Source organism: Poecilia reticulata, chromosome 14, assembly GCF_904066995.2.
Source record: "Poecilia reticulata chromosome 14, P_reticulata-male-v2, whole genome shotgun sequence".
In the NCBI taxonomy this organism is placed as follows: Eukaryota; Metazoa; Chordata; class Actinopteri; order Cyprinodontiformes; family Poeciliidae; genus Poecilia; species Poecilia reticulata.
The window spans coordinates 19,010,067-19,082,155 of NC_088843.1; the positions used below are offsets into that span (position 1 = coordinate 19,010,067).

The 72,089-nt window shown below is 42.3% G+C and overlaps 2 protein-coding genes and 1 long non-coding RNA gene across 6 annotated transcripts; 1 reads left to right on the top strand and 2 right to left on the bottom strand.

The window, feature by feature from the left end:
• Window positions 1-3,907: 3,907 nt before the first annotated feature.
• Window positions 3,908-15,444, top strand: LOC145554857 (myopalladin-like). Of its 3 annotated transcripts, XM_081615642.1 has the most exons (5): window positions 3,908-4,248; window positions 5,494-6,068; window positions 7,566-7,680; window positions 13,649-13,782; window positions 15,354-15,444. In XM_081615642.1, the coding sequence occupies exon 2, from the start codon at window positions 5,504-5,506 to the stop codon at window positions 5,813-5,815; it is 312 nt and encodes a 103-aa protein (XP_081471768.1). In that variant the 5' UTR covers window positions 3,908-4,248; window positions 5,494-5,503; the 3' UTR covers window positions 5,816-6,068; window positions 7,566-7,680; window positions 13,649-13,782; window positions 15,354-15,444. The 3 variants fall into 3 exon arrangements, with proteins under 3 accessions (XP_081471768.1, XP_081471769.1, XP_081471766.1); XM_081615643.1 differs by lacking the exon at window positions 13,649-13,782 and having other exon boundaries at window positions 15,354-15,435; XM_081615640.1 differs by lacking the exon at window positions 15,354-15,444 and having other exon boundaries at window positions 13,649-14,445.
• On the bottom strand, window positions 12,236-35,972 carry wscd1b (WSC domain containing 1b). Of its 2 annotated transcripts, none has more exons than XM_081615639.1 (9): window positions 35,688-35,972; window positions 33,257-33,755; window positions 22,869-22,983; window positions 21,464-21,648; window positions 17,063-17,184; window positions 15,380-15,569; window positions 14,744-14,908; window positions 14,452-14,652; window positions 12,236-13,110 (listed from the first exon to the last, which is right to left on the bottom strand). In XM_081615639.1, the coding sequence occupies exons 2-9, from the start codon at window positions 33,645-33,647 to the stop codon at window positions 12,758-12,760; spliced, it is 1,722 nt and encodes a 573-aa protein (XP_081471765.1). In that variant the 5' UTR covers window positions 33,648-33,755; window positions 35,688-35,972; the 3' UTR covers window positions 12,236-12,757. The 2 variants fall into 2 exon arrangements, with proteins under 2 accessions (XP_081471765.1, XP_017164170.1); XM_017308681.2 differs by having other exon boundaries at window positions 33,257-33,847.
• Window positions 35,973-38,090: 2,118 nt separating this feature from the next.
• On the bottom strand, window positions 38,091-42,751 carry LOC145554954 (uncharacterized). Its single transcript, XR_014091012.1, has 3 exons — window positions 40,637-42,751; window positions 39,216-39,360; window positions 38,091-38,573 (listed from the first exon to the last, which is right to left on the bottom strand). It is a non-coding gene; the product is annotated as an uncharacterized LOC145554954 (long non-coding RNA).
• Between the last annotated feature and the right edge of the window lie 29,338 nt (window positions 42,752-72,089).

Below are 72,089 nucleotides of genomic sequence, written 5' to 3' on the forward strand. Positions count from 1 at the left end.
CCAACTGTCACTTACAAAGAAGGAAGAAGCTAAAAAACGGGCTTTTATGGAGGATAAGTTACTGGAAGAAAGGAAAGAGCGGGAATCTGCAGAGCAAAAGCGTGAAAAACTGGAGAAAGAGAAAAAAGCTGCAGCTATAAAAGGTCTGACAAATTCTTGGGATTCCCAGATTCAGCTCAAACGGCAGGAGAAAAAGGAACTGTGTGAGATTGAAAGGAAAAACATGCAGACCTTGATGGAATTAGACAGAGTGTGTGGAGCTGAAATCAGTAAGCCAAGCCACCAGACTCTGCCAGGGAGAAGTACCTCCCTGGCAGAGTCTGCAAGAAGATCTGCAAGAAGATCGGTGGGTACTGCTGACCAACATGACGACACAAGAAACAGACCTATACAGAGTAGTCAGAAAGTTAGGAAGCCTGTCACATTACCTTTACTCAAATCCACCTCTGTGCACTTTGCTGAGGATCACCAACAGCAAAATAAAAGAGTAAAATTCCCGTCCATTTCCAGTCCCAGATAAAATGTCTGTTTCTCAGCTGGCCAAGGAATGTGATGGGAATCCCCCGGAGGAGCTGACCCAAGTGGCTTAGGAGAGGGAAGTTTGTGCCTCCCTACTTAGGCTGCTGCCCCCATGACGTGAAGAAAATGGATGGACGGATAGATGGATAGATAGATAGGTTTTCTCTGGGTGCTCCAGTTTCCCTTCAAAAACGATCGATTGGTCGATAGATGGATAGATGTATAGATAGATGGATAGGTTTTCTCTGGGTGCTCCAGTTTCCCTTCAAAAACGATCGATTGGTCGATGGATAGATGTATAGATAGATGGATAGGTTTTCTCTGGGTGCTCCAGTTTCCCTTCAAAAACGATCGATTGATCGATAGATAGATGGATAGATGGATAGGTTTTCTCTGGGTGCTCCAGTTTCCCTTCAAAAACGATCGATTGGTCGATAGATAGATGGATAGATAGATAGATAGATAGATAGATAGATAGATAGATAGATAGATAGATAGATAGATAGATAGATAGATAGATAGATAGATAGATAGATAGATAGATAGATAGATAGATAGATAGATAGATAGATAGATAGATAGATAGATAGATAGATAGATAGATAGATAGATAGATAGATAGATAGATGGATAGGTTTTCTCTGGGTGCTCCAGTTTCCCTTCAAAAACGATCGATTGGTTTTCAGCTTCAGAAGGGAGGCCCAGACTTCCGTCTCCTCAGCCACTTCTTCCAGCTCCTCCGGGGGAATCCCAAGGCGTTCCCATGCCAGCCAAGAGACATAGTCCCTCCAGCGTGTCCATGTCTTTCTGATTAGCTTCCCTGTGTATTTAACCCCACCTGTTGTCTCTGTCCTTCGTCGGGTCCTCGTCATTAGTTCATCGTTCGTCTGTCCGTTTCCAGTGCCGCATGTCTTTCTGAGTTTGTTCCTGATTCTTTATTAAATACATTATTTCCTCATTACTACCTGGGTTTACCGGCGTCTTCCTCACCTACAACCATGCACATATGACAGAATGTCCCTAGTATTAGCTACGGCAGATATATGGCCAGGGCCGTACAGAGACCACTACAGGGGCAGGTGCTCAACAACAAAAAAGGGCCCATCTAACCGCCTTCTAGGACAGAATATTAACAGCCTCTCAGCTTTCAGAGTTTAATAAACAATGATAAATTACAAAATTGTGAGACATACAATCAGAGCTAAAGGAAATCTCTACATAGAGCATAACACTATGCATATGTAAGATATTTTATTAGTAATTTCTTTCTGCAGGTCTATTTTGTAAATCAGAGCTGGTGGTCTAGCTCTGGTTTACATATTTTGTCTTTACAGAATTACACTATTAAAAATATAAACAAGGGCACAAAGCAACCTTTGTGCCCTTGTAATCTTTTTATAGATTACAGATTAGTGGACTGTAATCTATAAAAAGAGCTTCCTGTTTGCTGCAGTGGAGATGAAGACGGTCCAATCAGGAAAGCAGAGCTGCATCAAACTTTAAGGTGGAACTGCAGAAAAAAGAAAAAAACAAAAGCAAAAATTGAATTGTTAATGTATGTCACCATGAGAAAAGCCTACTGAGTTTTGCTTTAAAAACCTTTTTAAACATTTAAATCACACATTTGTCTCATGAACAGCAGTCTCATGTCTCATGTCTCAGTGATTGTTTTTGTTAAACTTATTTGTGCATGTCATAAATCTTTTCTTGATATTCTAAGTTTTTGCTTGACTCAAAGTTTTGCTTGTGATTCTCACATGACGTTGTGAGCAGTGGCGTAGCCAGAGGGGGGTGCCAGGGGGGCCATTGCTCCCCCTGTCATCTGATTGGCCCCCCCAGTGGGCCCCCCTGATGATTGACATATAACAGCACCAGGTTATTCCTGTACATTATTTGGAATCATTCTAAGTCAATCTATCTAAAGAAGAAAAACAATAGTAAATATATGAAAAGAAAATGTATAAAACTTTATATAAGTCCATGTGATGACATAAATAAATAGATTTTTATCAGGCGAGATACCAGCCTCCTTTATACTCATAACAACAAGCTGATATTCTTCTCCTGGATGTTTCAGTTGTGCTGCGCTGTGGTGCAACTCAAAGGCTAAAGCACTTCATACCTGGTGGTTGTAAAACACCAATAAGTTATTTATTGATCCTCCGCAAAATAGAGAAAAAAACGAAGAGGGGCCGACAATGTTCGTAGTTTGGAGCAGAGGTGGCGCTGGAGGTTTTTTGTTGTCCGTCAAAGAAAAAAATCGCAACATTTATTATTTCTCTGCGAGAACGTTTTTAAAATCAGGTAACATTTCACGAAATGTCACTCTGATCGGTTCCTCATCCCGTCATCACTTCCCTCTGCGGGAGAAAAACCAGCAGAAGCGGATCAGCTGAGCTAGGAGCTCCAAAGCCTCTGGTCCGTTAAAGCGTCCAGATCAGAGGTGATTCTCTGACAGATATTGTTCTTAGTCTGATTAATAATGAGCTCCACGATGTTCTCTGTGCGTAAAATTGAAACTGTCTGCGCACCAAGTGGTCAGCTGATCACAGTCTGGACAGAAACAAGCGAACTGCTCTCTGTTCTTATCAAAATGAGGCTGAGGAGGTAATCTGACATATTAACTAGGTTAAGTTTTTACTGGTTTTGTTTTTAAAACATCATTAACGTAAGCAGTGTAACTATATATTGTATATTTGGCGTTTGTCATCTCATGTGTGATTAATTGGAGCATTTAAGCGCATTTATTGCCCAGCGCTCTGCGCTTGTTTCTGTTTAATGGATCTGCACTTTAATTTCTTTCCTCTCTCAACAGTCAGCTGTTATTCCTCTACTTAAACTAAGTAGATCCTAACATTCTATTTAGTTTTTCTCTGTGTGCTGCAAACTCATTAATGTAAACTCATCAGAAGCCCGAACCACCATCAGGCAAATAATTCTGGTCCGACCCGAAATATTGTTACCTGTCAAATTACCTGTCCAAACAGAGTTTCCTAACCAAGGTGTCCATAACTCTTCAACACGCTGTCAGCTCTCGGTCAGAAAGACGCATTTAGTTCAGTGTCCATGAGATGATATTCAGAAAGGATCTTTTATTTGATTGATTTTAGTTTCCTCTGCGATGAACTCTTTGCATAAAGTCTATCATGTCTCCATGTGCGCCAGTCAAAGGTGTTAATTATAAGATGTCAAATGACAGAGGGGCTTAAAAAAATAACCAAATATTCAGTTTGGTTATTTTTTTAAATTATATATATATATATATATATATATATATATATATATATATATATATATATATATATATATATATATATATATATATGTGCACACACACATTCTACTTCTAAGTCATATTTCCATATCCAGCACCGCCACGGCGAGACGAGCCGCTCCGACGCTCCTTCCTCCCGTCTCCAGATCTACGGCTCTCTGAAAGCAAAAGGCGACGAAACCGTGGGCCACAACGACGCCCAGTTCCCAGACCTGTCAGCCTTCCTCAGCCAGGAGGAGCTGGATAAGAGTGTGAACTTGGCCTGCCAGGCCATCGGACACGAGACCCGCGAGGAGAGAGGCGACTAAAGGCCGCTGTGACGTCAGGAACCGCCGCCAACAGTGACGCCACCAAACCACAGTTTCTTTATCCACCGTTGCTCCGGTCTCAAACCACTTACCTGCGTCTTCATCCGCCAGGTTCACACCTGACAGGAAGACGCACAACAGGCAGAGGTGGGTAGAGTAGCCCAGTTAGAGTAGCATATTTTTACTCAAGTAAAAGTAAACAGTTGCACCGGTACACTGCAAAAACAATATTATCGAGTACTTTTCTGTAGTTTCTAGTACAACAATCTTATCACATTTGAAATAAGACAAAACTAACTTTTAAGTATCTTTCTACCAAGATGTGGGAGTTTGTTTTAAGTCAATAATTTCTTAATATTGGTGAAAAAGTTCTAGTTCCACAAGCAAATTGACGATCAACTTGCCCTGCGCCGTTACCTAGCAACGCTGGCCAAGGCCAGCCCGTTACCTAGCAACCCAGTTCTAGTTCCACTGGAAGATTATTTCACGTGGTAAAAATGTTATAAATTAAATAATCTGCCAATAGTTACCTAGCAACGCTGGCCAAGGCCAGCCCGTTACCTAGCAACCCAGTTCTAGTTCCACTGGAAGATTATTTCACGTGGTAAAAATGTTATAAATTAAATAATCTGCCAATAGAGGTAGCACTTTTCATCAACATCAGGGATTATTTAAAACAAGCTCCTATGCCTTGCTCATAAATTACTTTAAAGTTAGTACACTTGAATTATTACAAAACTAAGATATTTGCACTAGAAACTAGACCAACAATAGTTCGTAAGATTAGGTGGATTTGCATTGTGGTAAAAAGTCTACTCAAGTACTGAGTAATTGATCAATTATCAGTTATTTAAAATTTAAAAATAACATAATCAGACAGAACAAAATAACTGGAAATCTTTGTATTTTAAGAACCAAAATGACTAATTTGTATAACAAAAAATAACAAATCAGGCCAATAAATGTTTTTTCAAATCAGTTTCTTTCAATAAAAAACTTATGAGACTTTAACAAAAACTGCAGATGTGTCTGGTGAACTTTTGGTTAAAACATATAGTTTTACTTTTAGTGGGTAGAAAATCCAGAAATTTTACTAAAGTAAGAGTAGAAATACTTAATAATAAAATTATTAAGTTACTCCAACAGTATTTTACTGTTGGAGTAAAATACTCCAACAGTACATTTTTTTCAAAAAAGTTAGTACAGAAAACATAACTGAGTAAATTACCCTAGAAACTACCCAACTCTGCTCTCTGGTTACCTAGCAACAACTTGCTTGGTCTTAAGCAGTTTCAAGTTCCCCCAACTTCAGTTACCCAGCCAAAATAGTAAAAATACTCTGAAAAATTGATGAAGTAAATGTAACTAGTTGCTGCATAATTCTGACAACAGGCAAGACAACATGACGAGGAACAATCTGGACGCCAACGAAGGATTTGACGACACCAACAGTCCGGCGAAAAGCTCCCCGTACGGTCCGGAGACCCAGTCCAAGAAAGAGTTCCTCAACAAGGCGGCGGACTTCATTGAGGAACTCTCTTCCCTCTTCAAGGCCAACAGCTCCAAGCGGGTCCGACCGAGAGCTTGCAAGGCCCACCGGACCAGGATCCAGAGCAAAACCCAAACGGACGATGCGGTTTATCCCATCAGCCCTGACAACAGGGAGCGCACCGCCATGCCGTGGAGGCGGAGCAGGAGACACCCGGCCCGGTGACGGCCCGGCAGGACCCAGGGAGCGGGCGATTGGAGTTTCAGGACTGCACGGTTCCTAAAGAGGAGCAGTTTGACTGCGTCGTTTCTCAGGAAAAGGAGGATCTTAATGAAAGCCTGGCGCAGAGTCCGAATCACACGGAGCCGGCGACTGAACCTCCACATTTCATCCTGAAGTTGAAGAGCAGGGAGGTTCCTGAAGGCACCAAGGTCCAGCTGGACTGCATCGTGAGGGGACATCCTGTCCCTGAAGTCCGGTAAGAAAAAATAATCGGCTTAAAGGGGCAGCATTAAGTGTTTCCAGGTGCATAGTGCCATATTATAGCATAATTAACTGTTATCTTCAATTGTTATATATCAAATATGACATAAAAGAAATTTGACATTATAATTTAACCCCTTATTTGCTGCTGGCTAGTCTGATGGAGCCCCGTGGGGGAGGAGCTGCGCCTCGAAGGCGGGGCTAGGTCCTTCCAGGCCTTTTGCTCAGCTGAATGGTTGCCATAAAGGATTTCTCAAACATGCATGAAAGAATCACAGCAACAGTCCAGCAACACAAAGGACCCAGAAAGTATTCAGTTGGTTCTAGAGGGTAACTTTTAGGTTCCAGAAACATAAATTCTAAGTTCTGGAAAGGTCCTAACAGGTCCAGAAGTTGGAAACTGAAACAAATCTTGAATCAGTTTTAATTATTTTTTCCGTATCAAATCTTTTTTTTTTTTTTTTTCAGTTTTAAAAAAATACATATTTTCAAGAAACTATGGCCCTGATGTAGCTCCTTATTATTCGGCTTTGTGCAACTTGTCAAATCTCCCATCAAAGAGAGAAACTGAGAATGTTTTACTGAAACTTTCAGAACCGTGTGAAGAACTGACACACATATCTTCCTCTGCCAGCTATCAAATAATCACTGAACGGATTTGGAGTTAGGAAGGAGGATGCTGTTTGTTCCTGGGCCATCCTGATGATGGCCAGCAGCTGGTCCTGGTTCTGAATGGTGTGTGTGTGTGTGTGTGTGTGTGTGTGTGTGTGTGTGTGTGTGTGTGTGTGTGTGTGTGTGTGTGTGCGTGCGTGCGTGCGTGTGTGTGTGTGTGTGTGTGTGTGTGTGTGTGTGTGTGTGTGTGTGTGTGTGTGTGTGTGCGTGTGTGTGTGGGTGTGTGCGCACAGGGATTTACTCCATTAACTCTGGGGTTCAGCACCAAGAAACAATCAGGAAGTGACGGGGATTCGGCTCACGGCGGGCCTTCGACCACTGGAGAAAAAATGAGGCTGTGATGTGAACAGCTGCATGACTGAACACTCAGTTTACCAGAGGAAGTACTGGAAGACAGTACTTAAAGAGACAGTAATCATTCTCTAGCTAAACTTATGATATTGAGGACATTATTAATTAAATATATTATATATCAATTCTCATTATTGTGACATTTAGCAAATGGAAATAATTTTGGTAATTCAAACTGACCTAAAACAAGAAAAGTCTGGTCTAATTTAACTCTAGGCAAAGAGAGAAAAAAAAGGTACATGAGTTTTTTTTTAATTTGGTGTAAGTAAACTTCTGGTCCCAGAAATTGATCAGTAATCATCTCTGATCCACCCTGGGAGGTATTCACATGCCCATAACGACACTACATAGTGACAGTTTTAATAAATATGGAAGAAAAACGGTAATGCTTAGTTTGGATGTTTAGCAGTGATGTGTGTTTTTTTTTTCCTTTAACGGTTTCATTTGAAATTCTAATACAACCATGAAGAGACTCCGGCGTGAACAGTCTACAACCCCGAAGTCATCCAAGTTCACAGACGACATGCAAGACGCCGTGTGTACCGAAGTAAATATGGAGTCCTAAAGCCGTCATCCAATCAGAGGTGATAAATTCTGAACATTTTTACCGTTCTCAATTTTTCTAGTGTTCACATTTCTTCTATCTGCTTCCTGCTTCATCTGTTGCAACATTTCAGTGATGCAAATTTGGGATGACATGAGTCATAACCATTCAGAGCAAGGACTACATTTTCCATTCATAGAGCACACAATCCCTGAACTTTTATTTTATGAACTTTTATTCTTCTGCTCGTGTTCCTGAGGTGCTACAGAAGCTAGAGAACGAAAGACTAGAGGATATCCTTTATCCAGGAGGGCTTAGGTCTTCGTAAATCTTACTTTGTTTAATTTTATAAGAAAATGTGATGTCAATGTGGCCAACTGAGTGCTAATACTGAGTAACCTGCGACATGAAGAGAATATGTGTGTGTGTTAAAAAAAACAAACAAATGGAAAAACATGTCATTATCTACATGAACTGAAAGAAAAACATGTCATACATTGGATTTTCATGCAAAATACCTTTGCGATCCCAAAACATCAGTTCTTGACTTTTTCTTCATTATTTTTAAACAAAAAGTACTTGCCACATCTAGGCCAACATACTATGTATCGAAACAAGTTATAGTTGGGTAAAGACATCAAGAATTCAAGTCAAAAAAGTTTGTAGTGAGATCCTCAAGTCAAATCTAAAGTCATTAAATTTGTGACTGGAGTCTGACTCGATTCAAGTCTCGGTGGTTTGAGTTCACACCTCTGTGAAGCACACAAGAGAAAATATTCCGTGTGAAAAACAATGAGCCCAAACTTATTGTGGAAAAACTTTATTAGACAGAGAGCTGGTAGATGAGTCTTTAAGGTCAGAGCTGTACATTTAATACCAAGACCCGTATTAAAACACTGCAATATTATGACCCAAATGCTTCAGACTAATCTGCATGATCTAAAACAGCAGAGTTCCCTCAGCCAGGAGCTGCAACAAGGTAAGATCAAGGTCAAAGGATTCATCTGATAGCATCAAGGTAAGATCAAGGTCAAAGGATTCATCTTTACAGCCAGCAGAGAACCAGTATATGAAGAAAGGCCAAGGTGACATAACAAATAACTCACCGGATGCTCAGTATACAGATACAGGCAGTTTTAAACCCTTTCTATTGAGGAAACCAGGTCAAATTGCCGAGGTTGATGCTAATGTTTTTTGTTTTGTGCGTCAGTGCCACAAGCCTGCCACTAGATGGCACCAACGTGCAGTTTTGATAAAGAGAATAAGCTCTACTGCAAGAGTCTGTCAATATTTAAACTTCCTATGTTCCCATGGAAATACAGTCACTGGCACATCCATTATCTATCTATCTATAATGCTGTTCCCCTTAACAACCTGACCATTGACAAAAACTGGAGGTGGCCGGCGGGAGCCTGGTGGCGACTCCTGTCTGTAATAAGATTTGAACTTCTGAAATTAATAACACAAAATAACTCTCTTGACAGATTAGTTTATATAACTCACCATTGCCCTATCCACTTGAAACTTGCGTCCTCTACCAGAGGACAGAAAACATTAAGGTTCTGCGCAGTATTTAATCACTCAATCAAATTTATTTGTATACCACATGTCAGCAGCAAGGCGGTTCAGGGTGCCGTTTCTAGGACTGCACTCTTGCAGCTGGATATCTGGAGATCTGAGGTTGTGACCCCAGACTAAGGGTTACAGCTCTCAGTGCACACATGACTACTGAAGCCTTGACTCTACACAACTTTTTGGTTTCCTTTTTGATCTCTTGGTATTAAATTGACTTTCTTGTGTTCCTTTTTCTTGAGGGTCGTCTATAACTAATGCTCTACTTTCTGCTTTGTCTACCACCACAATATCTGACTGGTTCTCCAACACCTGTTTATTGGTTTGGATCTGGAAATCGGCTTAGGCTTATATTTTTCCACCTCTCTCACTGGTGCTGCCCTTAATCCGAACTTGCAAAAGAGTTTCCTGTGAAACCAGGTTAAGGTCCAACACACTGGAACCAAATGTCTGAATTATCTTCTCAGCGTCCAAAGAAGTTCTACAGAGTCCTGCCAATGATCTGCCAATGAACCTCTAGGAGTTGGCGTCAGACGTGGGAACTATCCGTCCCATATCATTACACCACCACCACGAAGCATGAACCAGTAATACAAAGCAGAATGGATCCATCCAGTATACAGCTCACCTTAAATTCTGCTTCAAAGTTTGACGTGTTGTGCATTTAGAGATGATAACTTGATTGTAGCACATGGTGGTTTGAGATACTGCTGTCTTTCATTTCTCTGTCCAGCCTCCTCTGACCTCTGACCTGACAACGGCCACTCACTGGACATTTTTTCCTCTTTTTTTGGACTGTTTTCTGTAAACCTGATACAGATCAGCACTTCCTGAAACATATTGCATAACACTCCCACTATGTTTGCGTTCACAACTGTACAGTGGAAAAATAACCCCATCCCCCGACTCTGCATGCTGTCGCAGCAGATGGAGCTGCGTGTCTTTATTTGCTGTAAATCTGACAGACAGCTGACTGTGAAGCCTTCTGGCACTGCTTCACTAATTAAGTTTACTTTCAAACCTACTGGGTCTTCTGGGAATAACCGACCTGTTCAAGACAGTCAGCACAATGAGCCTTGTCAGTCAGCCTTCATACAAGCAACAACTCATCAAACGTTTGGCGTCAGACTGTGTGAAGCACAGCAGCCTTGGTTTGAATGATTAAATACGACTTCTACTTCTAAGTCATATTTCCATATCCATATTTGACTGTGTTGAACTACCAGTTCTCTGATCAGGCAGAGCAAAATCCGGAGATGTGAAATAGATGAAATGAGTCCGAACAGATCCGTTGTTGGAGCTCAGAGGAAATGCAGTCAGCTTTCAGATAATGAAGTTCTCATCAGAGGGATCTGTGGTCTCATTTACAGTCCAGTCACGGTAAAAAGTAAATAAGCCCCTAAAAGCTAAAAGGGTTTTACATTAATAGCCCCACATGAAGAGCAACGCGTGGTGTAAACACTGAGGATATTTACTTACCACAATGCAGAAGCTTTGTTTGACATACGACATCCACCTTTACAGCTGGCAGAGCAAATGATGGAGGAAGTTGAAATCAGGCTCTGTGGATCTGGTTCTCTTGGAACTGATAATCAGCAGCAGATTTAGCATTTTTCAGACAGGAGGTCAGAATGCAAAATTAGAAGTATCCTGTCCGTGAGAGGAGCTGAAATACGACTTCTACATTTGTTACCTCAAGGCTGGACTACCATAATTCTTTTCTACCAGGAAGTCTGTACACTGTAGCATGCAGCTTAAAACCTTCAGCTGATCCAAAATAATGAAACAAATGTCATAAGGAAAAAGAGAGATCATACTTCTCACATTTTAACTCCCAGTTTTCATCTATAAAGCAGACTTAGGTTTAAAACTTTCCTTTTTGATCAAGCTGGCTTAGCTTATCCTGAACTATTTCTGTAGTCATGCTGCTATGGACTTATGCTTCTGGAGGACAAATTGACAACTTCTTCTACTGCTCTACATTTCTGCAGTTTGCTGTTATTCCACCTTTATGCTCTCTGACGGTATGTTTAAGGTGGCTGTCCTCGTTGTCCTGCTGCAAGGTGAAGCTCCATTCTAGTCTCAAGCAGGTCTCCTTCCAGGACTGTCGGACATTTAGCTTCATCCATCTTAAGGACCAGGTTCGGTGAGCCTCGGCTAACAGATTGGGAGACTACAGCTCGGTCTGAAGAGCCTCAATTTCAGATTTATCTTCAGTTCCAGCTGCCCACTACTTCTTATGCCAACTTTCAGCAGGATAATGGACCGTGTCACGCAGGATAAATCTTCTCCATCTGCTTTCAATGAGTTCAAGGGACTCCAACGGCCTCAACCAATCAGATCTCATCCAAAAGAACACCTTCAGGATGTGGTGGAACATTGTGGATGCGTGTGGCCCACAGACGTTCTTTATATTCACTCAAACATTGTAGGTTTCCATTCTGAACAATGGAGGATTTTTAATCTCCTAGTGGTGCTTTTGGCTCTGCTCTGTGGGAGTTGGTGAGTGGTTGTATTCATGATGTAGCGAGTAAATACAACTACAGCCAGAAATGCAACATGTCATCCCTGAGCAACCTTTCAAATGTTTTAGCTCGTTTTAATAATTCATTTTTCTGACAGTGCACAGTTTGCAGACTGAATGGAGTTAGTTTGTAACTGTTAAGCTCTATAGTTGTTGGCTCCCTAATCAGCCCAAATATGCCAAAAGCATTATGCAGAAATATGGATTTGCTTAGTCCCTTTATGCCTTTAATTTTACTACCATATATTTTATTTTTTGGAAGCGTACCTCTACCACTGCAGTACCTCACACAGAAAGCAGGTGGCACTGTCATCCCATGCTATATCCCTCAGTAGTCTACAGTGAACACTACAGTTTTCTTTCTTTGTGGTTAGATTTTGTGTTGTATGGACAAAACCTTCCTACCATCACTCTCAACATTAGAGGCGGCAACTGCAAAGAAAGCGCCAACTTGCCTCGTCGCATCGTTAGATTAAAACACGCCAGCGTACACAGTCGCTCTCGCTTCAAATCTTTAATGACATCAAATCTTCATAGAAATTCAAACAGTTTTGTGATCAGCCGATCTCGTCTCCCACAGAGAGTCCGTACGATCACACGTGACACTTCTGAGGTCTTTTCCTCTGTCAGGAAATTCAGTCTCTCTCCTCTGTGTATTAGTACATCTGGCTATGCTGGCGAACGCGAGGATGTGGGCTGAACCTGCATGAGCACATCCATAGTCTGGCAGTGGGAAACCCGGCTTACCCTGACCCTTCTTCAGGTCAACAGTTGATGTCGAATCTTCTCTTGAGTGAAAAGGTCAAGGCCTTGCACTTTTCAACAACTACTCTCTGTTGGATTTCTCAGTGAGCTGTCATGCTTTTTTTTGTTTGTTTTGTTTTGTGACCCGGCTTGTCAAAGAGTCACTTGGTCCACTATCTTCAGCCGATCCGTTCCTGCTTCCTCCTGAGAATGAGCTGCAAACCTTCGTCCCCCTCAAACCCAAGGGAGACGCAGTCATTCAAGAGTCTACCCACCATCATCTGGGGAGGTACTCCTGTGGAAGACCACTAAAGTTCCTGCTCTGAAGCGCCTGGTCAACCGTGAGAATGAAGGAGTCGATCATGCGCCTCATGTCAGGAGTGAACGGGTCAAAGGCGGGCCTCTGGGCCCCGGGACGCTTGAAGTGGCCGTCCTGGTTGCTCTGCGCGCACAGCAGCCTCTCCTCGGTGATGGAGACGTTTAGGAAAGCGGCGACCAGTCGCAGCTGGGGTAGCAGGGCTCTCTGCAGCTCCTCGTAGTGCACCACCAGGAGGCGCTGTCCAAACTTCAGCCAGCTGAGAGCGTGGGAGGCCCACCAGGGGGCGTAGCTGGAGACAAACTCTGGCCACTCTGCAGATAGAAGCAGGGAGGATAGATGGTTATTTCCTGGTAATTACTAGGTTATATTTTAATGTGCCCTCATCAGAAGGATCTTCTTACATTAATGTTTAAAAACAAAGAGCTCAAAGTCTGGTGATTAGCAGAGAAGGAATTATCCTGGAGAGTGGGCAGAACTGAGTGGGTGGGTGTTTGAGTTTCAGTTTGTTTGAAGAGGCAGAAAGGAAGCAGAACACAAGCTGGCTAATGCACAAAAACACTTTAATCAATAGCAATCGTGTTATTAAATCATCACTCCTCCTAATATCAATTTCAACTCTTTTTTTAGGGACTAAATGGTCTATAAAGATAAAAATTATTCAGTCTAGCAGATGGAGAATAATATGAATGTCAACCATGCACGCACGCACACACACACACACACACACACACACACACACACACACACACACACACACACACACACACACACACACACACACACACTCATGGCTCAGGTCATTTTGGAGGGACCAGTAAACCTAACAGTCATGTTTTTGGTCTGTGGGAGGAACCTGGAAAACACGCAGACACAGAACCTTCTTTCTCCAAGCCGGCCCCCACCTCTTCAGGACGTACCCCGCCTCAAACGCAACGACTGCTGGAGATGAGCACCAGACGGATGAATGGATGAGGTGGATACCGGTGAGTCCTGTGTCATTCTAACTGTTAGGCATCCTGATGCGATCAGCTTGTGGAACTGCTATCGCAAAGGAATGACTCTACGGGCAACTCTGGTCAAGAGATCTACCATTAAAAAATATTAAGATCAAAACATCCTCTAACAGCAGAGGACTGTTGTGAGATTTCAAAGCGTAAACTCCAAGCACTGAGCAAACTAGAATGAGTCAACATCATTCAGGACTTGATTCAGAAGTTCATATCACGACCATCAAGACCTTAAAATATATGTTGTTTATTGGTCTATGGTTTAAGACGGACATCAGTTTAGTTTAAGACAGCTAATCCCAAACACATCAGTTTGGCTTTAGCTGTTTTATCTGACAAACTTTGACCCAACCAGCCCGCTCCTGCACACCGGTTGTATAGTTGATCCGTGTTCAGTGGTTCTGAATGTTGGTGCATTTCTGAAATATTGCTGAGGAGGACTTTTATTTCACAAACGTCCTGTTTGAACTCTTTGAGAAGGAAAACTCCTTGACCTGTTGAGCAAAGAACCCTTAAGAAGGTAACAAGATTGTGTGAATGTGTGAGTGACCGTGAAGGTTTGCCTCACTGTAAATAAAGGGAATGCGTGACAATAGAATCCTTCAGCAGAGCCGTAAAGCACTCGACCTTGAGGCGCATCGTTACCTTTGCTGTCCCACTGCGCCTCGGTGGCGTGGCCCAGATGTCCGGCACACTTGCGATTGAATTCAGCTATCAGAGAGCGGTAAGGGTTTCGAATCAGCAAGATGGCCGAATCGAACATCTCGATTTCTTTCTGGCCACTTTCGTGCGTCTTCACACAGACGCTGCGGCCGCTCTTCCAGTAATCCTTCTCCCCTTTGAAGCCTGGGACGGGAGAAGAAAATCGATCAGACAATAACGCGACTCAGAGAAACATTGCAGCTGCTCCGTTCCCCTCGGCCGCGCTCTTTCCTACCTCTGTTGTAGAGACTGCCGTCGAAGTAGAAGCTGCCGGTGTAGTATCCAGTCACGAGCTCAATCAGGTGTCGGACCCAGGTGTTGCCCGCGCCCGGAAAACTGGAGAGCGCCACCAGGGAGGAGGATCTCTGAGGCAGAAACATTCTCTCTTTGCACCTGGAGTCTGCAAGAAAACGTTATTTTCTTTTATTCGGCGAACTGTCAGCCGTGTTCCCGGCAGATGAGCGTCATTGAGGAAGCTGAGAGACCAAAATGGAGTCATTTCAAGGACAACTTAGACACAAAAGCTGGTGCGACACCAACTGCAGCGCGACTGTGAGAACTCTGAAATGGTTCTGAGTCGAGATTTCAGGAAATATGGAGAGGGAAAAGGGGCTTTCAAGTGTAATTTCCTACTCTGTCATTCACCAATTGGCGTTCCCCAGAGAAACCAACGCAGGGTTCAGACACAGTGTCACGGTATGCACTGCTTTTATCACAGGCTACTCTCCTCAGATAAAACAGAGGGTTGAGCTTTCGCTGAGCGGCGTGATTATCAAAAAAGAAAACATTCAGCTAATTATTACGCTGCATGAACGTTTCAGCTCCTTTCTCTGCTCACCCCACAGCCGCCCAACATGCGTGAGACTCTCACCGAGGACGGGGGTGTGATACACCTGGTAGTGGCCGCTCTCCGGCGGGGCCGTGGACGCGGATGTTGCCGTGCGGTTCGGGGCGCCGCTGTCTGCGCACCGCTGCTCGTCCGACTGCTGGTTGATGTCGAAGAGAGACGACGTCCAGGTGCAGAAACAGTGGGGTCTCTTCAACACAGCCAGGGGGAGCTCCTGAAACATCCACAATTACAAATGAATCGTCAAATTTTTAAACATTGATGTTTATTTTTTCTGTTTTTTTTTGCATTCTCTCGTGTTACAGGCTTTTCTTTGAATTTTATGAGAGTGGACGACAAATAAACAGACATACATTTCAACATTTTTACAGATGAAAATCTGAAAAGTACGGCTTGGATTTTAACTCAACCTGCCTGGAGGCCCAGAGAAGTGAGTCATTTTAATTAAATAAATAAATAAAATACACACATTATATATATATATATTAATAGATGTAGATGTGTAATTTATTGTCCCCAAGGGAAACTTTGTCTTAAACATTGTACGCTAAGCAAAGCTGCATTTATAATTTAATACACTACAAGCAATAAAAGTCATGTAAACACCACAGTAAAATCATAAACACATATTGCACAATAGGCAAAAAAACACGAACTGCAAATTCTCTACATGTCTCTGTCTAGTAGTAGGGAGCAGTGGAGAAATGATAAGCAGAGTTGGGTTTGAAAATAATATCTAAGCCTACCAAAGTGCAGCCGCCTGAACCGTCAGGTCGGTCAAAGAGAGCAATAATGTGGGAAGCGGCTAAAAGGTCCGTGGTCACTCTGGAGGAGCAGCAGAGATCCACAGCGGAGGTCAAAATGTATTCGTCAAAAAACAGGTAGTTGGGGGCACATCTCTCCCAATTACTCCATCATCACAATGAAACATGATGGCAGAATGAAGCTGCTGTTCAGCAGGGATGCTGGCAGCTGATTGGAGGATGGAGAGAGCTCAATATAGAATAGGAGGCTTAGTTAGCAGCAGGGTCAGTCAAAGTCTACAGCTAAATCCAAAAGGACATCTTTGGCAACATTTGGACGCTGATATTCTCCATCTTACTCAGAGCTTGAGCGACACTGCGTAGAATAATCTTTACAGCTGGTTGAGACCCAAACAGATTTTTGATCTGCAGGTTAAAAAAGTGAGAAACTACTTATATGAGACACTGACTCCTCTGACTCTTTATGTTCCAGTCGGTCTCATCGCATCTCCAATCAAACCCTTCATTTTTCCTCGTGACGTGTTTTCTCACTCTTCCAGCTCCAGAAGGTGAGAACTTCCAGTGCCGAGGCTCGGAGATGCTGCGGGGATCTTCTTCTCACTCCGGTTATGCATGCCTGCACTCACACTACGCGGCGAGAATTAATCACGCTGCTGTCAACAGCATGCTGCTTTCCTGTTTCTCCCCCACCCCCCACCTCCCCTTTTCTTTTTTTTCTTTTTTTTCAGTTTTTCAGCAGAGCTGAAGCCGCTAAGCCTTTGGAGCAGAACTCAGAGAATTCTCATTAAAAGCACATTAAAGCTTTAATATTCAGCAGAATTCAAAGAGCCGTGTTCTCCCACATGTGATCCGGCAGCCCTCTGAGCTGGCCTCCTCTGTTCCACTGCTGGGTGCGCTAAATTAATCATCAAGCCTATCCCTTTTCCCGAGCCGGGAAGCCAACCTTATCGGTGCACGTCTCGATGCAGGACTGAGCGGTGAGGTTGGGCTGAACGGAGTGGATGGGGAAGGCGCCGACGGTGCCGTTCGTCAGCTTGAAGCAGCCGCGGTGGTGAACGTTTCTGACTGGAGGGGAAGCAGAAACACACGACAAGAGAAGGGGGAGGGGAGGGAGTAAATAGCTGTGTGTACGAGTTGCTGAACAACAACAAGCTGAAATAGAAATTTCTCTTCACAGGGCAATTTATTTATTTATTTTTTTCTCGCTGTGACAAGATTCCATGAGCAGACTTTCAGAAACAGGAAGGGGAGACTCTGATCTGTCTGCTGAATCTCTGCAGACTGAGTAACACATTCACAGCTCGGCTGCTGATCTCCGGAGAGATTGATGCTTCCAATCGGGAATGCTAACGCCGTTTATGATTATGATTATTTACAGCAGTTGCCCTTGCCCGGGTCAGGAAGGAAGTGCACGTCTTTATGGAACTAATATTGCAAGATTAAATCATGGGGCATGAAGTAGCACACACACCTCAAAAACTCTTCGCCGTTTTCACACAATAAACCCCCCACAGACCTTCATGTTTTTATTTAGATTCTATGCGTATTTTGATAAAAGATTCACGTTGAATCTTTTATTCTATGTCCATTATGCTTGTTTTTATACGTAAAAAGGATAAAGTACCAAACAATTATGAAGAGGAAGAAAAACTACATGCTACATAAAATGTTAAAAAGGCTCAATATTGACGTTTTCAGTCTTCGTGGAAGAAGACATATTCCATGAAAATGAAAAATAAATAAATTAGGGTAGAAATGATTCTGAGCAAATCATCTCATCCCATGAAAAATGGTGGTGGCAGCATCATGCTGTGGTGAACAAGCTAGCTTCTCAAAGATGGTGGCAAGATGGATGTACTGCAAAAAAAGAAACAAAAAAACCACAAAATCTTACCAAATATTAATTTTGTCTGGTTTCTAATCCAAATACCTCAGTACACTTGAAATAAGACATTTCAGCGATACATAAGAAAGAGCCTGTTTTAAGCCAACAATTCCTTAAACGTTTTAAGTCAATCACTGGCAGATTGTTTCTTTTTATAACAAGCTATTTTTCTTGTGTTATAAGTGAAATAATGTGCCAGTGAAACTAGAATCTTTTATTCATCTGTACCTGCCTCCGTAGATCATCTTCTCTATTCGTAGCGTCTTTGTGCTCCCTGGGAAACATTAGGGCCACATTTATTTGTGTCCACAAACTTCTGCTCAAGTCAAACAGAAGTGCAAGGTTTAGATTTTGAACTAAACTGTGAGTTTCAGAAACATAAACCTACAGCACGTTTTATTAGCTATGTCCAAGAGTTTAGTAAACGAGTGTTTTTAAGTTAACGTTTAAAAAAAACTGAGAAAAACAGATTTTTCTATCTTGTGTTGCAACGTGAGGGAGATGGAAGTGTGTTACAGGGCTCTTGTGTGCAATGCCAAGTGAATATTTATTTAAAACAATAATGAGTTTGCAATGGTTGAGGATAAACTCTTCACATATTGCTTGACTTCTGATAAAAAAAAAATTTTTAATTCAGTGAGTCTTTTTAAAATGCTTCATCAGAGATTTTGTTGATAACTTCAGTTGTTTTAACTTGATACTGTGAAAGTAATACAGAAATGTCAACTAGGTGAGGATAGTTTACTTGCACAATGCGGAATAATTATTTGTCTTCAGTTACAGTGTTAACACAGCTCTTAATTCAAGATTAATTAGCAATGGGAACTTAAAAAAAACAATGTTTAGACGACTTCTTTGTTGCTGTTAAATCAACTTGAACTTTATTTCTGAATTAAAACCAAAACAATGAAATAAAAGTGAAAAAGAAGAACATCCCGGTTGTCACTTTGTTATTTTATCGACGATTTCATTATCAAAACTTATTTTTCTTACTTCAATATAAACCTGTTTCTAGCTGTGATGCCGTGAAGAACTTTGGTTTGCTGAGCTTGTTGTTAATCTGCTTCAATAATAAACTTTTAATTGAGCTGAAATAAAGGCAGAATCATTTTGTTGAATGGATGAAGTCAGTTTGAAAGACTTCTTTATGACGGTCTCTGGGAGACAAAGACCGTTTTGCGATTTGTTTTTATTTTTGAAAAAAATATATATGTTGTTTTTAAGTAAATGATAGAAGTAGAAATGACGTGAGAGCCCAATGATAGGAGCCAAGCTATTCGTTTTCTTCTGCAAACAGAAATCAGCAGCAGCGGCTCACTTGAATAAACAGAAAGTTGGTTTAAAAACTTGAACCTCAGACTATTTCTAATCTTGCCTCAGGCTGCACCACACACGCAGATGTCTTACTTTCAGGTTTTTCGGTGCGCTCCTTGGACATCACCGTGAAAAAGCAGCCAGCATTTACAACGACCGCGCTTACAAGTGTGGCTCGGAAAGAGACGGCAGCGGCTTGATGCTCTCTGCATTTGCAGCCGCAGCGGAGATGATGACAGCTCCCAGACGGCCGTCTCACTAATACGGAGAGCTTTCTGGAACGTGGCGCTCCCAGGTGTGCATCAGACACATATAATGACTGTCAGAGCAGTGATGGAGGGTCCTGTCACCTATCCGCCAGGGTAAAAAAAAAAAAAAAAAAAGTGGACATTTTCAGCCTCAGTGCAGGCTGGGATGTTAAAAAAAATTGATTCCAAATATATATATTTTAAAAGATTATTGTTTTAAGCTGCAGAAGGCAGGTTTATTTTGAGCGTCCCAGCTCTTCTGCACACGGCTCATCCAGACTGGACAGATGGAGCTACTCTGCATCGGTTCTTTTCACCATCCTTATCGGCTCCTACCGTTTTTGTGTGCTGCAATACAAATCTTTTTAGTGTGGCTTGCAAATTAAAACCATTGTTTCAAAATTTGCATCTTCCATTTGGTCGTAAGATACTACAATAAAGATTTCACTGCAAAAACACACAATCTTACCAAGTATTTTTAATCTAGTTTCTAGGGAAAATATCTTATTGGACTTTATAAGTGCTTTTTATCCTTTTTCTTTTTTACAGAAGTTGAACCAAAACATGCTAAAACTCTGCCACTTGATGAATTTTGGGTAGAGCATATTTACAGGCAAAGGTTCGTTTTATATAGCAAAATGCAAATATATATTTTTAACAGTTTCAGCCTAATCCCAGCAATGAATGTGTTCTTTGACAAAATTTGTCTTTTTTTTGTCTGTAGCTAAGATATTTCCCTGTTATATTAACTGACTTCAAACTATGTTTGATGTTATAAAATTGCTAATTATTGTGCAGATAATGAAATATACTGAGTTAAGCCCCCACACTCTAAGACTTTCACACGTGTTTAAATGCCAGGTCAGATCATCGGTCTTTATGCTTGGCTGCCTGTGCAACAGTGTGACATAACTCAGGGAAATTAAATCAGATTTAATCCCTACAAACAAAATCATCATGACGTCAAAACCCTGTGTCATGGTGCCAGCTCTACATCAAAAACACACACATGAAAATTGAAAAAAAGCACACTCACACACATACACACACGCACACACACACACACACACACACACACACACACACACACACACACACACACACACCTACACGCACACACATACACACACACACACACACACACACACAGACCAATTTCTTGGTCTGAAAGATGTCTGAAAGCCTTAAAATAAATTCCCCCTTTACTGCAGTAGCAGCAAAATGTCACACTGAGAAATTCAGAAAAAAAATCCAACAATTAATGTGTGTACATTTACTTAGTGGGGAAAAATATAGCATGTTGTTTAAAAGAATACATAACAAAATCAGTGGTGGTGCGACAATTGGCAAATTTAAATGTTTAAAAGTTTAGTTCCAGGATCTATTCATCTATTTTACCATCTTCTACTGGGACTGGAACTGTCTGCCATGGCCCACTATGGAGCATGGTGGAGGACCTGTGATGCTGTGGGATTGAGTCTCCTTCAAATGTAAGAACTGCTGAAGAACTGGAAATTGGTAATCAAGGGGGTAGAACAACAGGAAAATGATTCAAAACATCTGGCCAAATCAGAGAAGGTTTACAGATTCAGTTCTGGTTTGTATGAATTTCTCAAACATGCATGAAAGAATACATATATTAAACTAACACAGTTTGAAATATGAAGATTGCAATAAGTATACAAGGCTCAATAGACACGAATAGAGAAATAAAATCAGATACGGTCTGAGGAATTTCTACCCAACAGGATTTCTCAGACCAGATGTGCTGCGTATGTTTTCACGTCGACAGCTTGCGTCCCTTCCTATAGCTTCAGAATGAAACTGGTCCTGCTACTTTCTGCTCTCGCCCGCATTAATAGCAGAGCACTGTGCTCCCTGAGGGGAGTTGACTCACATTTTCTGTGACCTGGCAGCTGCTCCTCCACCTTGTAAATGGAGAGACGGCCCACGCCGCCACAGGGAGACCCCCTCTCGCCCCGGCACACCAGGCTGCAGTCCTCCTCCGGAGCCTGCGGGCTGCTGATCCGGTTCCCACAGTGACATTCAGCGCCGTACTCCAGGCCGGCAAACTGGTATCCACTAACCACACACACACACACGGACGCAGTTATTTCCCTAGCCAAAGGCATTTCATAACCTCAGACTGTTCCCCTCAGGCTAAGTCATCCCACAGGAGAACATTAGGTAAGATTTCACACTTATCATTTAATTCAGACGTCGCTGTAATAAATATATCACGTCCCCTGAGATGGTTGTCAGTGTTTCTGCTCATGTTCTCGTCTGACTGCGTAATGTCCTCTTCTGCATGAGCTGCAGTCACCTCTGATCTGCGCCCCGTGACTCATCCTCCTTGGTCTACTTTCATCCTTCCTCTCCTTGGGAAAGCAGAGCCCTCGTGAAAACTGACCTTTTCATCTGCTTCCTTTAAAGCTTCCTCGTAAATTGCCTTGCCTTTTTTTTTTTTTTTTTTTTTACTTTAGTTCATCTCTGTAATTGGCCCACTCAGGTACACACAGCCTGACCGCTTCCTTTGCGGACTCCGGGTTGCTTGGCCAGAAACGTGACGACCGACTCTGAGGGTGTTTTCACACTTGATAATCAGGTATTCTGATTATATTTGTTCAGCTGGCGCAGTTTAAAACCAACCCCTTTGAAAAACCTGCTCACCTCCTCACATATGGTGGCGCTGCACCAAGAACCACCTAAGTAAACGTCGCAAAACCCTCTGAAGAAGACACCGAGCGCAGCTGCCTTCTTCGCAAAATGAAAACGAAAATGGCGCGGCCTTTAGCAGCTCTTGTCTTTGGTAAAATGTCACGAGCCACTTCTCCCTCTAGCGTCAGACTCTTGCGTTTGTTTTGGTTGTTTTTACCCAGAATGCCCTTCTCTATAGTCCGCTTTCCTGCTTTTTGCTGTGATTTAGAACAGTAATACAAATAATTCAGAGAGGTCATTCCTCGACTTTGCCTTTGAAGGTGGCTCCAGGTTTGTTTGAAGGTCATGCGGCGCCGCGCGCGCTGACCCCTCTCCCCCTCCCTTGGCTCATTTTCAAAGTAGCAGAGCTTCAGAGGAAGCATTTCTAAAGACTGATATGTTCTCTCTAACAGCAGCGGTCGGCTCATTAGGCTTCCCACAGTAACAGACCGAGCCCAGTACCCCCAACCCCTCTCGTTTTTCTTTTTTTTTTAAATTCCCCCAGACACCTGGCTGGAGACACAGCAGTCATTCATGGTGGAGACAGGGATCCTAAAGCTTTCCTCACACAACGGGCCCTCTGTGGGCCGCTCCACAGGGATTACCTTTCCGAGCAGGTGTCCTGACACAGGGAGCTGGTCATTTTGCGCAGGTCATAAAGCATGGTTCCGCCCAGGGCCCGATCGCTGGCGTTATGGAGGAAGCAGCCCATGTAGGTTCCTGCATGGGTCAAAAATAAAAGCAAACAAAGCTCAGTCAGAAGGAAGTATTTAAAGCCACAGCAGTCAGAGTATGTTGTTTTTTTTTTTAAGGGAATTATTTATTTTTTTTACTCAATTTTTATCTGGTTCTCTGCACATCCTCTCAACTAAAGACTGAATTCAACATGCAAAGGAATCTAATAAAATACAGAAATGCTCCTGCAACAACGGGCACCGAACTGAGTTAAGTTGAAATAAGTTAAAACAATTTGTAGATTTGTTCCCAGATGTTTTGGTTTCCGAACCACAAAATGACCACAGAGTCGACTTGTGAGTCCGAGTGATGGATGATGACACAAGCATTCATTTCAGCTCAGTTACTCATGAACAGGTGTGAAACGTTGATACAGAAATCATCAGCACTGTAAACGCAGAATAAAATGATTAGAAAAGCATTCAAAACTTATCTATAATTCAATTCAGTTATATTTAATTTAATTTTAAAAAAACTTTCCTTTTTTGTTTTACTCAAATCCAAGTGGGTTCAAAGACTCGGTGGATGCTGATGCTGCGGAAAGAAGGAGCTCCACTAGCAGTCAGTCTTACAACGAATCTGAAGACACCTCTGACTAAAGACTGTTACAGCATGACAGCCTTAAGAGCAGAGATGATATTTCACTAGAGCACATCCTGCATGAGAGACCCATTTGTTTTCCTCTTTGTATCGCTCTCTGCCTCCACCACCTGCAGATTCATCTCCTTTGCTTTTGCTCACATTCAAGATAAGATGATTTTTCAATTGATCCACCAAAGTCAACCGGAGTCATCGTTCAGTTTTTAACGTTCCCGTTGTCCCACAGTTTATGTCTTTTTATTTTAGTTTAATCTAATTCCATTTAAAGGAAGACAGGTGAGGACCTGAGAAGATTTAATGGTGAAAATGAGTGAGACTTCACCTTTTCATTTTTTTCTCCCCCAGCTGTGTTGGAAAGTGGTTTAATTCTCAATGCTTTGACTGCTCAGCAATGCCCCCTGCTGATCAAAAGCTGAAGGCAGCAGCAGGTTGCACAATATATGGGCTGGCGGTACTCTCTTGTTGCATGTGTTGCTTAGTGAGGAGCTGAAAAACACACCCGCCTGTCTATTTCTGTGTATTTTAAGCGTGTGTGACTGAAGGAAGAGACATGGACTGAAGGCAGCATCGATTAGGAAACATCTCTCCTCCACTTTCACTCATTATGGGATTTATCTTTAGATCGAGTGAACTCCAAACCCTTACTTAAATAATGTATATGTTTTTTGTTTTCATCAGCTTGCTAAAATAAGGCAAAGTCGCTTTAAAGTTAAACGTATTTTCATGAGCAATCATACATTCTGTGCATTTTCAGGGTTGTTGCTGGAAACTAATAATGCGAGAGTTTAGAAAAACGGACCGTTGTTTAGTTTGCTCATTACTGAAGCTCTACTAGAGCAAACCTACACAGAGCCGCTGCACTTCAACAAGCTTAATATGCACATTTTGAGTAAATAGGACCTAAATATAACACGTGTCACCCCAGATGAACCAGTACTGAGTTTCTGTAGGAAGCAATAGTGGTTATTATTTCTCATTTTAAAATTCTCTTTTTGCTCTTGTTCAGAGCTTCGGCTCAAGTCTTCAATCACCAGTTTTATATCCCCTGTTACCTTGAAACACATCAGAATCTTCCAGAATGTTTTTAGAGAGAGCAGTGTCCCGGACCGGTTGCATTGGCGACCCGATCGTTCATGGATGGATGGTTGTGTTGGAGTTTATTCATTTTTGTGTCTGTGCACCTCCCAGGTTTGTCAACCAGTTTCAGGACCCGACCAGAACCCCTCCGTGTAAATTACCTTGAGAAACAATGAGCTCTGGTTATACATAGAAACAGGCTTTAATGCCGAAAAATTATCAAATGTCAAACAAATACATGTCAAACAAATGGAACAGATACAGAGTTACATTCCCCGTCCAGCGCTGGGGCCACACTGAGCTCACCTTATGGATGCAACCAAGTGAGGCAAGGATTGTAGCTTAGCTTTTTATTCTTCTCTGCAATCTGTACCCTCCCTGAAGGACAGTCTAATCAGTTTCACTCTGTTAACGTTTGACTGGCGCCAGTCACACATAAACATGGTTATATCAGCTGCAGCTTGAAAGCAGACAAAAGAGGATAAAAGAGATAGAGGAAAAAACTGGATGGATGGATGGATGGATGGATGGATGGATGGATGGATGGATGGATGGATGGATGGATGGATGGATGGATGGATGGATGGATGGATGGATGGATGGATGGATGGATGGATGGATGGATGGATGGATGGATGGATGGATGGATGAGGAGCATTGTTGCCTCACTTCACATGAACATTGCATGTGATGATTGGCTGAAGGTGGAGTTTCACAAAGAGCAGCAGCTTCTTAAAGAGACAGAGGCCCAACTTCAAGGTGTCAAATCAAAGTTATTTTGATGTACAGCTCTGGAAGAAATGAAGAGCCCACTGCACTGAACCCCAAAGAGGACCTCACAGTTATTCCACCAAATATTGATTTCTGAAATCTTCCTGAGTTAAAACATCAATATTGTTGTTTCTAAATGAATATGAACTTGTTTTTTCTTTGCACTATTTGAGTTCTGAAAGCACTGCTTTTTTTTTTTTTTTGTCATTTTCACCATTTCTCATTTCCTGTAAAAAAAATACAGAATTTTTGATTGGTATTTCAGAGACGTGTTGTCAGCAGTTCATAGAATAAAAGAACAATGCTCATTTTACTCAAACATAAACCTATAAAAAGTAAAATCTGAAAAACTGATCATTTTAAGTGATTTGTTATTTTTGTTTGCCAAAGCTACACATACAGCATTTTTGTACTGACTGAATGTAACATAGTTTCTTGACTGTGCTATAAACTGTTTCAGTCCCGGACCCCTGAGTTAAGAGTTGAGCCCCTATCACTGACACGCACTCTAAAATACACAGTTCGCTGCACTGCGGAGCTGCGAGGCCAAAGCAGCCTTTGTTCCCGCTCAATCATAATAACTGTCCAGCATGTACTGTCAGCCCTAATACTGGCATTATCTGTGTCATGTATGACTGACAAGAGGCAATCATCCTCCCAGTATTCCAGTTATTCTTAATTCTAATTATTTTCCTGGAACGAGCTGCCCATGCAGAAAGAAAGCAGCAACAAATAATGTTCTTTGTCAGGCTAATACGATGCGCTGACAAGATTAAGGCAGCGTATAAAACGTCGCCTGAATTCGGTCTTTGATGTTATCTTTGCTGCATCATCCGCCACTCGGCTGACACATAAAAGCACTCTGGAAAAAAAAAACCAAAAAAACAGCTCCTGTCACTAGAGCAGCATATGCATTGCTTTTGTCTTCAGACTTCAATTACATTTTTCCCTGAGGACTACAACTGGTATATTTTTAAGTTCTGTGCTAAAAGTTATTTCACAAATCGTATATTCTGAAGGGATTTGTATTGAGTTTCTGTTGCGTAGAGTGCATGGAAACATACCCTCCAGGTGAGCTCTTTGCTTTAAATTACCATTCCTAGATGAAGCTTGCATAGAACAACAGCTTACAGGTTTCAGTGAAACTGAGACTTACTGTTGAAGTTTTCTTCCAGCACGGACTAGACTGTCACCGAATACTTAAAGCTGGACTTAAAGGGCAATATTTGGTAAAAATCATCTTTTTCCAGCTTTATATTGTGTAATGTTTTTCCCTCAAGGCGACATACTTGGAGCGTCGCCTTGATTCTGTCATGAATGACTGTGGCAACCATTCAGCTGTGGGAAACACCTGGATGGACCAAGCACCGTCTTTAATGCACAGCAACTCCCCTTTGACTCCCCCGCTCAGCTCCTTCAGACTAGCCAGCAGCAATTAGCAAACACTTGGTGGAACTGATCTGCTGCTTCTCAGTGCACAGCTAGTAAAGACGTTGTTACAGGGTTAATAGAGGAGCGATGTTATGATGACTTCCTGAAGGCGGAGTTTCAGAAAGAGCAGGAGTTTTTAAAGAGACAAAGGCCCGATTTCAAGGCGTTAAATTACAAAATCAGTCATATTTGATATATAAAGCATTTTTATAACAACTGGAGGTAATACAGTTGGCTGATAGTGCAATAAAATGTCACTATGTGCCTGGAAAATACATAATACAGCTCCTTTAGAACGTGTTGGAAATGAACTACATGCGGCAGGGTTTGCAGACAAGATGGGAGGAAGCTATGGGCCATGAAATCTCTGGCTGTCAACCGTCGGCGTATCGAATAAGTGATTCAATCAGGGCCCGACATTCTTTAAAGCCCATCCTGCCGGGGGGTGCTGGAGCAAAGCTGAGTCACCGGCCGCCTGTGGGCCCTGGAGAGTACCAGCGGAGACCGTCAGGAAGCGCTGTGTGAAGACATTAAACGCAAGGAGCTACCGGAACCAGGCGAACGAAGAGTGTTTGAGGCATCGCCCAAGGTGAGACCCCCCTCCTGTCCCCTTCAGCCGCCCAGAAGGGAAGGTTAGTTCTTTAATCAAAGTGAGGGAGAAGCCCCAGGCGTAGCGGGCTCAGGGCTAATGAAGGGAAGCAGCCTGGATTCATAGACATGATAGAAATGACTGCATGGAGGACTGACATTGCTCGGCCTTTTTAAACACTCAGACAGATGGCTACGCTGAGTCGGTCCCTGCAGGACTGGATGGAGGGAGCTAATGACGGGAGGACAGAGGGAAAAGGCACATGCCTCTGAAAACTGTGAGAGGCCATCAAAACGAATGAGACAGGAACCTATTGTTAAGTAGCTGCTATCTCTCCCAAGAACTAAACAATTTGTAACGGCTATCTCCGTTTCCGTTTTGTAACGGCTATCTCCGTTTCTGTTTTTGCCACAGCTGTAGCAAGTGATACACGTGTACGCTTAGCTGTGTTAAACTTCTGACACCTTGTTCACGTTCCATAGTTTGAGAATCATCCTCGGAAAGCACAAAGATTACTCCTGTACACATTAGACATTTATTACAAACTGATGGACCTTGGAGGGAGCCTGAATTTGAGCCGCCAAAAGGAGAAAGGAGCATTTCTGTGCTTTGAGAGCCCACAGTTGTGATCAGATGTTTTATATATTGCCTACAGTTATTCACCATGGGCATAAATGGCTTTAACAATACTTTCATTCAACAAGGAAGTTTGTTTCTGGCAAGAAATGTGACATGACACGCGTCTCTCAAAATAATGTAAAATCTCTAGCAATTGTATGTTTTTTTTTATTTGCATTTTATTTTTTAGAAAATGTCACTTTGAAAATGAATGTTTTATTGCTTCTAAAAATTATACATGGTCAACATAATTTGACTTCCTTGAAAAAGCTTTGATGAGACTGTTATAGCTAAAGCTACACAGAAACCGTTTGAAAACGACAAGGTGAATGCTTTGGAGCGGTCCAGTCAAAGCCCAGACCTCAATCACATAGACCTGAAAAGAGCTGTTCAGAGCTGATCCCCATAAAACCTTGGACACGATTCTCTTGCAAAAGAGATTTTTAATCTCAATATAATATTAATACAACTGTGTTGAAAAGATAGAAAACTTACTCATTATTCCATCTAGTGATGTACAGGAGTAAGTAAAACAGCATGAAGCCACTGCCTCACCTGGCATTCAGCTAGTATTTTTAGGTTAAATGTCATTGTCATGGAGTCAAATCAGGCTTTTGGACAACTTGGTTCAACTGGATTTTTTTTTCACAGTGCTTGAAAAATCTATGCAGGCTCAAGCATTTGGGCTTTTGTCAAGAGACGATGTGAGATTTGGAAAACAAGATTTGTGTTGAATGGATGTTAAATGACAGCTAAGGCTTGGCTGGGTGCCTCATAAACCTCCTGGTTTTGCATCTAATTATTCCTCTGAGAATTATGAGCACTAAGTGAGGAAAAGCTTAATTACACCATTTTAATGCTGCAACACAATGTATGTAAAACTAGAAGTCATTCTGGTCATTTTGCGTTTTAGATCGACCAAGTCGTCCTTACTGTCAAATCTTAGCTGCCAGAGCCCAAAGCTGCATGTCTTAACATTTAACAAACTGGGAGTAATTTGATAACTAGGATCAACTGGAATGTATGTGCGATAGAATTGATTTTTTTTTTTTGTAAAGAGACTTGAGACAAAATTTTTTGTGACTTGGCGCTATTCAAATAAAATGAACTGAATGAAATTGTTCAAATGCTCAGGCTGTTTTAGTCTCCTTCAAAGCAAACAAAAAAAAATAAAAAATCATTTTGCAAAACTATGTTGCCATTTCGGGTCAAACAGAACAGGCTCTGTAAGCCTGAGCTCACTTGGTAGAGATGAGTTACAGTTTAATCTCCAGCATATGGAAAAATGGTCTGCAATTTTATAAGTTCAGGTTGATTTGTAAATGACTTGTAAATCTATTTTTCATGATCTACCCTGGCCGAGTCAAATGCAGCTGGACACATTTATGAATTGCTGCTCACACCTGCTCATAAGTGTTGTCCCAAACAATCTTATCTCATGTATTCACCTCACTGCGTGTCCTTACAGCATGTCCCAGAGCCATTTTGGAGCCGTAGGTGAGATTATGTTTACGTTGTGTACAAGGTTAAATCATGAGGATGAGCAAACCCAGCTTTAATTTGTTATGCAGGTGATCTAGAAATGCGCCCCCGTCATGGCGGCATGTTGGAGAAACTGTCACATCGGTTCTGATTTATTCTTTTTCTAGACCTGTTTTGGTGGAGACATTACTTGTCGCTGTATGAAAAGAAACGTGGAAGTAAAGTAAAAATTGTAATTGCAGAAAGTAAAAATTTACTTCTAGAGCAATCATGAGTGGATAGAAGTGACAAAAATGTCCTGTAGAGTAGCTTTACATGTTGTTGAACAGCAAAACATAAAGACTACTTTATGTGTTCAGTGTAAACTATAACATAGCATCAATTATTAGCTGAGATCGTGGTACATTAGCTTATAAAGCTACACAGCAGCTGCACTATCTGCAGCATGATGAATAGGCAACTTTGACTTATTTTAATTAAGCTAGCCAAAGAAAATCAGATCCTCAACATAAAACAAGAGCAGAGCTGAACCATTTTCATCCATTAAGTACAAATAACTTGACAAAGAGGGAGATGTTCCTGCCAAACAACACATAGAGCAGCTTTGTTGTTCGCCAGGCTAGGTCCAGTTATTTAATCTGCCAAATTTTCTAAAGAATGAAAGAAGTTGATTGGGGAAAAGAAACGGCTCTTCCCTATTTAATGCTAAGGATTCTAAGCTTTATTCTGTTAGCTCTAAGAACGTAGCAAACAATCAAAGTGGGAGCAGTGAACATAACGGATATGAAAAACGTTTTTAATTTTGATCGGATACTGAGGAAACTGCAGGTAACTGAGGAGGAGGAGTTATTGATTTAATTTCGTCATATAAAGTGGATGTGAGTACATGTGTTGTATTAAGAAAGAGCTCACCAAAGTAAAAACCAGGGTAGAAAATATTTTCAAGAGAACGACTTTATGCTAACAAACAACACCTTGATTGTCAGGCTGCTGACTCACTATAGTGGCATGAACTGTGCTGTGTTTTATTCTTACTGAGGCTTCCAGCCATTATTTTTATTTTGCTAAAAGATGGCCACACACACCCTTGAGGCATCTTTATCAAAAAAGCAATTCATTTTCTCGGCACAGCTGTGGACAGCCACAGATTCTAAGTTTCCAGGAAAAGCTGATTAAATACACCGTTTGTTGCTGTTGCATACTTTATTTTGCAACATCACAAATGATCATTCCTCGGCTTCAGGCTGAAACCTTGCAGGGCCGTCGACACCACAGACCTTCATTACTTCCTTCTCTGCTCACCAGAGGTGTACGATGCTGCAGAGATTGGTTTTGATTATGATTTTTTGTGATGTATTTGTTGCTGCCTCTTAGAGAGGACTCCCTTGGAAAAAATGGTTGTTTACGCTGGTAAAATAAACGTTAAATAAAAAAATTTAATTTGTCTGATACCAACTATAAAGTGGCCCAGTATTGCTGATACCGATATTGATACCAATACTTTTTATTATTGAAGTTTGATCATCAGAATTCTAACCGTCAGGTGGTTTTGTGGTTTTTCCTTTGAATTGTTTAGGTAAAACCCAGGACAGAATTTGAACAAAGTTGGTAGATGTCAAAAAAAATAATACTCTGATAACATATCAGCGAGATAAACAATAAAAAAACACAACCAATTTGTGTTTTGCATCTTTTCCTTAATACACCAAATCAACTTGCATTTGAGAGCAAATCAAAACAACATCTTTTAGAAATATTAGAGAAACTGCAATACAATAATAAAATAAATTTCCAAAGGGAATTTGAAAATTAAGCATCAATTTTACCACTTTAGTATCAATCTGATTCCGATACTGACTTGGGATCGATATTATCGATATTTTGTATCGATTTGCCCACCTCTACTGTTCTCTATGCCAGACAGACGCTTTCGAAACTGATACAATTCCCGCCCGCAACATTTTTCATCAGCATTAACTCGCCTAGCGATTGAGCAATCGCATTCCGTTTCCGTTTTAAGAAAGGATTAAGTGTGCCTCTTTTAAAGAAAGAGACAGAAAGGCAAATGTTCCACCAGAGCAAACTCCTTTTGCTCTTAACGTTTGAACAAAATGGTACAAGCAGTGATAAGCACTGTAATGGATTGGAGGAAATCTGAACGAGCATGCCAAAATATTTAAAGTCTACTTAGCAAAGAGCACATGCTTGGATTCTATTGCTTTAATCCTCACTGGTATCCTTTTTTTTTTTTCCTGTGTACTGCTTTGGCTCGCTGAGGCTTTTCCTCCTCTGGTTCTGAGAGGGCCGTTGAGCTCTTTCTGTCGTCTACGAGATCTGGAGCACCATACGTAAAATGTCACATGAATCTATAATGAGGCTCTTCTGACTGTCTGGGGTCACGCTCATCTCTTTCATACATGTTGAATGAAATCTGCTGTGAGTGCTCTGAGAGCATTGTACAGAGTATAATTCCTCGGCTCCTGGCTATCTGAGATAAGAAGGTACATTACAGAATATATAAAGCACTTGTATGTGTCCCTTTATTCATACATAATTCACCGGCGAAAACACCAGCTCAGATCGTCAGCCTTCTGCAGCTGTATGTCAGACAGCAGACGTAGCTGCGCTTTCTTTCTGTGCGAGTATAAATGAAAAAAAAATTTTTAAAAAGAAGAAATGCACTTGAGTTGACTCACACAAAGGAACTGAAAGCCACATACACAACGGGGCAGGATTAAAGAAGAGGACCAGAACACAACTGAAATGGCAAAATATATGTATATTTTTACATTCTGAACCAGAACTGACCAGATTTGTTGTTGTTTTTTGCTCATTCATGAGAAATCATTCACTTTGCTTTGCATTCGTGTAAAGCTGGTCAGTCAGTTAAACATTTTGGAGACAATATGTTTTTGTCCCCCCATTGAACGCTTGATGTCTGCTTCTGTAGCAAAATTGGGTCAGCTCTTCACTCATTTTGCTTTAAACACATAGTCTGTGGAGAGAGGGCGGAGGGGGCGGGGCGGGGGGGGGGTTCATTCATGCCTTCATGAGACGGGAACGCGCCTGAGAGATGAACCGGTGAGCAGAATGAGACAAGACGAAACCATTCTCCAAGTGTTTCTAAGGTAACTGGTCTCAAATCGCCCTCGGCTTCAAGTTTGCGTGTGTGTGTATAGTTGTTGGTCATGTGGGTCTCTGTGTTGTCCTATGACAACCCAGATAGGCACCGATCCCCCCATAACCCTTATTGGACAATAATGGTAATGAATGGATGACCAGTGAACACACCACATGGTAGTGCAACCAGATCAAGGTTTGAATCAACTAAAACTGGTATTAGAATGTTTGTGCTAAAAAAAAAGGCAATTACAAACTCTCTGATTGGTGCATGTCTACTTTTCCTTTCTTAGCTTTTGAATCAAATCAGATGCAACCAACGACTAAACTTATTAGGATGGATTTCAACTGAAATTTGCAGAGCTGGATGAGTGTCATGACGTTGACTGTGATGTTACTGCTAAACTTCAATCAGCTAAGCTGTTGCCCGTTGACCAAAAGTTCATCCACAGCTTCTCAGCAGGCCACACAGACAGTGACGTTTAATGACACACCAGAAAAAAACAGAAAGGACAGTTTTCACACGGAGACGCATTGCTTTCAGGCATAACTCCGTCAGTAACCCCTTACCTTTGTGTCTGCTGCTCCTGTGCTGAGACACTTTCTGCTCCGGATTCTCTGGCAGCAGACTGTGAAACCAGCGGCGGTGTAAGTGTTGGACCCCGAGGCCGCGGGAGCCGGGCCAGCTTCGCAACGCTTTGACTCCTCCGCCGGACACGGCCTGAACGGCGGCCCATCTGGAACGCGCCCTCATGCCCATGCCCGCCGCCCTGAGGGCAGCGGGAGGCGCGACGAGAGACAGCAGGGGCGGCAGGCTGGGGGGGTTGAGCTGAGCCGCCCGGATGGTGGAGCGCTGCAGGAGGAGGATGCTGCCTGCCATCAGGTAGGCGATGCCAAGGCAGAGCAGCAGCATCTGGGCTCTCTTCAAGAGACAGTGCAGCTTGCTGAGGGGCACCACCATACCTGCTCAGTTCACTGCCTCCCACTTCAGTCAAAGGCCATTAAATGGTTGACCAAGAAGATCCGGAGGAGCACTCCAAAATTTTGCAGAGCGTTGGAGCTTGTGTGTCTATGTTGGTCCATGTTGTTGTCAACAGCAGCAGCAGCAGTGGGAGACAAAAAAAAAAAAAAAAAGGTGGGATTTATGAATCCAGAAAGAACCTGAAAATGATGGTGAGAAAGACACAAATTAGGGTGATAGACTGAAAATGAAGAATAACATTCTGAACATTTTAGGTAAAGTGACTATCTCTTTATTGAGGCACTTATTAGCAGGAAGTCAACATTGTGACAGAAGCACAAAGCTTAGTAGGTAGAGGCATTCACACAGGTTTAGCAACAACCAAAGTGTGATGATTTGACCACCGGGTTTCCAAAGCTGCAGCTCTTTTGGGGGTTTCTTGTCTGCATTGGTCAGTTTCACGGCAGACTCATATGAACATTAAATACTCAAAATGTTTTTTATACCAACACATATAACATGTTTGAGACTATAGAATTGGGTTCTTTTTACCCCAAGGCGTAACTCTTCACAAACCAATAGTACTCTCGTAGATCTTTTTCTTTTTTTGTCATTTTCTTTGCATAATTTTCCACAAATATCAGCATCCCTTAAAAAGAAAAATAATGCATCCATCTTATTTTTCCAAAATGTGTCCGTCTTTATCTTAAAACTCACAGAACAGCAGTAAAATACTTTTTTAGATGACAATTCTCCAGTAGCAGATGTTTATCAAAAGCTGCCTTTATTGGTCGTGTAACATTCTAAATGAGATTGATTTAGCTGGACTGAGGGCAAAAATGGTCAAACCTAAAGGCTAAATGTGACCTAGCCTTTAGGTTTGGCTGTTATCTACTGCAGGTGCTGCTCTTAATATTTCTAACAGAACTTCAGTTCAGTTACAGCGAACCATTCCTTTAAAGGATGGTACGAATATTGGTACCTGACACCACAGTGCACCGTCAGGGGTCACAGTGTTGCACCTGATCCTTGTATATCAGTGTTGTTGACACATTTATCACCATCCAGATGATTTTGATTTCTCAATTTGTTCTTGAAATAGAAATAATAATGAACTTGTTCTCCATGAGTCTTCAGCTTCCCAATAAAATCCCTTCACCGAAACGTCATAATATGCGTTTCTGTAGTGACAGATGTCACTTTCCTATCCTGGCTGCAAGAATATATGCGTGATGTTCCCCCATGTGAAAAAAACCCCAAAGAAACAAACAAACAAATAGAAATCCTGCAGTGATAAAAGCTGTGGGCATTACGGGCGCTTATGAAAGGGGGGATGAAAGAAGGGGAGGGGGGATTATCATAGCAGCGCGCAGATCAACTCTCATCCTGACAGCGATAAATATAAATGCGATGAGCGACACACACACACACACACACACACACACACACACACACACACACACACACACACACACACACACACACACACACACACACACGGAGAAGCGGCGCCGAGGCTCGATCAGAACCGGTGATCGCAGCAGACAGCGTTTCGTGCATCCTGACACGGTGAGGAAGGGAGCGGTGAGGTGAACCCCCGCTGGTCGGGCTGGTGGCCGTCACACGTCGTTATGTCCTTCACATCCACTTTTCCTAACCGGGGCTCTCCCGACAGAACGGGGGGGTGAGAGAGGGGGGACGCAGAGGAGGGGGTGCGGCGGTGCTCCCGAGAATAACAGCCCCTAACAGAAGCAACAGTTTGCACGACGATCGAGTCCGGATGTCCAAGTTGTGTTCAACTCTGTTTTTATTCGCTAATAAAACGGACCGAACTCATGCAAAACAAACACACAAAAAAGAGAGAGAGAATTAGATAAAAGATTTGATGGCACATGGCGCAGGAGGACAGACGGATCACTTGAGGGAGTGAACACGCATCAGTCGTTGAAGAAGCCAAGGTCTTCCATCTTAAGCCTCTCTCTCTCTTTCTCTCTCTCTCTCTCCCTCTCTCTTCCCCTCCACCATTAAGGCTCAGCTTACCTTCCGATCGCTTCTCTCCCACGGCTTTGTTGTCCGGCATGTGAAGGTCCGCTGGGCTGTTTAGTATTTCCCACATCTGCTGTTATGCAAGATCTCCATCTCTTTCTCTCTCTCTCTCTCTCTCTCTCTCTCTCTCTCTCTCTCTCTCTCTCTCTCTCTCTCTCTCTCTCTCTCTCTCATACACACACACACACACTTAAACACACAGGGACTCTGAGAGCGGACGAGCCAGCGCTGCTCTCTGTCGCCCTGAAAAGGCTGCCGCGGCAGAGAGTGTGTGTGTGTGTTTTGTGTGTCTGCTGTGGAGGAAGAGGAGGTGATGGGGAGGAGGAGGAGGAGGAAAAAGAGAGAGAGAGAGAGAGAGGGGGGGGGTTGGAGCTCAGGCTCATTTACATTGGTGATGTAAACGCGTCACAGCTCCTCCACTGTGCAGACAGGAAAACCGAGTCCAGCAGCCTGCAGCCTGCACTGCAGCTCCACCGTGAACCCTGCTGAGCCTCCTTATTCCTGCAAATAAAGTTGTTGTTGTTTTTTGTCGTTTGACTCCCCGGTCGCCTGATTTATGCCCCGTGATCATATATGACCGTCTTCACTTAATGCGCTTCATACATTTTCTGTGAGTTATTATTATGCGTGACCTCCGCGTTGCGTTCGAAGCGCGTTTCAGCACCACGAACAGCGCACCGTCTACCTGCTGCCCGAAAACAGACAGACAGGAGACTACTACTGATGCACTCACAGGTCTGCGGCGACGTTCAACCATAGTCTATATATATATATATATATATATATATATATATATATATATATATATATATATATATATATATATATATATATATATATATATATATATATATATATACACACATGGGAAACCTTTACAATAATCATTAGAACCTCATGAGTCATGCTGGGAATTTTCTTCAAAATGTGATTTCATTGAAGTAAGTAAGTCTTGTACCAGAACAGCTAATAAGCTTTTCCCGAGGAGATCATCATTCAGGAAATCGACCATCTTTACGGATCTATTAGCTAGTTTCAGTTTGTGTACTGTACCTTCAAGAAACATTTACACCGCTGGAACTTTTCACATTTGTCACACTGCAACCGAAAAACGTCGATATAATTTGCTGGAAATGTGTGTGATAGACCAACTTTTTGTCACCCTGAACGCACCATCCTCAGAGTGAAACAAAGCGGTGACAGACTGAAACGTTGATTGCAGGGAAGATGGATGTAAAGGAGGACGAATAGTGGGGAACGTTTTAAGAAAACCTGAGCCAGACATTAAACATACACTAGAACATTAGAGCTCTAGTGGGTTAGAGCACTAAAGTCCAAAGCCAGTTCTCCAGGGTCGGTATCCTGCAGGTTTTAGTTCTTTACTGGTTCATCAAACCTGAATCAAATTATGGTTCATTAGCAGATATAGCTACTATGAAGAAAAACACTCAGAGAGAACATAGTCAACAGCAAATAATGCAAATTGGAGGACAGTAGAGTGCGGAAAAGTGGGATCAGTTAGCTATCTCTGTAGGTTATAGCTACAGAGATAGCTAACATATAGCTACAGAGATAGCCTATGGCTGCAGAGGTAGCTCAGAAAGAGGCATGAGGAGAGAGAGGCTGACTGCAAATAGATGACCTGGAATTTTACCTTTTATATATATATATATATATATATATATACTCCCGACCCCACTGAGGGACAAGGGTGAAAGAAAATGGAGAGAACATATTATTATTATTATTTTTTTTTTAAAGCAATGTGTCTTTATCTTTCCATTTTATCATTATCCACTACTCGGTGTCAGATTCCCACACGAAATACCAAGAACAGGCGCTGGACCTGTGGCTGTAAATACACCGGGGAGTTACACTAAACTACTTTTTGTCAGTAGAAAAAATAAATGGCTGAAAAAGGCTCTGGTTTTCAAGCTTGCGAAACAACCTGGAGGTAGAGCAAACTGAAATGCCTCGCAGAGACTAAAATGCCATTACCTTGCCTCATAACCACAGCGCATTGTGTGAGCCTGTCTGGGTTGGTTATGTTGCCCAGTGGGCGTGAGCCGGAGTAAACTGTTACCTCGCCGTAACCCCCTGGTGGGTGTCAGCCGGGCTCGGGGCTCCGCTGCACATCCGGCGTACGAGGAGCGACACGGCCTCCCACGCCGAGCGTAATACAAACACTGTTATTATTCCAATCAGCCTTCGTGTTGCTGGAGCTTGACATTTTGCCCTGTGGCGACGCTGTGGAGTTGCAACCTTTTCTAACTTGACCTCTTTGCATGAACAGCTGCAAGAGGAGCTTATCTGCAGGAGTTCATTGGAAAAAGATGAAGCAAATCCCCAACAGTATGCCTCGTTTTCTTCTTCTTTTTTTTTTCCCTCCCCCTCCTATTATATTTTCCTCATGCGTCTTCTCCTCTCTGCCCCATGCCGGCTTCTCCAGAGGACAGGGCCATCTGTCCCCTGTGTCGCAGTCAATTTAACCCTATTCAGCCCTTTAGATCGGCCAGCGCTCAGACCCTTTTTGCTCAGGCAGGAGGCCTGAGCTGTCAGTCTGCAGTCTAGACAATAGAGCTCCAGCCTCCTTTCTCTCTCTCTCCCTCTCTCTCTCTTTTTCTGCCTTCCCGTGCCAGCTCACAGACATTGATCACCTCTGACAAGACAGAAACACTTGCTGTTGTCTGTCTGCAGCACAGCCACCTCACTGACTCCTCCGTCTTGTGTTCCTTCTGCTCCTCTGTTCTGCGGCAGCGCTCTGCCTCCTGAAACGGTGAGTTGTTATTTGAGGAGGAAGCTTAATGGACTTGGAGAGCGTCGTCTCAGAGCAGCTCCTGGCAGAGCCAAATTATATTCATTTCAAGCCGAGAGTGTACGCTGTAAGGAGAAAAAAAAAAAATATTGAAGATGCATTTAGATTTTAGCGAAATTACAGAAATCAATTTTTTTGTTGTTGTTGTGTTTTGTCACGCTGCAACTAAAAGCTTCACAGATTTCTTTCTTTTTTTTAAGGCAGTATACCAAAACAAAGAGATGGACAAGTGTGAAGTGGAGGGAAGATGATAAGATGATTTTTTTTTTTTTTTTACAAGTAAAAATCCTCCAAAAAGTGCGGAGTGCACATTCAGCCTCCTTATGGTTCACGTGGCAAAATTCAGTTGATTTTCAAACCTGGGAGATCGCACACGTCAGTTAAAAAAAATAAAATAAATAAAATCTTAGTCATGACAGGTTTGGTGTCGAGCTGCACATCACAAACAGGCTGATTTTACTCATCGACATTCAAATTTCAGACAGAAAATCTCAAATAACCTCTCGAGACCAAACATGAGTTCATGGCTGACTGGGGAACAAATTGAAGTCTTTCATGTTATGTTTCCACCAGCTGCACACATCTAAAGGCAGGCAGACGGTCTTGTTTCCTAAATACCTCCCAGTCCCAGTCCATCAGTTTGAACATCAGCTTTCAACATTCTCGATTTTGCTCAGCCGTGGACTTTGACTGGGCCATTCTAATACCTGAACGTGACGAGATCTGCACCGTCCCGCTGTCGCTCTGGCTGCACGTTTACGCCGTTCGTCCTGCTGGAAGGTAAACCTCCACCAAGTCTTCTCCAACAGATTAGACAGAGTATTTAGCTCCGTCTACTGTAACACCGCCCTGCTGAAGAAAAGCACCCCGACAGTTGGTGGTACATCATCTAAAGATGTTTAAGAAAAGACCTAGAAATACTGAAGTCAGAAAACAATGTTTTTGCCACAAGCAGGACAGTCAACTATGTCTGGAATTAAATAAATATGACAACCGCTTTATTTTAATCACTGATGAATATGAAGTTACTTTTTTTACGTTTCGTAAATGATGTCAGCCTCACAAAAGGTTTTATAATCATCAGTTTATGTGTTTTGATTGGGCATTATGCAGCTGCATGTTTTGCTTCTCTTTACTTTACCCCAGTGTACATTTAAAGAGCCATAATCCTCACTAAAAAAACAACAAAAAAAGTTATTTCCTCCTTTTTATGCTAACATCTTGAAGGAAACTGGAATGGATCCGTCTGGTGTGGCTCTATTTCTCCATCTTCTCTTAATGGGACATTATAGCTCCTTAGCAAATTCCGCTTGAACTAGTATTTCTTCATAAAATGCAGAAATGTTATTTATGAGCTCGGCTGTTTTCCTTTTGATATTTTCTATTACTGTAGGATTTCCACGCTAAAGCTCTGCAAAATCTGTGCAACCCACCCTGCTGCTGCTGCTGACAGATAGTGTTTAGGGAGAAAACGCAATCCTCAGCTGAAAACTCAAGAAACGCGCACACACACATCTCAAATCAATTTGCTTTTGAAAAACGTATATTCTCTCCCTTTTTCCAAAGCGATAATAAACCTTAGATATACAGTCAGTGCCTTGCAAATGCATTCATATCCTTTGAAGTTTTTGATTGTAAAGTAAAAAGAGTTCAATGTGTTTTATAGAGCCTTTATGTGACCAACACAAAGCAGTGCTCAGGCATGAAGCGGAACCAAAATATGGAAATTAAGGGAAAAGAAAATTAAACATGAGGTTTTTTTTTTTACTAGGTTTTTTCTTTCTTTTTTTTTTTACACAAAAAGGAAACATAATTATGTACAGTATGAAGTCCAGACGTTCATTTTTCAAGTTTTTGAAAGCAATGTATCCTTCCCCTTTCGCGTGTCTTTGTGTGCATAAAATCCCAGTAAAATACGTCAAGGTTTCTGTAACGTAATGTAAAAAAGAAAAAGAGAAAAAAAACGTGTGAACACATTTTCAGCGATCAGGACCTCGGAGGTGATGGAACACCAAAAAGAAGTCTCACCTCTGTGAAAACAACTGCCTGTTAGAGAGTAACATTTCCAGCAACGGTCCCATCACAATCTGTTTCAAACCAAATGGAAGCTCCCGTCACTTCTGCTCACCAAAGACTCCCCGTGACACACGTCCTCACCGATACGCGTTCCTGTGCTCTCCGGGATCTCTACTGTCGTTCCCCTGGGCTGCGGTGCCACCGCTGCTTCTTGTTTCCTCGGCTCTGCTGTCACATAAGTGCACCATTGTTAGTGCTGACAACATGAAACTCGCCTCCCCTGGACTCACGTTTGGACTCACTCTTGCCTCTGCTGACAGATTCCTCTTCTTCCCTTTTTGCTTTTTGAGAAAGTCTCCATTCAAACGCAGTCTTCTTCTGAGCTTTGTACTGACACACAGCTCAACTCGGAGCCTCTCCCGGCTCCGGCGCCGTCCGAGCTGCAGTCACTGCGGTGGTACGTCTCTCTCCTGGTCGGGTTCTGACCCACCTTTCTTGGGTGATCGTCCAGGCTCCAATTTGCAGCCTAAATTCTCTGATTTCTCACTCGCTCTGCAGCTCCTCATATGGAATCCAGAGCCTTGGCTCTCTTCTTCCTGTGTTGCCAGTCGTACAATGACCTCTGACCCCCATCCCAACAGACTGCACACCTGCGCCGTAATCTCCAGTGTGAAAGTGAAAATTTTGCCAGCTCAGCTTCCAGGCAGCAGAAAAGATATCCCAAGCTAACATGTCCTGGACGACACCATCAATTGTTGCTAATCCACCTCCTTTGCTTTTGCCGCTCCTCTTTTAATTTGTGTGGCTTGAAAACAATTCCACTCATAATCAGATTAAACTACAAGCAGATGGGCTCTATTAACTTCTGAAGGTAATTGGTTTGGACTGGGTCTCAATATCAAAGTAACGGTTGTTGAAACCATGTCTCCTTTCCCACCTTTACATTCACAAGCCACTCATATAAAACACAATAAAATTTGTGGTTGTGTGGTGAAAAAAGGCTGTAAATCCCATCAAAGACCCCCTTTTGTTTTTTTTATAAAATCCCATATTGGACAGTTTCCACTGACATCGACGCTGACCCCGATGAAGCCATTTGGAATCCGGCTGCCATGGCGACATGTTGCCGCAGTTTCTGCGCCACGAGAGAGAAGCCGCGCCGTCGGTCAACGCCGGCGCGGCGTTAGTAATCTGAAGAAAGTCTGAAAACGCTCGGCAGATTTATCTCGTCTGATCCTAATTTTCTGTTCTCCGTTTTTAAATGATTAGCTCAGCAGGAGCATCCGGATACATGAAACACGGCGCTGGATACAGTTTAAGCCGCCTGGCTCCCCCGCTGGAAGCTGAATCAATTATTGACTTGCCAATATATTCAGCGCACTCTACTCTACAGAGGAGCTGCTACGCCGGAGCAGATCGTAGCCTAAAGCGAGATGAGATATGCGCGGAGAGTGAGGTGCAATACGAAGCAACGGAGCAAAAGAAGTCAAAGCTCGACGCGGCGGCAGGAATCAATGTTTTAACGCACACAAATCATCGCATCAAGCTCTCTGACATATAAAGAATTGATACAAAGCTTTCGCACAGAAAAGCTGCAGTATTTTTAGACACATTATAAGGAATGTTCACATTAGGTATGCATCTGGGGCACTATTAGATACAGTGCTGCACGCAGGCAGGTAAAGTGACTGCATCAGCTCAAACAAGAAGCACCAAAAACTGCTGCTTCGTTGTTGTTGCTGGGTTTTTTTTCCTTTCTTTTATGCCATCGAGGTTCCTGCTGTTATGTGTGTTTTTTTATTGTTGTTGCTTTCCTTTTTTGTTGTTGTTCGTTTACCAAACATCGGGTCAGAAACTGTAACTCACTTTGTTGGTCGGAGAACAGACTAGAAGGAGCCTCCGTCATTCTTCTCGGTCGAGCTGCGCAGCAACCCGATCAAACTAAACCCGTTTCACCGGATCAAAGAAGAAACGATCATCAGATGGTAACAGGTTGCTGCGTAATAACGTCTGGGGCGCAACTACATACTTTCTGAGGTGTATGCGAACATGTCATCGGCGACCCCGGCCCCAAAGACATAAACTTGGACAATTTATCTTTAATTAAAGTATCAATAATAATAAATGTGCATATATGTGACTAGATTGCTGCCTACAGGGCAATTAAAACGAATGAAACAAAAACAGAGCAATATTTGATCATTTAACATATAAGTGAGCCAACGAGCCACTTCTGTTGGCCTGTCTGTGGGCTGTAGGTCTGAGGCTTTTTGTTAGCATGTTTTCTATCATTCTTAGGATACCAGCTCATTCCATCTTCATATCCATCCTCTTTTGTAAATTACAAGCTACTTCTCTCTTTATGTATATTTATAGACACACACACACACACACACATTATATATATATATATATATATATATATATATATATATATATATATATATATATATATATATATATATATATATATATATATATATAGACATTTCCCACCGTGAAGTCCTGTCTTTTTAATACTAAAATACCCAATTAATAACAGTAGCTCTTTTTCCAATTAATGCCAATCACCCAAAATACATGTGGCTCCACCCTCCTTTCAAATCTAATATACTTCAGACATAAGGTGACGTCTATGCTGGACAGACTTTACATCTGTCTTTAAATTGCTGCAGAGGTGTTGGAGTTAAGGCCTTTTTTATTTGCCTCCACATTGAAATCTTTTTTATGGGAATTTCTTCTTGTTCAGATATAATGTTCTCTGCTGACTCTGTTCTCAGTTCTTCTGTTATGTCACTCTCACCTTCTATGGAAACTACAGGAGCCTTACCTGGTAGGTCTTCTGACGTGGTGCAAAGTGTTGTCTCTATTGTCAGGGGGATCTCTGGCATGATCTCTGAATCAGATTTTGGTGTGTTTGCGTTGGGGACTGAGTTTGTATCTGTCTCTGTTGGCTTTACGACAGTTTCTAGTTCAGCTTTCTCTGCTGCCTTTCTCTTGTTCTTGCTTTTAGCTTCCTTTAATGGCTTTTTCTGATCTTTCTGGTCCCCATTCTGTTGTATATCAGGGACCATTTTGTCTTCAGTTTCCTGCTATTGTTTCCCAATCACTGTTTCATTTTTATAGATTTCAATTATGATGGTGGCTGTCTCAGTCCCCACTGCTTCTGGTGTTGAAACATCGCCTTCACCAGTGTTTTCAACAGATAGGTTTCCACTATTCAAGGCCTCCAATTCAGACGCAGCTCTCAATGCTGCCTTTCTCTTCTTCTTCTTCTTCTGCTTATATTTCTTTGACCTTTTATTCACTTTTTCATTCCCACTTTGTTGCATTTCAGAGATAATTACCTCTTCAGAGATATGCTGGTGGGGTGAGATTATTGTTTCAATCACATGAATCTCATTGATGGAGGCTGCCTGATCTTCAACTATTTCTGGTACTGAAACTTCCTGTTGAGTGTTATCTCCAGAAACTTGATCATTGCTGAGGTTTTCCAACTCAGACATAGCTCTCATTGCTGCCTTTCTCTTCATCCTCCATTTAGATTTCCTTGATTGCTTTTTTTTCTCTTGCTGGTCCCCATTTGATTGTGCTGTGGAGACTCTCTCTTCTCCAGTGATCTGCTGAAGTTTACCGATGTCTATGTCATTTGTGTGGATCTCAATTTTGATGGAGGCCTCCAGATCCTCAAATATTTCCAGTACTGAAAGTTCTGGTTCAGTGTTTTTGGCAGACGCATTTTCATTATTGAGGGTCTCCAGCTCAGCGACAGCTTTCATTGCTGCTTTTCTCTTCTTCGATGGCTTTTTTCTCTCTTGATGGTCCCCACTTTGTTGTGGTGTGGAGACCGTCTCTTCTTCGATCACCTGCTGTTGTTTACCGATGACTGTATCATTTGGGTGATTCTCATTTTTGATGGTAACTGTCATCTCTGTGTCAAAGCAGATTTGTAGACAGGTTTCTGCTGCGAGGTGTCTTGTGAATCCGTTTGAATTGCAACAGAAACCATTGACTTCTTCCTTTGTCTTCTTTCTGAGAGTACTTTCCTCGTCAGATCTTTCTGTTGTTAAAGTTTAGCGTTCAGCTTATTATTTAGATCGAACATTTCATCCAGCTGTTTCATTAAGTATTTCTGTACCTCGATATATTCAGACTCCTTGGATTTGGAAAGACTTGTACACTTTGTTTGACTTGTAGAAACCACAGTGTTCGTCGAATAGCTTTCCTTTTTCAAGGAAGCTGCCTCATCATGTTCCTTTTCGGTAACTGGCTCTGGTGTTGAAATCACAGGTTCCTCTTTGATAATCTCCTTTAAGTTATTTTCCTGATTACCTTCTTCTTCAGGCAGAGAAGTGCCCTGCTTGATAACATTTTCAGCGCTGGACTTAGAGGACTCTTCCTTCTCTGGTGTCTCCTTCAGTTCGGAGATCGATTCCTGTTCGGTAACCAGTGAATTGTCTTCCGTTCCAGAACTTTCATCTGAAGTCCTTTGATCAGCGGCGGCATGTTTCTCCACTGATATTATATTATGTGTTATAACATTCACCAGCAAAGTTTACACAGGGGGTAAAGACTATTATTTATATGCAATTCTTTCACTAGTAAGATACATCCCAAATCTTCCGTTTTTGTTTTGAAAGTTTCATAAAACACGATGTGAGGAAGAAGAGGGAGATATCTATAAAGAGAGACGGATTCACTGCAGCACGGATGAATCTCACATCGGATTTTGGACTCAATCTCAGCTGCTGAATCTCTGAAGCTAGAACTCGTCGGCTGAAAAACATATATATATATATATATATATATATATATATATATATATATATATATATATATATATATATATATATATATATATATATATATATATATTTATATATATATATATATATATATATATATATATATATATATGTGCCTTTCTATACTAAAGAAAAAGATATAAAACGTCGAATAAACATGTATCCATTATATATTATTCAGTATTAATCATTATTTATTTGTGCCATTATTAATCATTATTTGATTGTGTTTGTATAGTTATATAAATATGCATTGATATTACTAAATAATTTATTAAATTATGAACGGCTGTGTGCTTTGTAATATGCTCATCATACATCGATATCAGAATATTCCATTCCTATTCTATTGTTATAGCCACTAAGTATATTTAAATATGCTGAACTATGTATTAAAAACATACTTAAATAATACAATTGTTTATAAATGTAGCTTTGATAGATGTTTGAATAAGGTTTCCAGTAACAAAAAAGCGTGTTATGATCGATTAAATGCGCTGATACGTCATTGTGCCTGCTAAACACATACCGCAGAGTGGAGTGGTGTACCGCTCCAAGATGGCCGCCCTAAATCTCGTCAGCGACAATAGGCGAGAGCGGTCCATGAGGCGTCTATCCTTATATTATGTCTATGGGACAGACCACTCATCTCATACCTTATTTGGAAATGGGACCATTGCACTCCGGAATTGAAGGGGGGCGCTATTTCCTATATTATCCGCGATCTTCCGTTTTTATTTTCTTTTGACATCTGGGCTACAGCTTCATCTTTAAGAAGGAGTTTCACTCTCAGCATGTGTTTGAACTTCTCCCTTTTACTTACTTCAGCGCAGCTCACAGTTTTTAACACGTTCTGTAGCTTTCTGTGTACTTCTAAATCTGCTCCTTAGTTGCACCTTTTCGGGCCTGCTACTGCCTCTAGTGGCGTGGGGTGGTAGCACAACTAATATAATTGCATCACTCAATGAGAATACCACAAAGTCTTTATTATTTTATTATTAATTCTGGCATAACTGAGTTGCCTCTAGTTCAACGCCCCTATGCGTTGCATACAGTGCATACCCACTTTTTGGCCACTGAATAACGTTCACGTCAGTGGGTTGTATTTATGTCTGATCTGTTCTTGTGACGTACCGGTGACCTACCGTCCCTTTCACTCACCGCTGAAGTAGGTTGGCATTGGATTTATTTCTTTTTGATCTCAAATATCACTTTGAGATCCCAGTTATGGGATTTTATTCACAGTCCGCTCTTTGTTGACCTTCACATTAGACGTTAGTCATGTTGTTGTTATGTTGGGGAGGAAAAATCAAATCCATCATGCTGGGTCAAACCCATAACCCAACTCCGTCCTGGTAAAACCTTGGCAAAGATCAGTCCAACACTTGGTTAGCAAAATCAGCAAACTGGGTCGTTTTAGCTGACCAGATAACCCAATAAACACAAATGGTTTACTATTTTACACTAAAGAAAGAAAAAAAAAACTACTATTGTCCAGTATAAAGTAAGAGTGCAAATTTAATGGATTCACTAGTAAATAGCGCCACCATACTAATTTTGAAGCCTTTGTTGTCCATTAAATGCTTTAAATAAGATTTAATTCAGGAAAACATGGGTGTGCAGTTAGCATCAACTATTGGACCTTAGCTGTATTTAAGGTTCTGCCTGTATCAGATCCTTCCGGGTCTTTTGAGAAATGAATTACCGTAAATCATTTAAAATGACCGGGTTACCGCATCCAATCATAGCAGAGGTTACAAGACAGCTCAGCAAGCCTAACACGTTTAAAAACAAATAAACCTTTCCAGATTTTGAATTTTTAAAAGCTTGATGAGCTGACAGCCTGTTTGAGCTTAAACACAGTTTTCAATAATTTACCTCCTGGTTATTTTGTTTCTCGCTCATATTTCTTCATTTTTTTATTCGACATTTAGAAGCTCAAGCAACCGCCTTGTCAAAACATAGAATATGAATGCTTGTAATTTCTCTCCTGATCCCAAGACGTTGTTCAGAGGTGTACCTGACGGCAGGATCAAACTAAAAGCCCAGAGCACTGCTTGTGATGTTTCTTCTGCTTTGCGTTGTGAGCTCTACCCAACCTGAGAGACCGTCTCTGCCTCATTGTCTGCCGTCTGTATGAAAGGACCGATATTCCCTCACGCAATGTAATTTTCTTGGAAGAACTTTGAACTCGCCTTTGAAGGAACAATCTTGCACCTATAATGAGGTGCAGGCTTTTCGTTGTACCTACGTGTTACCTTGCTTTGCGTCATTCACAGAGCTGCAGGTGGTATTGCTGTCTGCTGTAGCAAAAGGAGATTTATTTAATTGGCAGCCAGATAAGACATTCTCAACTCGTCCACTATCCCTTCTCGTCACTTGTCCAGCCTCTGAGCCTATCTTCTCTATCTTTGTGACTTTGTAACTTTCCAATCTTACTCATTACAGTCACTCCAGCCAAATAACTTCTTCTTCTGTCTTTCTTTGAACTGCACATCGTGTCGGTTCTCACTCTCACCTTCCACTCCTGCAGCTATGCTTCACTTACAAATCCCCCTTCTACACCCACTACTCTCCGCATTCTCGTCTGTGGTTCCCTGACAGGAGATCGCGGGTCCTTAAACTCATTCACCTCGCCTTTAAATTTCGGAACTGAAATATGACAGCCAAAAATATGATTCTCATATCCGCTGTAGCTCTCTCTGCCCACTTTGGGTCAAACACCCGTGAAGCATATAGTTAAAGGCTCAACCCTGAAAGTGTAAAACATGTCAACGCCAGAAGTGAACATCATGAAACCTAATAAAGGAACAGTGGAACTGCTCGGATCTAAACTCAGGACTTGGAGAAAGACAAGTTTTGCAAACTGCACCAGCGTTAGCCCAGTAGTTCAAAGGTTTATAATGTTTGAAAGGTTTTTCTGTATTTGGTTTGTTTTTTTCCAAGCAATTTCTCAGTGTCTGGAAAGAGTACAGATTAAAAAAAAAAAAAAAAAACTAAATCATTTCAACCCTTTTCCTTTACTTTAAGCTGCTTATTTATGGCTGGAAATATGAGGGAGTGATTTAGATGTGGAGGGGATTGCAACGTCCCAAGTCAAAGCACCATTATCCAACTCCCATGACTTAATCTCTGTCCAGTACTTGACCTCTGCTTTCAAAAGCCTCGGTCACAGTCTCACATAACTCCATTACACTTAGACCAAAAGCTGGGAGCAGACAGTTTTATGGATAGAGAAGAGCAAGGTTGTGCTAAATATGTCCAGTTCTTTTAACCAGAGACTATTGATAGAACACCAAAAAATAGACATAAAAAAAACAAACATCCCTGTCTCCTTTAATATTAATGATATCACTTAGTTTGGAAGCTAATAAAGTTTTTAAAAATCATAATTATCATGCCTGAGGAGAAAATGAAGAGCTTGCAAAGTCAGTATGTCTTCTGTCTTCATAAATAATACATCTGAAATGAAGGCTCAGGATATCTTTAACTCCAAGTCAATGAGCTGGCCAAGCTTTTTCGACAAAATGTCCGATCCCTTTTCACACAATTATGTAAAACAGCATTAAAACTAAAATTTTCATATATTCAGTGTGTTACAAAAGTATTTCAGTAATTTCTTTTTTAAGGTTTCGTAATTGCAACTTCAGGTTATTGTAAGAAAACACAACGCAGTGCAGAATCTTAAGTCACATTTAGATTTGAATTTTTAACTGCGGCCTGAACCAGCATGATGTCATTCTCGTGCTTCAGCAGTGGGTGGTTTGTTTTGGGTAACATGCAGTATTGATCTTGTAACTGTTTTTATTTAGCATGTAGGCCAAAGAGTTCAATCTGGACCTCGTCTGACACAAAAACCTTCTGCCCCATGTTTGCTGTGTCTTCTACACCTGGGCCGTGGCAAACAAACTGCAGACACAACTCTGCATGGCTTCTTTCAAATTATTGCTTTTTTTTCTTACCACTTTTCCATAACAACCAGCTGGATATGGAGTGCATAAATGTAGATGGATGCTCTCTTTGGCAAGCCAGTCAGTTTATGTGGGCGGCCATGTCTTTGTAGGGCCGTCCTCTTTCCGTGACAATCAGAGCTCTGTGGGACGTTCAAAGCTGTGGGTATTGTTTCCTAAACTAACGCTGCTAAAACTTTCTCCCTGACCTGTCTGCTGTGGTTATTTTTGTCTCCACGATGCTGTTTGTTCTCTAATATTCTCCAGCAAACCTCTGAGGCTTTCACAGCACAGCTGCATTCATGCCGAGATTAAATTAAGCAGGCGTGTATACTAATTATGTGGCTTCAGAGAACCTTTATTAAACTGGTGGAATACTCTGATCTGTCACATTGATTCCCACTAAAATATACGCATTGGTAAGTTAAAAGGCTGAGAAGACACAGAGGTGTTGTCAAACAACTAGAGATTGGTTTCTTGTTTTCTCTCAGCTCAGTTTACCTGACACAATAATCTGACTCAAATTATTTGCGCTGAGGATTCAGTGGCTATAAAAAGTATTCTCCCCTTTGAAATTCAAACAGGCTGTCAGCTCTTCATTATATTGATCAAAATATGACTTTTTTTGGCAAAGTGTTTTACTCAAAACCCTTTTATGTCAAAAATGGAAACTGATCTAGACAAAAATAACAAGTATAACTAGAACTGCAAGCAGTTTTAACTGGTTCCAAGCCCAACCTGGCAAGTTCTCCCTCCTACACACATCCTGTCAGCCTCTGGGGCTCTAAACATGTCGACATTTAATAAGTGATTGAATGAATATTTACCCCCTTTAAAGCGACTGTCCTAATTCAAATAGGTCGAGTCAATTGGTGCCAGCTGGAAAAACAAAAAACAAAAACAAACCATCATCCCCCTTTTACTTCCTGTCATACTCTTTGTCATTTTCACCAGTAGCAACATCCAGCTATTGATCATTAGACATATTTCTGCTGTGTTTCTTTTTTTTTTGTAAAAGACAAATTTTGTTTATCACAACTGATGATAAAACAACAAAAAGGGTTAAACATTCAAGGGGTGAAAACTTTTTATAGGCACTCCAGATGTCTTCAAGTGTAAATAGACATAATTATTGTAAACCAAACGATTAAAGTCAACACACACACATGCACGAAGGCACGCATGTACGCACGCACACACACACGCGCACACACACACCCAGAGCAAACCACAAACAGAATGAGCTCATAGCAGTTTAAATTTGAAACTCTTCAGTTTCTCTCATTGGTGTAGAAAAAGTGGCACCACGGTGTTCAGGTGAAATCATATTGTGAGTCACGTAAAGCATTGCTCCTTTGATACAAACCGAATGACGCGTCGGTCAGCCACTTTGCTCTTGTTGTTGTTATGTCCATTCCAGACGCCATTGATTTAATCTCGGTGTTTCTGAGATAATATCTGTTGAAGACACCTGATCATTATTGGCCTTTATGAAAGATCACAGCCAGCGGTGAGCAGAAATGAGATCGCTCACCTTCGGGCTGAAAACGAAGCTCGCTTTTAGTTCTTTTGAAAACTCAGGGACTGGTTTTCATATATTTTATTAGTTTGTGTACTTCAAAAGAAATAAGATACGGATTTATATCTGAATAATACATAATTAGTTTGTGTGCTCAGGCAGAAAGTCATTTTTAAAGAAAAATGATCATGTCACATAATAAAATGTTTAGAGATCAGATAAACTCATCCTTTATTGTGAGAAAATCAGACGCAAATATGTTGCAGGACGTTTTCAGTTTCTATGGGAATTACATATTGGTAATATCAAATAGAATTTAACCACAATATTTATGCTAAAGCATATTGACAGCAGATTCAGTCATGAAAAATATGCATTTTAAATAGTAATAATAACAAGTAGCTCACTAATTATTCCTATTTGAATAATATAACATTTAGCAGTTTGACTGAGACACAGTAGTTTGGACATTTTCTGTTATGTCAGAAGGTAAGTCAATGTATATTTGGATTATTTATTTGAAGAACATTCATACATGTTGCATTGTTACAGAAACGGGAAGCAGTTTTCTACTAAGAAATGACCCAAGAACAAACAGAAATATGTGACGTTTCTGTAGCTATTAAGCAAATAAACATATTGCTTCATATTTACAGACAGTTTGGTTTGTTTAGCTGGACGGGGTCGATCTACTGCCACTAACAAATGAATGTTTTCGTCCTACAGTTTATAGACTCATCCGTGTCTTTCTGTATTTAACACTAAAGATGCTTTTCCTGCTAATTTCTGTTCTCTGTTCATCCCATGGATTTTACTACTGGCTCAGAGTTTACATGGGGACTTGAACCTGGGCCTTCGATGGAAGTTTGCTGATTCAATCCACCACTACGACGTTACAATTATACAAGCCACCGAGCATCACTACCACCCAATACAACACGTCCTGGCATCACAGAGGTCCTGTTCAGCCCTGGCATCAACTTCAACATGCAGAATTCAGGTTAGCAAAGTGGACACACAGTACTGATCTCACTATGCTGTCTTCTAATAAAGACGTGGAGAAGACTGCTGGCCGGCTTTCTAATGGAGGTTTCCCCTCTCATATTCTTTCAATAAATATAATCATCATTATGCAGCAGCAGGATGTTTATGAGGCATGCAGAGAGAGGGCGTGAGGTATGCAGCGCTGTTTATTCATCAATAAGGCTACTAATAATTAATCTTGAGATGCATTTTGCCTATTGAGAGCAAACAAGAAGACAACTCCAAACCTCTACACAAAATAACATACACAACATTCGCTCAGTTGCTGATTTTTGTTTTTACAGAACCAAATTCCATCTTCCTGTCTTTATACAGAAAGACTTCGATGACTCTGTCAGAAAGCCGCTCTCTTTGTTTCGTTTCCATCCGCAAGTCCTCATCTCTGGCCACGGATGTCAAGGCCTCAAGGCGCCTCTGTCCCGTCAAACTCCTGGCATGTTTTTATGCGTTTGCTGGCAGAGATTGTTTGCCTTCTTGACAGTAGCAGTGGATACAGAAGTAGTCAGAGGTCATCTCTGGCTTCTGCAAATGTTCCCAAACGCACCACAAAGAGATAACTCAAGCTGGCAAACCTTCTGTTACCCCAAACACCAAGTCAATAACCTTCCGCTGTATAATTTGCAATGATCCTGAGAGGCGCGAAGCCACTGGACTAAGGTACACCGACAGAGACCAGCTTCTCTTTACCTTGTCCAGTTCAGTACTCACAATCAATTAGATGTTTTAGATCAATCTAATTTTAATGTCAGACAAAGATAATGTGAGTTAAAACAAGAAACACTTTTCAAATAGAAAACTAAACAAAAAAAAACAAAACTTTGCTCTATAACACAGCCGCGCAGAACCAGTCTGGAAACGGTAACAAAGCCATTTCTAAGGCTTCAAATGAGTCCAGAAAACCACATGAATCTACTGACCACCATTATCTACCAATGGAGGAAACATGAACAGTGGTGAACTCTCACAAATTTCTTCAACAGCTGAGCGGACTCATTGAGAAGGTTAGAAAGAAACAAGAATAATATAAGAATAATATGTTCACTAGTAAGTACCAACAGAGAGTCTTTGGAAAAATGGCTTTATGGCAGAGGTCCAAAACCATTGCTGAACTGATTTATGGTTCTGGCTTTCATGTTGGATTTGGCAGAACCCGGAGTTCTGCTCTCTGCTATAAAATCTGGAAGGACAATGAACACCGGCACCAGTTTGCAGCTACGCTCAAGATCATACTGGTTATACAACGGCAGAATGATGCAAAGCACAAGAGCATGTCCAACTCTCAACCGCCCCAAAACAAACTAAATGAAGGTTTCGAAAACGGCCTTGTCAAAGTCTGAACATGCTTGTGTGAAAACTCCCCAGTATTGACTGAATTAAAAACAGTTTTGCCAGAAGAAAGGCCTGAAAGTCTCGGTGAATGTAAGACATTCATTTCCAAACATTGCAAATGCTTGTCTAAATTGGTTTAGAGATCTTTGATCTCTTATTTAAACTAAATAATCACTGGAATTCTGACACTAAAATTTGTTTTATGATTGGAAACATTTAAGGTAATTTTGGTAAAACAATGAGGACACCTGTGATACGTTTTCATCACACTGAATTTGAATGTGGAGGCGTTCCTAAAATTTTTGAAAACGCAGCGAGAAGGTCAGAATTTGATCCAAACTAACAAAGTGTACTTCTCAATAACAGTCGATGAGTTCTGGTGAGGCGGTGAGGGCAGAATGAAGTGAACAGGAAGTGGCACAACGAAGACGCCTGGATTGTTAACAGAATCAAACTCATGCATCACTAATGACTAATTGGACAGTTATTATCCTCAGCAGAGCCGCAACATGCAAAATACATGCAGTCTGATTTTTAAAAAAAATTTACGAAAAGATTTCAGGATGCCAAATGGTGCAGAGTTTTAGACGGAGGGGATGAAACTCTTGGCATCGCTGCCGGTTTTATGTCCCACCTTTTTGTTCTGGCCGGTGCCAGCAGCTCGCTGTGAGCCTCCCCGTCCCGTCTTGGACCGACGCTCCTGTTTGTGGGCAGAGTGTGTGTCTGCAAAGCTAAAACCGTCACTGGCAAGATCTTCCCTGCAGATGGCTGCTCTATCTTTCCACTGTTCAGCAAGTTAATAACTCTGCCAAGAACCGTCCTTTTTTTTTTTTTGCTTTAGACCAAAAAGCACATGAAGGATGAACAAAATGGTTTCGATCTGTGATCTTCCACAGTCGCTACGTTTTCTTCCTACTATTTCAACGTCCTGATATCAATTTTGGATTTTACTCCCTTTTTTTAAAATCGATCCTAAATTAAAGCGTGCCTTCTAAAGCCTTCATTTTTGTGTATTTACACAGAAATGCTTCCTCAATCAAATTTTACACTCACTCAGACTTGAGCTGTTGCCTAAATCATCACAAGAACACTAATTACAGATTTTTCAGTCTTTTTACATTTGGTGTCAGTTTTCTTTTAATTATGTAAGATTGAATTCATCATCCGTCTATCTTCTACAAAAGGAGTTACATTATTTCGAAAATCATTCACATACAATATTTACAGCATTAGAAATATAAGCAGGCCTTTAGGCTCGTGGAAAAATTATTTAAAAAATAATAAAACCTGTTTATGGTGAATTTCTTAACGAATCAATTGTGCATTTTAGTCTTCGTAATGACTCAGTTTTCATATTGCTCACTCATTCATCTCATTCATTATGTACTCTTAAAAGTGCGTCTCGTAAAACAAACGAGTTTCCACCACAGCTTGCTGTTGTGGATGCGAGGAGCGGCCATATTGAAATGCGTGGTCGACATCTTCTCCTTTCATATGGGCAACATTATGATGCCATAGCTAACACAAACAGATGGATTAGAGCTACTGACACCCATAGTCCCCCAACGTCCCTGGCTAATAATAAAGTCATCGTTTCACAGTAAAACGTGCAGCAGCAGCAGTCTGTAGCTCACATGCCTGTTTCCTTTTATTCTGCATTACATGAGACAGAAGCTGGCAATAAGACTCAAATCTCACATCCAGGTTAAATCTCAAGTCTTTAGTGAACCAGTCTGAGTTGGGATGAAAGTCTCTACACACTGTTCTCATTTTTATTTCTAACTCCCCCAATAAAGTAGAGAAAAGTTTGTGATTGTTTTGTCACAAGATATGAAAAAGTGAAGTGTAAATACTTCCTTATGTGTTAGCCAGCTATAACACTGTTGAAATACTTTATCTGTTAATATAATCTCCTCACGCCCTGCCTACTCACCAGCTCTAAACTCCCGCGGTTCTGAGCTCATTTAATAAGCTTCACTCTAATTGGCCTTAAACCATCCCTGACAGTGAAATCAATACTCTACCTTTGGGCGGCTTCTGAACTGTTTGTTGCACGCAAAAGTAACGTTTTACTTTTTGTCTTTTGATTCCTTCCTGATCAGGAGCTCCAACAGCACATAAGAGGTCTAAGTTAAAGAAAACAGGGAGTCTAAAACAGGAAATCTGTCAGTTTTCCCTCTATATTCAGAAAATAAAAAAAATGCGACCAAAACGTGAGGTTTCGTCAGTAGCGGTGCTGTTGTCGCCGCCTCCTGTACCTTTGTAAATGCGCTTCAGCAGTTACGTTTGCCCTTTACTGCGGTTATTCTAATTTCGCTTTTTCAAAGAACACAATTTTGGGATTTATTTTTAGAAGCCGGCCTATTACAAAATCATTTGACCACACGCTTCTAATTCAAACTGTGCTACGAAATGAAAAATTAACACGTCCTAATTTTCATGCCTTTGAATACCGTCGTTCTCTTTTTTTAGTGGTGAGTCAGAGTGCAGTTGAAACAACTGAAAAACGGGATCTGGCTCATGATTTTGTGACCCGCCACATTAGAGCAACAAAACAAATTTTTTTGTGTGTGTGGCGATGGTAAGTTGCACACTTTTAATTACCTGCATCCTCTCTGACCTGTCCAGTGCTTATCATTTAAAATGTGCTCAAATCAGCACGAGGTGGCAACGTTTTCTTGCCTCTGTGCTTCCAGTAGAGAACGTCCTGCAGGCAGCGGCGTAGCAAGCTTTTCAAAACTGTGAGGGATGTGAGTCAAACTGTGAGCTAATCTGACTGGGTCTACCCTCTAAAACTCTGTTAAATTTTAAAATATTTTCCCAGGTCACATAGTACCTCAAGAAATATAGACATATCTAAAGTGCACAATATAAATAAGTACGGTGAGCTGAATATTCTGACTCTACAGTCAAGTGTTTTATGTTGGTTGTATTTTTTTTTCTTAAAAACAACCATTTTGTTTTGTGATTTTTGGTTGATTGGTGCCATATTTTGACTTCCTAGTGGTTCTTCTTCATCCAGCCTTGTCATATTTATATAATGTTTGGGTGGTAGAGGTGGTGCTCCAGTCAGGTAAAACAAAACTGCACTAAGTGGACATGGAGGGGAAAAAAAATAAAATAAAATAGCACCCATCACCCTGAGCGGACCATCGAATCTGTAAAATATGCTGGTGGCAGCTTTACGCCGCAGGGATGTTTTACAACATGAACAGGGAGGCTGATTGGGATTGACAGAAAGGTAAATTGAGCCAAATACAGGCAATCCGGAGCGAACACCTGTTAAAGGAAGCTAAAGATCGATCAGACGCTTATCTTACAAAAAAAAGATCAGAGAACCCCAAAGAGCCAGAGCTCGGATCAAAGCGTCCTCGCTGAAACCCAGCCCTGGATGTTGTTTATGCTCTGTAGTAAAACCTGAACGCTGATGTTCCCAGACGCTGTCAGCTCGATCCGACAGCAGCTATTTTGCACATAAGAACAGTAAGAAATATTTCAAATCTCCAGCCATGCAAAGACAGTAACGCTACACCCAAAACCTTCAGCTGCAAATGAAGATAAAAGGTATTGAGTTTGCTCGCCAGATTTGTAAATCTTGTTTGAATTCACTTCAGTTGCATGTTGCTTGTCTGTCATTGGAATTCATGATCAAATCTAATGAAGTGAAATGGTTTGAGTATTTAACATATAATGTAAAACGGGTCAAGTAGAACATTCTGATGTGATTCGTTTGGTTTAAGCCATTCACCAGAATGGATGTTGAATAGAAAAGGATAAATACTTTTTTTTTGTTGCTTAGTGTATAAATTAAGCTATAAAAAGAATCTTACTCTGCCCAATCACTATTCTTTGTTACCTATAAATTGATAAAAAAAAAAAAAAACGGACTGGATTTTCTTTCGGAAATGTTTAGCTGACAATTAATCAGTTAGCTGGCCACACCAGAATCACCAAAAACGCCTGAAAAAGTATTCCCAAATTAACTGATGATAAACTAAGAAGCAAAAATAATCTAAAAATGCGATCTTTCTGCTGCTTTGGATCCCTAATCCCCCGGGTCTATTCCGCCTTCAGCTGCTCAGGCTTGTGCTCAATGATGTAATCAGTAGGTTTTACTTTTAATGAGTTTTTTTTTTTTTTTTAGGTGTCCGTCTTGTCAATGTAGCTCCGTAGCAGGATAGCCAGTGTAACCCAGGCAATCTCATTATTTGCCAGCTCAAGGTCACTGAACAATCAAAAGATTGACGATGAGCAGGCTTGCTGTTTTTGCCTCAAAGGGATAAACTGGATTAAAGTATTGGGGAGAGCTGGACTGTTAAGGCTTTAGAGATTGCAAACTCAATCAGCATGTCTCTGTCAGGGAGCGGTGTTTACCGGTGAGTGAAGACGCAGGCAGGACCCAGGATGTAGCGGTAAATGATGAATTTAATGATAAGGACTTCTCAAAAGGAACAACAGGGAGACAGCACGAGGAAACTGATAGCACGGAGAAGGTGACATCAACCAACAAGGAATAGACATTCAGTAGACAAACTATGACAAGCGATAGACAAGGACCCGACGAAGAATACAGACAACAGGGGAGACTAAATACACACGGGGCAATCACGGGAACGAGACACACCTGGGAGACAATCAACGGGGAAAGACGCAGAGACAGGACCAACAGGGAACAGAATCACACAGAAACTAGAAAATAAACACATAGGACCACGGATCATGACAGTACCCCCTCCTCAAGGGGCGACTACCAGGCGCCCAACAAAAAGAGTCCAAAAAACAAAAAACAACCCAACAGGGTGGGCGGAGGGGCGACGGCAGGAGGGCCAGAGTCCAGAAACAAAAACCAGATCCCAACAGGGTGGGCGGAGGGGCGACGGTAGGAGGGCCAGAGTCCAGAAAAACAAAAAACAAATCCAAAACGAAATAAGCACCGCAAAACCCCCCGGGGGCCGACCACGGCACAGGAGGCAGACCTCTCGTGGGAGGTCCGGCGGGCGGCGACGCAGGAGGCGGAGCTTGAGCCGCGGTGGGCGGCGACGCAGGAGGCGGAGCTTGAGCCGCGGTGGGCGGCGACGCAGGAGGCGGAGCTTGAGCCGCGGTGGGCGGCGACGCAGGAGGCGGAGCTTGAGCCGCGGTGGGCGGCGACGCAGGAGGCGGAGCTTGAGCCGCGGTGGGCGGCGACGCTGGAGGCGGAGCTTGAGCCGCGGTGGGCGGCGACGCAGGAGGCGGAGCTTGAGCCGCGGTGGGCGGCGACGCTGGAGGCGGAGCTTGAGCCGCGGTGGGCGGCGACGCTGGAGGCGGAGCTTGAGCCGCGGTGGGCGGCGACGCTGGAGGCGGAGCTTGAGCCGCGGTGGGCGGCGACGCTGGAGGCGGAGCTTGAGCCGCGGTGGGCGGCGACGCTGGAGGCGGAGCTTGTGCCGCGGTGGGCCGGTCGGAGCGCCGGCTGCTGCAGGCGCTGGAGACTGGGGTCCGGGCGGAGCAGAGACCGTGGGCTCGGGCGGAGCAGAGGCCGTGGGCTCGGGCGGAGCAGAGGCCGGGGAACCGGCAGGACGGCCGGGCGGAGCAGAGGCCGGGAAACCGGCAGGACGGCCGGGCGGAGCAGAGGCCGGGAAACCGGCAGGACGGCCGGGCGGAGCAGAGGCCGGGAAACCGGCAGGACGGCCGGGCGGAGCAGAGGCCGGGAAACCGGCAGGACGGCCGGGCGGAGCAGAGGCCGGGAAACCGGCAGGACGGCCGGGCGGAGCAGAGGCCGGGAAACCGGCAGGACGGCCGGGCGGAGTCTCGGGCGGAGCCGAGGCTGTGGAACCGGCAGGACGGCCGGCTGGATTCTCGGGAGGTTCACCGGGGAGCTGCTCACCGGCAGCGGACTCGGAGAGCTCAGGCGGAGCGCCGGCTGCTCCGGGCGCTGGGAGCTCTGGCGGAGCGCCATCTGCTGCGGGCGCTGGGAGCTCTGGCGGAGCGCCGGCTGCTGCGGGCGCTGGGAGCTCTGGAGCTGGGAGCTCTGGCGGAGCGCCGGCTGCTGCGGGCGCTGGGAGCTCGGGAAGGACACTAGGGAACTCGGGAAGGACACTAGGAAGCTCTGGGAGGACGCTAGGGGACTCGGGAAGGGCGCTAGGAAGCTCTGGGAGGACGCTAGGGGACTCGGGAAGGGCGCTAGGAAGCTCTGGGAGGACGCTAGGGGACTCGGGAAGGGCGCTAGGGGACTCGAGAAGGACACTAGGGGACTCTGGAGGGACACTAGGGGACTCTGGAGGGACACTAGGGGACTCTGGAGGGACACTAGGGGACTCTGGAGGGACACTAGGGGACTCTGGAGGGACACTGGAGGGACACTAGGGGACTCTGGAGGGACACTAGGGGACTCTGGAGGGACACTAGGGGACTCTGGAGGGACACTAGGGGACTCTGGAGGGACACTAGGGGACTCTGGAGGGAACTGTACACCGGCAGCGGACTCCGGCGGCTGCTCACCGGCAGCGGGCACGGGAAACTCCGGTGGTCGAGGGCGGTGACGACGTCGATGCTCCGGGACCGGGACCTCCGGTGGCCCAGAGCGATGGTGACGCCAGTGCCCAGTGACCGGGACCTCCGGCGGCTCAGAGCGCTGGTGATTCCAGCGCCCAGGGGCCGGGACCTCCAGCGGTTTTGGGCGCTCGTGGCGACGTGGTCCCACACCTGGGGGGCAGTACGCCAAACGTGCTCCCCACCAGGGACTCAGCTTGTCGTCGCGTCGGTGACTTGGGTGCCTAGGGACCGGGACCTCCGGCGGCTCAGAGCGCTGGTGATTCCAGCGCCCAGGGGCCGGGACCTCCAGCGGTTTTGGGCGCTCGTGGCGACGTGGTCCCACACCTGGGGGGCAGTATGCCATAGCTTCCTCACCGTTCGTTTGGTCGGGTCCTTCTGTCATGAGGCGGTGGTTTACGGTGAGTGAGATGACGCTTAGGCCCAGGTTGTGATGGAAAATGATGAATTTAATGACAAGGATCAACAACAAGGAACAACGGGGAAACAGCACGAGGAAAACTGGCAGCACGGAGACAGGTGACATCAATGAGCATTCAATTGACAAGGACCCGACGAAGAATACAGACAACAGGGGAGACTAAATACACACGGGGCAATCACGGGAACGAGACACACCTGGGAGACAATCAACGGGGAAAGACGCAGAGACAGGACCAACAGGGAACAGAATCACACAGAAACTAGAAAATAAACACATAGGACCACGGATCATGACAGTCTCTACATGCCACCCTTCTTTCAATCTTTCACATGGCAGGATAGGTACACCCTATATATATATATATATATATATATATATATATATATATATATATATATATATATATATATATATATATATATATATATATATATGTGTGTGTGTGTGTTTTTACATCTGTGTGGAGAAATGTTGGCCTACGCTTTATTGGAGAATTGTTTTAACTAGGCCACATTGGAGGGTTTAAAATTATTTTCTTTGCACTTTGTTCTTCAGAAACCTGCAGAAAACTCTGCCTAATAAAGCGGTTGGTGAGCGTATTCAGGTGGTTTTACTTTACGTTGACATGTTCTTCGTTCTTATATTCCTCTGTAACTGTACCAGCACCGCAAGTGTTTGTGTCTTTGCCCACCAACTCATCAAAAGTGCAGAAGCATGCTCATGCACACAGCAGACACCCCCGTGGCTCATTCATCCATCATTGTGTGTGCTAAGGGTTTTTTTTATTTTATTATTGTTGTACCACTGAGCCACTTTTTGCCCCTATCTGCTGCTCTCAAATTTCCCGTCATTTCAAACATGATTCAGACTCCAGGTCGTGTGCGCCGTCAATACATCGGCACTCTGAAGGTCAATGTGACGTCTGCTGGAGGCCAACTGAGGTATGGATGAGAACTGACCCCAGTGTTTCACGACACTATATATGCAAAACCCAAATGTTTTAATCATAAAACCTCTTAAAAGTGGAACGACGAGGCACATCGGCCACATTTGCTCTTCACGTAGGGTAAAAAAGTGACAGTTTTGTTTGCAGGAAATAAAGAAAAGCCTATTAATATCATATATGGAGATGTTTGCACACACACTCTTGCACAAGAGACTCCACAGCACAGTCCTGTGGAGAGGATCCCATAAAGCCGGCTCATGGTTTATTTAGAGAAAAAGAAATATGTTTTAATTACAAACGTATTTTGCTAAATAAGTCTGTGATCTGAGCTTAAGTCATAATCAATGTAACACCTTGTTATATTCAGCCTATAATCTGCAAATTTGAGTGAAAAACAACACATATGCATACAGACGTACCTTGACAGACAGAGAAACATGTTTGATGTTAATGCTCCACGTTTTGGATTTTGACAGGACATCTCTGAGGATGCAAGCTCAAAGAATACAGTCTGAAACTGGCTTAGATATTGATAGATGGTTGATAGACAGAATTACAGAAAAAAATAAAATAAAATAAAAATATTTAACCAAGGTCAAAAAGGTTGAGAATAAATACATTTTAAAAATTCATATCAGTGTCAGCAACCGTGAAAAACAAACAAATGCGTATTGAAGGTCATTGAATTTAGCCTGATTCTCGCAGTTGATTGGGATGGATGAATATCAACTCATCAACAAATGAAACCAAAGTCAAACTCCAGTCAAAAAGGAATATGGTCCACTTGGTTCGGATAATGTTTTCTCTCAATTAATCATTATGTAAAAATGCATTTTGTGTTTTTTTTCTCCTGATAATCTGAAACCCCTTTGGTGTGAATCACAACGTAAAACCAAAAGGAATCTTGAAGGGGTAAATACTTTTTCCACAGCGCTTCATGTCCTGTGAAATGACCTGACACAAACACAGAGTCCCTAAAAAGTCATATTTTCATTCAATTAATCAGGTTTATTATTAAAGCACATTTTAGCCACAATGCAGTTCATAGTGCTTTACGTCACGGAAACATAAAAACATCGTAAATGAAAACCAGTAACCCACGTTGCATTTTGTCAAGTGTCACCGTTAAAATGATCAAATCAATCAAACAGGTTGGTCAATGTTCCAGTTATTGTGGTTCAAAAGCAACTCTGAGCAGGTGGAGTTTTAGTCTTGATTGGAAGGAACTCAGTGTTTCAGCAGCTTTACAGTTTTCTGGCAGTTTGTTCCAGATTCCAGGTGAAGCTTGATGCTGCTTCTCCATTGATCCATTTATCTCAAATTGTCATTTCTAAAACTCCGTAGGCTTCGTTCTATCCCTGTAATATCACACAGGAATACCAAACACCTTTGGCAGCATCTCGAACTGAAATGCGCCTGAAGATTTTAAAGTTTCGAGTCTTTGGAGTCAGAGACACCTGTCTGGCTTTCGGAGTCACACTTTTTGACCTCTTAGGGATGAAAGCCGGATGACGTGTTGTGATGAGAACGGTTACATCACATTCTGCAAGACCTTCGCTCTTCCGTCCGTCTCCCCAGCCCTTCGCTCTCGCTCTCCCGAGATGCGGCGATAGCCTCCGGTGTGTCTGTGTCATGCTCCATGACTAAAACATAAAGAGTCTGCAGGCTCTTCACCGTCTGCCGAGCTCCACTGCTGGGTCTTCACCAACCTTTTCATCATGTCAGAGTCTCTGGTATCATGGAGGACCCCGTGGCGTCTGCACGTGTTTTCAACTGCATGCTCGCAGTTAATAAACCTGTTGGAATGTCTTGACTGATTATGTTGTTTTTGACGAGGCCGCTGGTGTGAGAAGCAGCAACATTCTTCAGGTTATGAAAAGCGTTTCTGTTCTTAAACGTACTTTCTTTATTCGGCTTTTCTGTATAGAAATTTCATGGCAACGTTGGCTCCATGTTCCAGGAATTAAATGGTTGAATGAGTTTTCTTTTTTAATTTTGCTTTTTTAGTCAGTGCTGTCCTTCAGAGGTTTATTTCTAATAACCACCTTAAACTCTGACTGTTTTCAACTAATCCTTGAGCTTGACCTTGGTGGTTTTAATGAAATTTCTGAAAATAATAATAACTATTTTCAATCAGAAAGAATGAAAACGGACAGAAGTTGTACGTAAACCTCATGACACCAATATGTTTTAAAATATTCATGCAGATTAAATTTAACCTTGAAAGTATTGAAAAATCTGTGGTGAAAAACGACGGCCTTTTTTCTTTTGTTGATTTGGTGTTTCATAGTCAGGCCCAAACTGACTTTATTTGATCAAGACCACGACGTTAGTGTCTGATTGGAAATGGTAGAGGTGTCTCCCAAAACACTGGAAGACACTGAATGAGGGGTATGAATTTGAAGAAACAGGTTTTCATTTTTTATTGACGTTCAACTATCCAAACCCATCTTAGATCAAGGAAACATCTACATTTATTAGATTCTTATGTCTGACCAGCTGCTTTGTGTTTCTGCTGCTGTTTCTGACCGTTTGTCTTTTGCTGCATTTATGAGATTTATGATTAAGATTTATGTTTCTCATTCATATTCTCTTCTGGTTCCAGACCTGTGCAGCTCATGGCAGCAGCGTTCTGGAGTGACTGAACGCTGCTCAGTTTTGAGCCACATGCTGGTGACCCATTAAAGGGACAGTATTATGTAAAATCGACTTTTTTGAGCTTTATGTTTGAATGTTATTCCCTCATCATGAACATACCTGGAGTGTTGCCTTGATTCTTTCATCCATGTCGGATAAATCCTTTAATCTCCCATGGCAACCATTCAGCTGTGCAAAACTCCTGGGTGGATTCAGCTCCGCCTTCGAGACGATTTCAAACCTCTGCCTCACAGATCACCCCTCCTCCGTGACGTCTCCACTCGGCTCCTTCAGACTAGCCAGCAGCAATGAGCAAACAGCTGGTGGAGCTGCTCATCTGCCGAGTCATTTCTCAGAGCAACGCTGGTCAGAATGCTGCTAAAAGGTTGATTTATGTCAGAAAACGGTGCCATGTGCCTGGAAAACACAATAGTAATACTGCCCCTTTAAATAGGGGTAAAATGCTTTTACATTTGTTGACGTTTCAAAAAGCCGGGTAACTCTTTGATAGCGAACTGGACGCCACTGATATCCAGACCCGAGATTCTGAAATCGCTGTTCATCGTTGATAATCCAGAAGACCCCGCGCTGCCCCGGTCTTACGGCTCTGCTTCTCCTCCCTGTCGGATTGATTTCACTGCGTCATCCTTCGACAGGCTGCCGCTACGTTGCGAAATGACTGTTCCGTCTCACCCGCCTCCTTTGGAGGACACTTCAGACAATTTATGAGGAGTGCATTTAGAAAATTATCCACCACAAGGATCATTAAGAGGATCCATTTTTCAAATCAACAATTCATTACGTAGATTCCAATCTAATCTTACGTGGCGGCGGCGTGTTTGTAACGCTGACTGGATCTGTATCACGCCTCTGAGAGATTTTATCTGACTCGGCCTTCCTTTCAAAGAGAGAGCAGCCAGGACTCAGTTACTCCATGTCGACGCTGAACTTTTCCCGCACAAGCGTCCGTTTTCTTGCATGTAGAAGTGTGTTTGTTTGGAGTCAGTTTTGCGGGTGTTTTTATAGAATTAAGGTGGTACAAAATACTTAGCAAAGAACTCTTTGTCTTTCTGTATTCAACAAAAACATCATGGTTGTTCAGGGGAAAATCAGCTCATTAGAATTTGTTCTTATCAAACAAAACACTGAGAGGCAATTATGGAACATGGCATCAGAATCTGGACCTAATTTCAACAGATAAGCCATTTTTGAGCAGTTCTTAGGAGGAGAAAAAGGCAAGATAATAGTTATTAATGTTTTTTGGGGGTGGGGAGGCAGATCTGCACAATCTTGACATATTTGTTTACCAGAAACACGCTGTGATTAATTGCGGAGAGTTTAATGAGTCCTCTGATGGGGGAAAAAAATTAGCAATGCTCCGCAGGAGACATCGGTCTTCCAACTCCCACACGTCACCAAAAATTTAGTAATTATTGTAATAAGCGATTTTAAATGGTTTAATGTTTCCGAATCAAATGTTGTTTATATTCATTACAGACGGAGAGGGAAGGCCAGGAAGACGACGAGGCACCGAGAGGGAAGTCACACGGATCAAATCTCCGCTGACCAGCTGCTTCGTCTGCCTCCTTCTCTCACAGAGACTTGGGAGTAATTCTGGTTTCAGGTAAAATCCAAGGCTGTCACTATAGTGACGGAGCGCAGCTCTAGGTTTTCATCAGCCATGTCAGCTAATGAGACCACTCACAAAGCAATTAGTCTGTTGTTTCTCAGCGCTCCCCAGCACGGCGTCACTCTGCTCCTAATGGCATCATAACCTCCATTAGACAGGCTGTGGAGGTGTGAAAAGACGGCAATGTTTTAAGGTATAATGTCGGCGAGGTTACAGTCATGACCCCGCACTACAACTGATGTAGGCATTTGAACATGTGGAAAGGTAATATCGATTTTAATCCACAGTGAAACGGATCCAGTGCTTTTAACAAATAACAAAGAGAATGGAGAATCAAAAAACCTTTAAGACAGCTGCTAATGAGTCTGGAAAGGGCTTTAAAAGGGGTCTCAAAAGAGTTTTAATGACAGAAAATATTCCACAAGTTCAGGACAATAAGAACAAGTCGCTCTATCTAAGCAGGTTCATCCTGAGAGCAGGGAGCTACAAGTAGTCTGCACAGCGAAAATGTCTCAGAAAAATGTGAAGGCCAGGCTGAGGATGTAGACAAAGACCAGGAATAATGTTCATTTGACCGTAGTAATAATAATAATAATGATGTTGGTCTGAGAGAGAGATGAGTCTATAACTGGATTATTTCAACACCAGAACAGAGGGAAACTTTTTTTTTGTTGCAAAGATCAATTAAGAGGGAGACTCAAGAAAACGTGACTGTCTGTAAAACAAACTAAAGCTGAAGCAGAGCTGGACCAAACACTCTGTGGATTAAGAATCAAAAAGTCCGTGGTCCTGTCAAAGCCCAGGTACTGACCTCACGCATTAAGTATTGATCTCATAAGTTTTGCCTGGAAAAATATTGATTCAGAAAAGTGTTTCTTCTGCTTCAAATGTGTTTTTGTTATGAATTTGTATTGCTTTTTTTCCATGCTAGTCTCTAAAATACCAACATTTACTTCTAATTTGATATTTTCAGTCAGTCTGATTGTAATAATTTTTAAACATTAAATCAGACGTAACAATCCGTTACTCAGTACTCAAGTAGCTTTTTCACCAGATGCTTTTTCTTAACCCTTCCTTCCTTCGGAAAAAGTCTTGGCTTCTTTTTACGTTTACTTGAGTAAAAGTTGCGCTACTCTCTTTCGTGATGTACGCATATTTTCCTTAAAAGGTAAAACCAGGTTGATTTATGTTGTTTGAGTAATCACTTTTGTTATCCAGAGGCATATAAAACAAGATTCAACTTCCATTAGTCAATTCATCTTAGTGAAGGAACGAATGTTTCTTGCAGTGTCCTGTTTTCCCCCCACATGACTGTATTATTTACAACTCAAAACTAGATTTACTTGTGCAGGTCCAGAGGCCTGTGCAGCAGCGGCAGCAGCAGCAGTGAGTTGCGTTTGATAAAGCTTTAGAACCAAAAGGTGAGCCCATCAGTTGCAGGGAGGAACATTTGTTCCAGTGTCTCATTTCCTGAGCATTTTCAGATAAACCCACCACCCTGTAAGATCCGCTTCTCTCGGTCTGATGATAGCCTCGTACGTCTCTGCCGAGAAATAAACCAAGTCCAAAATTTCCCCTGACGTCCCGGAGAAGCCGAGCTTGGAATGTGTTTCATTTTTCTCTCGCTTTCATCACTGCTTTCCCATTATCTAGCCACACACAATCCGCTTTCCGTGTGTGTGTGGCTCTGGCGTCAGATGAAAGTTTTATTGTTTTTTTGGGGGGTTTATTTTTTTACCTGCAGGTTGCCTGGCAGGAGGGGTGGGAGGGGGGGCGCTGCGGATGATAAACCTGGACGAAGACGCAGCCGGAGTGTGTGAGAGGTTACCGAGGTCGCCTGAGTCAGCGGTTTCATTCATGGCACACAGAGAACAACATGCAGATTTAGCCAATCAAAAACAAGAGATTCGTTTTTCAGCCTCCTGGAAGAAAACGGCTTCAAGTTCATCTGTGTCCTGTTCTGATCTAAACGGATGTGATCATGAAAGCCAGCAGCAAAGGGGAACTTCAAACTAATCCCGGAAAATTAGAAAAATACCTGCTTTTTATTTATGTTATTCACATTAAAGGGTCAGCTGAGGGTAGTTTTTGTTTGTTGATTTATTTTTTTCAAATCTAAGTTTCTAAGTTTCAGATCATCAAGCTGAGTTTTTTAATGACTGGGAAAAAAAAGTTTGTTTTTTTTTTGTTTGTTTTTTTACCAGTTAATTCCTGGTAAAGTCAAATATCAACTAAATCTGGTCACCACATTTCTCCACATTTCTGATTAAATCCATATCTTCCTAGAAGATAAACTGTACTCCAGTGCAAAATAAATTACTGAATGCTTACAGACCTCTCCTGTTTTTGTGATAGACAGACAGATATGAAAAAGTTACACTGCTCAAAATAAATAAAGGGAACACTTAAACAACACAATATAACTCCAAGCAAATCAAACTTCTGTGAAATCAAACTGTCCACTTAGGAAGCAACACTGATTGACAATCAATTTGACCTGCTGTTGTGCAAATGGAATAGACAACAGATGGAAATTATTGGCAATTAGCAAGACACACTCAATAAAGGAGTGGTTCTGCAGGTGGGGACCACAGACCACTTCTCAGTACCTATGCTGTCTGGCCGATGTTTTGGTCAGTTTTGAATGTTGGTGGTGCTTTCACACTCGTGGTAGCATGAGACGGACTCTACAACCCACACAAGTGGCTCAGGTAGTGCAGCTCATCCAGGATGGCACATCAATGCGACCTGTGGCAAGAAGGTTTGCTGTGTCTGTCAGCGTAGTGTCCAGAGGCTGGAGGCGCTACCAGGAGACAGGCCAGTACACCAGGAGATGTGGAGGAGGCCATAGGAGGGCAACAACCCAGCAGCAGGACCGCTACCTCTGCCTTTGTGCAAGAAGGAACAGGAGGAGCACTGCCAGAGCCCTGCAAAATGACCTCCAGCAGGCCACAAATGTGCATGTGTCTGCACAAATGGTTAGAAACCGACTCCATGAGGATGGTATGAGGGCCCGACGTCCACAGATGTGGGTTGTGCTCACAGCCCAACACCATTCAGGACGCTTGGCATTTGCCAGAAAACACCAGGATTGGCAAATTCGCCACTGGCGCCTTGTGCTCTTCACAGATGAAAGCAGGTTCACACTGAGCATGTGACAGACGTGACAGAGTCTGGAGACGCCGTGGAGAGCAGTCTGCTGCCTGCAACATCCTTCAGCATGACCGGTTTGACAGTGGGTCAGTAATGGTGTGGGGTGACATTTCTTTGGAGAGCTGCACAGCCCTCCATGTGCTCACCAGAGGTAGCCTGACTGCCATGAGGTACCGAGATGAGGTCCTCAGACCCCTTGTGAGACCATATGCTGGTGCGGTTGGCCCTGGGTTCCTCCTAATGCAGGACAATGCTAGACCTCATGTGGCTGGAGTGTGTCAGCAGTTCCTGCAAGATGAAGGCATTGAAGCTATGGACTGGCCCGCCCATTCCCCAGACCTGAATCCGATTGAGCACATGTGGGACATCATGTCTCGCTCCATCCACCAACGTCACGTTGCACCACAGACTGTCCAGGAGTTGGCGGATGCTTTAGTCCAGGTCTGGGAGGAGATCTCTCAGGAGACCATCCGCCACATCATCAGGAGCATGCCCAGGCGTTGTAGGGAGGTCATACAGGCACATGGAGGCCACACACAATACTGAGCCTCATTTTAACTTGCTTTAAGGACATTATATTGAAGTTGGATCAGCCTGTAGTGTGTTTTTTTCACTTTAATTTTGTGTGTGGCTCCAAATCCAGGCCTCCATTGGTTAATAAATTTGATTTCCATTGATGATTTTTGTGTGATTTTGTTGTCAGCACATTCAACTTTGTACAGAACAAAGTATTCAATGAGAATATTTTATTCATTCAGATCTAGGATGTGTTATTTGAGTGTTCCCTTTACTTTTTTTGAGCAGTGTATAAAGTGTTTTTCTTTTTTGTTTTTTTTAATTCACAAAAAAAAAAAAAAACTGCACAGCCTTATATGTGGAAACACATTTGCCAGCTAAAGTTAATTCATTATTGTCTCTCAGCTCTTCTTGTTCAGCAGTGGTTTTCACCTCGACTCTCTTGCATGAATGCAGTTTTTTTTTTCCCACTCTCTTTGTCGTCTTTTAGTCATGAACTCTGACCTTAACTGAGGCCTGCAGTGAGTAATTTTGGTCAATCTGCCAGACCTGGGAAAGTTTCCCGCTGCTCCATGTTTTCTTCATTTGTAGATAATGGTTCTCTGTGGTTCACTGCAGTCCCGGGAAACTGTCATTTTTCTTTGCAATCTTGTATTGCTGGTTCATGATTTTTATTTATTTTTTATTTTATTTTTTTGGCCTACTCCAGTTCCCATTTTATCTTGTCGGTCAACAGAATATTTTCCCAGAAGTGAGGACTGGAAACCCGGGTGAGGCCTTCCTGTTTGTTTTCTCCCGCTGTGATTTTACAGAGTTAGCCTGGTCAGACAGCTCGTCATTAAGAAATGTGTTGATCTTACAAGACAGGCAGCAAGCTGCCGTAGGTGTGTCTAGTGAAGTTGTGATTAATCGCATTTGTTTTGAGGTTCAGCAAAGGAGGCAGTTGCAGTAGATTTTTTCACAGGATGAGTTTGGTTTGAAACTCATTTTTTCCCACTTGAAAAGTTTCTCTTTTCTTTTTTTTAATGATCTTGAAAAGTTTAATGCGACAAAAAAAATCAAAAATCAAAAGACATCTGAAAGGAGCTCTGCTTCCCCCAGAAATGGCGTTTCGTTGGCTACAGTAAAAAAGTGAGAGGATGTGATTTAATCAGAGATCCTCAGAGACTTTGACTGGTGGCTGAATCTTTCCTTGTGATTGGACTAGACAGCCGATTTAATCATGTTTTTGTATACATGCTTGTATTTATTAAAAGTAGTTGTTTTTTTTCCCTTAAAGAAAGATCCAGCATATTATAACCTGTGCTGTACGGTTTCACCTTACCTCTCTTGAAGGAAAACAAGAATAGAACTAAAATTTTACTCCGTTTCTCCAGTTTTGGTAAATGATTAGTAGATTTTTTTGCAAGAAAACAGCTTTATTGAAAAACGTTCTTTGCCTCATTATCCCTTGAATAAAAGATAAATACAATTTATGCCTGGAATTGATGAAGAGATTAATTGTTTTTGTATTTATTACCACAGGTTAATAAAAGCCAAGATGCGTATTTGCTTTACACGTTAGATGTCACCAGATTCTTTGTCTATTTTCATGTTATTGACAGATAAAGCTGTAAAGAGATTAAAAACGTAAAAACAGCTCAAAAGGCAATATTATTAGATCAGCTTAAAATCTCAACGTCTCAGCATTTATCAGAAAAAGATTTCCTGCTGATATCATTTCTGCCTCAGTTCTTGCTCTGCGCCGTAGAAAACAGCGTTTCATCTGTATGTTTTCATAGTTGTTTTTGCTAGTGAGCTATGCCTGTGAGATACAGCGATTTCCTGATGTGCATTTGCAGGGCCGATCAAAGCAATACTTCTAATTGGTCGTAAATGATGCAACCGGTGATTTACGGCCGATGAGCAACGGATTTACTGTTTGGATTAAAGCGAAACTTACAAGGCATATTAAGAGCAGAGGCTCACGTCTGAGTCAAAAATCTTCATCTGTAAATGGATTTACACAAAAACATACAAAACATGCTTTTAACCTCTTTGTTTCGGCTCGATCTCAACAGGAAATGTGGTCTAAAAAGTTGTAATCTCTATACATGTCCCAGGACTAAAGAAGAGTAATGAATGGCAGACCTAAAAAGGGGAATAGTCCTGTAGTCTAGGAAGAAAACCGCCTGAAGGACAAACTCCTTCCCTATCCACCGAAGGATCATTATTACCCAAAAAGAGAGAGGTTGCAGAGAGGTCAGGTGGGACTGCAGGACCAATGAGATGCAGACCTGTGGAGCTATGGGTCATAACTCTGACTTTCTATTTTGATTTTATTTCTATTAACATTTCTGTCAAAATGCCTGCATGAGCCTGAAGGCTATTTTTCACCCTCAGTCACTAGATGGATGATAAAAGTCACCCTGTTCCACCATCTTTAGTTTTTTTTTTAGTGATTGTGTTTTACATTAGATAATTCACCTTTACAGTTTCACACATCCATTATTTTTATTTACAAAAATGGAGGCAGCATCAGATTCTCTGAGCGGAGTCAGACCCGTGTGCTAGACGGCGGTGAGGCCAGCGATGCTGATTGGTTTAGAGACAATGGCGATGATGAAGAGAGAGGAGGAGGAGGAGCTGGAGCGGCCTCGGCAAACAAACTGGAGTTCAGCTGAAACGGACTAAGCAGGGCTGGAGTGAAGGAATCTTTAAGAATGAATCATTAAAAAAAAAGAAGAAACAAATAAAAAAAAAACAAGAGGAACAAGAACAGCAAGGAGTGATCCCATTAGGACTCACAGGTCTAGATGAAGACTTTTATTCTGGACTTTTTTATAACCTGGTGTGGATTCTGTTACTGCTCTGATCTTAGACCAGCAGCTTTCTACGTCTATGGACATTTCAATTAATCTGTCAGGTTCCAGAGCACAGACAGCCCAACAAATACAAAGAAAGAGGCTTTCTATTGTAGTATTTCTCAGCGAGCGAGAGATAAACTTGTTTGTGAAGGTTTGCTCTCTGAATGTGGCGGCTGATTAATTCCATTTCAAATACCATCTCTTGTTGAGCCTCAAGAAGGGGACTTGCTGTAATAATTTG

Excerpts from the sequence above, each read along its gene's own strand:
- wscd1b (XM_081615639.1), bottom strand. The coding sequence starts at position 33,647 with ATGGTGGTGCCCCTCAGCAAGCTGCACTGTCTCTTGAAGAGAGCCCAG. Across the intron at positions 21,649-22,868 it reads CAGGACACCTGCTCGGAAAG|TGGATACCAGTTTGCCGGCC; the intron begins GTAATCCCTGTG and ends GTGTGTGGTTAG. Across the intron at positions 14,909-15,379 it reads GTATCACACCCCCGTCCTCG|ACTCCAGGTGCAAAGAGAGA; the intron begins GTGAGAGTCTCA and ends GTTTTCTTGCAG.
- LOC145554857 (XM_081615642.1), top strand. The coding sequence starts at position 5,504 with ATGACGAGGAACAATCTGGACGCCAACGAAGGATTTGACGACACCAAC.